General features: G+C 35.6%; 1 protein-coding gene, 1 long non-coding RNA gene and 2 pseudogenes across 2 annotated transcripts; 1 reads left to right on the plus strand and 3 right to left on the minus strand.

Annotated features, from left to right (window-relative positions):
* Nucleotides 1-658: 658 nt before the first annotated feature.
* LOC130963733 (uncharacterized) lies at nt 659-1782 on the minus strand. The gene is made up of 3 exons (XR_009079856.1): nt 1674-1782; nt 1480-1535; nt 659-1188 (listed from the first exon to the last, which is right to left on the minus strand). It is a non-coding gene; the product is annotated as an uncharacterized LOC130963733 (long non-coding RNA).
* A 25755-nt stretch (nt 1783-27537) lies between these two features.
* On the minus strand, nt 27538-31237 carry LOC130962900 (ribulose bisphosphate carboxylase large chain-like; annotated as a pseudogene).
* A 6072-nt stretch (nt 31238-37309) lies between these two features.
* LOC130960852 (splicing factor U2af large subunit B) lies at nt 37310-52999 on the minus strand. Its single transcript, XM_057886343.1, has 10 exons — nt 52786-52999; nt 50069-51578; nt 49837-49974; nt 44474-44545; nt 44136-44177; nt 40610-40696; nt 39994-40101; nt 39774-39866; nt 38468-38547; nt 37310-38367 (listed from the first exon to the last, which is right to left on the minus strand). Exons 2-10 carry the CDS (start codon nt 51530-51532, stop codon nt 37671-37673), a joined length of 2781 nt encoding a protein of 926 aa, XP_057742326.1. The 5' UTR covers nt 51533-51578; nt 52786-52999; the 3' UTR covers nt 37310-37670.
* A 4932-nt stretch (nt 53000-57931) lies between these two features.
* Nucleotides 57932-61600, plus strand: LOC130962901 (pentatricopeptide repeat-containing protein At5g59600-like; annotated as a pseudogene).
* Nucleotides 61601-72089: the final 10489 nt, after the last annotated feature.

Raw genomic sequence — 72089 nt, forward strand, 5'->3', positions numbered from 1 at the left:
GTTACGAAGATGCTTAAGTCCTTAGAAAAATCAAACTTTGTTTTCCTATTCTAAAGCAAGCAAAGATCTTTCTAGACGAATCTTAATGAACTGATTTCCAATGTCTTGGCACCTTAGTTTCTCTTCAATTAACTAACCTCTGTTTCTCCTTGATTTCCAATATCTTGGTCAATCGATTAATCAAAGAGGTTAAGTATAAAATCTTATTCAGTTTCTCATAAGATTCAAAAGTAGTCCTTAAGTCGAATTATATGTCACGTATCTAAGCTAGTCTTGTTCGATTGAATCTTATGAGAAGACACAACTTTCAAGAATTGTGCTAATTCAAATTATATGTCATGTATTCAAAACTAGGGTAATTAACAAATCATGTATTCTTTCGCACACTTTAAAAACCCCTATGTCTAGTAAATTCAAAAAGTTATGTGAAAGAGTTTTCAAGCATAATTCTGATATTAGTTCTGTCAAAATAATAAACAAATTCAAATGGGATTAGCATGCCTGTCAACACTTCTAATCCTTTAGGGATGAAGAGCGAAACACTCAATCATAAAACAAATCAATGCAAAACTTTAAGATAGAAGAAAACTTAGATTAATAATTCATAAAAATATAAATAGAGCTCCTAACCCTTTGACAGAAGGATTAATTACTCATGGTGAATTGAAAAACAAGCAAAAGAAAAGAAGAAAAGAGGCATGTGAGGGATCCAAAGATCCTCCCCTGGATGTCTTTCCTTGTGAACAATGTTCACTTATTTATATCCTAGGGTTTCTTCCAATTTAAATTCAAAAACTAAATTTAATCTTAATCAAAATAATTAAGATAGCTCCTAATTCAAATTCTAAAAACATAATCATAACAAAATTAAATAAAATTTAAATCTAATTATTACATAATCTTCTTTAATCTTCAATTCATAATCACATCTTTGAGGTTGGGCTTTGAAGAGAACATCACTAGAGTTGCACTAGGCTTGTTTTCTTTGGGCTAGACGTGGCACGTCTACTAGCAGCGTGACATGTGCTCCTTGGGCTGACCCTAAGGCGTGGCACGCCCTCTTCAAGGCGTGTAATGCCTCTGCTTTAGTTACTCCTAGAGCTTGGACTTCTCCTCAAGCGTGGCATGCTTCCCTGCTTTGTTGCACGCTAGGCCTGGTCTTCTGCATAGAGCGTGGCATGCCCTCACCTAAGTAGCAATTGATAGTAAAGAGTCATGAGATTAAAGGAAGATTATGTAATTAAACCTACGAAAACAAAAGAAAAATGTAAGAAAAATAAAATACAAACTACTAAAAATGCGAATGCATCACAAGCGCCAATTCAAGCCTCAACAAAAGCTCCACAACCACACCAAGCACCAAATCCGCACAAAATCAATCAAGAAACTCTAACAACATTAATTTTACCAAATTTCACACATAGTTCAAAGTAGGGTTTGCACATATAGAAAAAAATTAAAGAGGAAGAGTTCTCTCACCTTATTTCACGTAACTTTGGGTCAAAATTTTGCTCTAACTTGAGATGAAACTTCCCCTAAACATCAAAATCACAATTCTCTCAACATATCAAACCCAAAATGCAAATTTAGAAGAGAAACGAAAAATGGAACAAGAATTTTGAAATTTTCTATCATAATAGTTAAATAGAAATGAAGAGGAAGTCGAAACGAACGCGTAGTCACAAACGAGTTGTTGATTGGAACCACAATTTGAAAGTTTTATGGATTGAAAGTAACTTAGGGCATGGCTCTCACTTCTCCCTCTCTTCTCCCGAGCTTCTCTCTCTCTAAATCAGGGAAGTTGTTGAATTGTTGGCTAAGTGAAGGGGTTTATATGTCTTGAGCTTCGGCCTAGTGAGGATCATTGTGATTTTTGCCCGTTTGGTTCAAACTAGAGTTAAAATCTTTAAGATAAGTGTTTTAATTTGAATCCTAAATAATTTTTGTTTCTCTTAATTATAAATTTTATATTCTTAACCCTTTTTACTCATAATTAATTTATTAATTAATTAGTTATTATTTATTTGGGTTTTACAGCACATATTTTTTATCTTACTAGAGTAGAACTACATTTAAAAAAAAATTATACTCTTAAATTTGATTAGATTAAAGATTTGTAGTACAAATTGTTACCTTTTTTAGTAAAGATATGTCATCTAAAACATAGTTATCAATTCCGGTGAATGGTCGGTCAAGTTATTAGTCCAGTTTATCAATTGGATGGGATATAAAATCAGCTTGACTAAATTTATCGGCTTCAATTAAACCGTCTTTGTATTTGAAATTTTGAATATGAACTATTGTTAGAACCGCACGCGACTACGCGAACCTCTTTCCAAATTGCAAAAGGAGAGTGAGGTGCACCTCTATACCACTAGACCAAGCTTCTTGTTGTGTTAATCTCTTAGAATTTAGATTTTTTAGCGTCAAAAAGTTGCTAAAGCGATGAAATGAGATATTAATTATTATTAAATTTGTAATTTTAATATATAAAATGTATATTTTATTATCTTAATTTAAGAATAATTAATTTCTCCCTTTACCACTTTATCAACTTACTTATTTTTTGATAATCCTGATCCAATCTAACTCGGTAATTATATTTGTTAAAACATATTAACTTTAATTAATATGTAATTTGTATATTTATTTTATTGAATTTGAAACATGCAATTTGATCAATATATAATTCAGTTGAACCACTGATAAGGTAATTTAGTATCTCAATCGGATAAAATTTAATGAATATGTTTTAAAATATTAAAAAAATTATATTACTGTTGTATGGTACTTCGATATAACAACAACAATAATTAATTTGGATTACTCAAATAATTTGTTTAATTATTTGCTTAAACTAATTTTAAGAATTTAAATTTTATTTTGTATATAAAGCAACCCATTAATTAACATTAAACTTTTGAATAAAACATCAATTCATAATGAATTAATTCTTGCTTTGTCGAGCCATAAATTTTTGAATGGAATATTAATCCGCAACGAATTAATTCTTGATTTATCGAATTAAAATTTACGGTGTACAACAACAACAACAAACCATAAACTTTTAAATGGAATATTAATCCATAACGAATTAATTTTTGATTTATCGAATTAAAATTTACAATTACAACAACAACAACCCAGAAGATAATTAAGTACAACTTCCATAGCTGAGGACCATGTATTATTACCATAGAAATCATCATTGAGAATGTACGTTTTCTCAATGGTGGAATCGATATAGTTGTAAAATAACATTAATTTATTAAAAAGTTTTCATCTGATGATGGGGAACATTGAATTTCATTTGATGTTTTAGGCTAATAACCTAATGCCAAGACTACGCAGAGTCTCTTGAGTGGATGGTCTATAAAATAGTGACATGGACTTCACCACTAGGCCAAAACAAAACAAATAAAGTAACAAATAACCATATCAATTGCAGTGATAAATACTAATTTTCTCTCTTTTAAAAATTATTAGGTTTAAGTTGAGCCTTGAGTATAAAAGTTTTTAAAAATAAAATACTGAAAGAGTCATACTTATGAAATCTTTAGCATTCAAACATTATTATCTATAAAAGAATATTTGTGAAACTAAAAAAAAAAAAATTAAAAAAAAGGTAAAATATTTCTTTAATTTGTCAAAAATTTTAAAAATATTCCTAAATTTTATTTTGTTTTAATTTTGTCTAAAAAATTTCATTTTGCATCTAATATACGACGATAGTTAAATTTTTTAAAAAATTGACAAATCTAGCATCCATGAAAATGATGTTTGATTTGTTTGTGTCGAGAGTTGTAGATTTTTATAAAATTGTTGTTGAACTCATCTTAAAGTTTTTGAAAAACTAGTTGTAAAATATATATTTGATGCAAATTAATTAAAAACTTTTAGGACAAAATTTAAACAAAATAAAATTCAAAAATATTTTTAAAATTTTTATCAAATCTTAAAAATAAAAAATATATTTTATCCTTTAAGAAAAAAGAGTGAAATGTGCTATTCTTATATATTCAAATCATTATTTTATTCTAACATTGTTTGGACCTAACTCCAACTTTCCCATACATGCTCCCTCTAGGCATTAACCAGAAAAAATATAAAGTATTTCTTAGTAATATAATATGTGATCTGAAACTTACAGATTTGGGATGTTCCTCCAATAATTTGACGTGAAATTAGGTGATGTCATATGATTAATTCCTTATAATTATTATATTTAACAATGTTGTAAAAGCATATAGGTATGTACACACTTAACCCCCACTATGTAGTTTACAGTGTGAGCACTGAAATTTGTGACATCACATAAAGCTAGAATAATTAATTTGATCCAATAATCATGAACCAATTAAATCTTTATGGAAAGGTCAACGAGTTCCATATATAATGGGACACTTATTACGGACCCGATTCACGGATTCCGCAGTCTGGGGCGACCTTTAAATTCGGTCACCCAGATCCGGTCCATCGGAATCTTCTGGAGGGTTTCGATGTGCCCGTAGGAGTTTTCAACCGACTTTCGAATTCAAATGTCTCCCTTATTTTGATCAAATAAGATAAGATAAGACATCCACCATCACCTATAAATAGAGGACCCAAGCCCCTTCAGGTAATCATCCATTCCTCACACCTTATACCTCTCAGATCCATTCTGACTTGAGCGTCGGAGTGTCTTTGCAGGTACTTCCCCCCATTGCTCCAGTCAAGCGATCCGGCATCCGCCTCGACCCGCAAGTTCCCGATCCATCCCTCAACCCGTATAAGAAACATCTAGTACATTGGCGCCGTCTGTGGGGAATACTTGTGCCGACTAAACCGGAATGGGGGACGTACTTGAAAAAGCCTCCCCAAGCCGGGAGGACTCCCGAATAAGGATTCCGACCCCAGAACACCAGGAGGTCGCAAACCAAGGAAGGATGGCAAGCACCATCCACCATACACAAAATAAGGAAAATAACCACATCGTCACAGAACCGCAACACCCTGAGAAAACAGGGGACAAAGCGGCACAAATCATCCAAGATCTTTGCCTCCGGGTCCAGGAACTCGAAGGTAGATTGACCGCCAAGGAAAGATACAATAATGAAAACGGAAGCCATGCAACTTCCAGATCAAAATCTCGCCACGGCAGATCGCCAACTCGGCGACACGATAGGAGAGACGATCGCAGCACCTCGCGCAACCATAGGCGAGAAAAATCGCTAGAACGGCGATACAGCAAAAGGCACAACCGCAGCGCTTTCCGAGATCTGAGTCGTCAACACGACTCGGACGACGATCGGCGACACCAAGAGACCAAGCGACAAGAAACGACCACACGATAATGGGAGCCACACCTTTCACGGAAAGAATCTTGAAAGCAAAACTCCCCAAAGGTTTCGATAAACCCACTGACATGAAGTACGACGGAACCAAAGATCCCCAAGAACACCTAACGGCCTTCGAGGCCAGAATGAACCTAGAAGGAGCGGCCGACGCAGTCCGATGCAGAGCCTTCCTGGTAACCCTAGCCGGGCCAGCAATCAAATGGTTCAACGCCCTCCCAAACGAATCCATAGCTGGTTTCCACGACATCACACGAAAGTTCATGGCCCAGTTCACGACCAGAATCACTAAAGCTAAACACCCCATCAGCTTGCTAGGGGTCACACAAAAATAGGACGAATCCACAAGGAAATACCTCGACCGCTTCAACGACGAATGTCTAACGATCGACGGGCTCACGAATTCAGTCGCAAGCCTTTGCTTAACCAACGGGCTCATGAACGAAGACTTCCGCAAACACCTCACCACCAAACCCGTTTGGACCATGCACGAGATCCAAAACGTCGCCAAAGATTACATAAATGATGAAGAGGTCTGCCAAGTCGTCGCCGCCAACAAGCAGCAACACAACCACACCCAACACGGCAACCCAGCACCACGACATAACCCACCACCCAGAGAAAATCAAAGGGACCACCCCAAACTAACAAACACAAGCCGACCACCAAGAATCGGCAAATTCTCTAATTACACGCCCCTCACAGCACCAATTACCGAGATATACCACCAAATAGCAGACCGAGACATCATACCGAAAGCCCGACAACTCAAAGAAAGAACGGGAGGCAACAAAACCCTTTACTGCGACTACCACCGAGGTTACGGGCACAAGACACAAGACTGTTTTGACCTTAAAGACGCCCTCGAACAAGCCATACGAGACGGCAAGCTCTCAGAGTTCGCCAAATTCATCAGAGAACCAAAACGTGTGGAGAAAGACAGGTCACCAAAAAGAGAAGGGCGCAACCCAAGAACGCAAAAACAACCCCCTAGGGAAAGCCCAGAGGAAGACCCAACCATCATAGTAAACGTCATCACAGGCAAAGACGTATCGGGGAAGTCAAAATCAACACTGAAAAAAAGATCTCAAAGTGATGGCCATCAGAAACCAAACTCCAACCACCGTGGCCACCAATACGATAACCTTCCTACCTGAGGACTGCCAGCACGACACCTCGACTGAAGACGCCCCTTTCGTCATCTCGGCAAGGATCGAAACAGAACTAGTACGAAGGATACTGGTGGACACCGGCGCAGACTCAAACATCCTCTTCTGAGGAGCCTTCGACAAACTCAGGCTCCACAACGACAGCCTCCAAACACACCGCAATGGCGTCACCAGACTCGGAGACAACTTTCTTAAACCGAACGGCTCAATCACCCTCCCCATCACCATAGGGACAAGTAACCAGAAGAAGACAATCCTATCTGAATTCGTAGTCCTAAAGGACTCCACCGCCTACAACGTGATTCTTGGAAGAAAAATAATCAATGACTTCTCCACCGTCATCTTTACCAAATACCTCCTCATGAAGTTTAGAACCGAAGACGGCTCTATCGAAACTATCCACGGAGACCGGGAGATCGTAGCAGAGTGCGACAACACCAGCCTAGCTCTACGAAAGAAATCCCGGGATGCGACCGGAATATTCCTAGCCGACCTGGACGCTCGACAAGACGGCCAACCCAGGCCAGAGCCAGAAGGCGACATGGAAAAACTACAAATAGGGCCGACCAAAGAAGAATACACCTTCATTAACAGGAACCTCCCATATGACCTTAAAGAAGACCTTTCCCAATTCCTGAAACAAAACAGAGATTTGTTCGCATTTACACCAACTGACATGCCGGGAATAAACCCCGACCTAATGTCCCACCGGCTAGCCGTGGACCCCAAAGCCAAACCAGTAGCACAAAGAAGACGAAAGATGTCCCCAGACCGAGCCGCCAAGGTCAAAAGGCAAGTTAAAGCCCTACTCGAAGCCAACTTCATCAGGGAACTCCCCTACACGACCTGGCTAGCCAATATCGTACTAGTGAAAAAATTTAACAGGAAATGGAGGATGTGCGTCGGATACACGGACCTCAACAAAGCCTGTCCAAAAGACGCCTTTCCACTACCAAACATCGACGGATTAGTAGATGCCGCATCCGGCCATCGATACCTCAATTTCATGGATGCATACTCAGGCTACAACCAGATTCCAATGCACCGACCTGAAGAGGAAAAAATAGCATTCATCACTCCAGACGGGACATACTGCTACACAATGATGCCCTTCGGCCTGAAAAACGCCGGAGCCACCTACCAAAGACTCGTCAACAAGATATTCCAAAACCTATCCGGAACCAAGCTAGAAGTTTACATAGACGACATGCTCGCCAAGACCGAATCCAGCGAACAACTCATCAGCGACCTCGAGGTCATAATGAACACCCTACGAAAGCACCATGTGCGACTTAACCCGGCAAAATGTGCCTTCAGGATGGAGGCAGGGAAGTTCCTCGGCTTTATGATCACACAACGCAGACTTGAAGCAAACCCGAAAAAATGTCGCGCCGTCCTTGGGATGACGAGCCCAAAAAACCTTAACGACATCCAAAAGCTCACCGGCCGACTGACGGCGCTATCACGCTTTCTCGGAGCATCGGCTCAAAAAGCAATCCCTTTCTTCAAACTGATGAAGAAAGGAGCCCCCTTCAAATGGGAGACAGAATGCGAAGAAGCATTCCAACACTTCAAGAGAGTCATAGCAAAACCGTCAATCCTCACCAAACCCCAAACAGGGGACACACTCTACTTATACCTCTCCATAACGGAAGAAGCACCCGCAGCAGCACTCATCCGCGAGAATGAGAACAAAGAACAAAAACCCGTATACTTTATAAGCAAAGTCTTGCAAGACGCGGAAACTCGCTACTCACGCCTAGAAAAGTTAGCTTTCGCACTTCTCACGGCCTCCCGATGCTTGCGACAATACTTCCAGGCCCACCCTGTGACGACCCGAACCGACCAAGCAGTCAAACAGGTACTACAAAAACCCGACCTAGCGGGAAGAATGCTGGCATGGTCCATAGAGCTATCCCAATTCCAAATCAAGTTCGAACCTCGAAACGCAATCAAAGCACAAGCCTTGGCCGATTTTATCGCCGAAATGACACCAGGAAACTCCACCCCTGAATCATGGAAGCTACACGTCGACGGCTCATCAAACATCACCTCCGGAGGAGCCGAAGTCATACTCGAGAGCCAAAACGGGGTCGTCATTGAACAGTCAGTACGATTCGAGTTCCCGGTCTCAAATAATCAAGCAGAATATGAAGCCCTCCTGGCAGGCCTAACCCTAGCCAAAGAAGTCGGAGTGAAAGTCTTGGAAGTGAATACCGATTCACAGGTAGTCAGTTCCCAAATTAACGGAGTCTAGCAGACACGGGATCCCCTACTCCAACAATACCTTGCAAAAGTAAACGAACTGAAAGAAAGATTCGAACACGTTACCATACAACACGTTCTTAGGGAATGAAACGCCAGGGCAGACCTACTCTCCAAACTAGCCAGCGCAAAACCAGGATACGGTAACAAATCGCTAATTCAGGAAGTCGTTAAGTCACCATCCATATCAACAACAACCAACGCTTATCTGACACTCTCGAACCAGGGATCATGGACCCACCCTATCCTACAATACCTCCTCGACGGAACACTACCAGAAGAACCAAAAGAAGGAAAACGAACAAAAAGGGAAGCCGCCAACTATACAGTCGTCGTAGGACAACTATACAGACGCGGATTCTGACAACCCCTGCTCAAATGCATCGAACCCGGGGACACGGAGTACATACTCCGCAAAATCCATGAAGGTTGTTGTGGCCACCACATCGGAGGCAAAACCCTAGCCCAAAGAGTCATCAGGGCGGGCTACTTCTGGCCCACGGTTATCCAAGACTCCATGCTATTAGTAAAAAACTGCGACAAATGCCAAAGGCACGCCAATATTCACCAAGCCGCCCCTAACCAGCTCAGCATCATATCGGCAGAGCGGCCATTCGGCACTTGGGAGATCGACTTCGTCGGGCCTTTGATAAACCACTATTTCATGGTTTATTTTTTGCTCAATTGAGTGGATTTTATCAACTCTTTACCCACTTATTCATACTATTTGCATGGTTTTACATTTTCCTTCCTGATTTTGTGCTATGATTGAAAACATGCTTCTTTGATCTTATATTTGCTTATTATTAATCCTCTCTTATTACCATTAGATGCCTTGATATGTGTGTTAAGTGATTTCAGAGATTATAGGGCAAGAATGGTTTAGAGGATGGAAAGAAAGCATGCAAAAGTGGAAGGAATACAAGAAGTTGAAAAAACTGCAAAGCTGTCAACCTGACCCTCTCGCACTAAAACGACCATAACTTGAGCTACAGAGATCCAAATGACGCGGTTCCAGTTGCGTTGGAAAGCTAACGTCCGGGGTTTCGATTTGATATATAATTTGTCATAGTGGCCCTGACACTAGGCGACGCGACCGCGTGCTCCATGCGGCCGCGTCGCAATGACGAAAAACCAGCGTGACAGATTTCTTCTCCAGCGATTTCTGGGCTGTTTTCGACCCAGTTTTCGGCCCAGAAAACTCATATTAGAGGCTATAAAATATAGGAATTGCATCCATTCAGATCATGCATTCATAGTTCTCTTTTTATTATTTTAGATGTAGTTTTCAGAGAGAGAGGTTCTCTCCTCTCTCTTAGGATTAGGATTAGGATTAGAAATTAGGATTTTTAGAAACTAGGATTTAGGACTTCTCTTGGTTTTTAAGAGTGACTCTCGATTCAGGTTCAATGTTCCTTTTTATTTATTTTTCCAATTAAATTTATGAACTGTTCCATGTTTAGATTGATCTCCTTAATTAATGTTATTTGAGATATTTCAGATCTATGATTGCTTTCTTTAATTTATGTTGTTGGTACTTGTCCAAATTATTTTCATTCGAGTAGATAGTTTCTCTTTTGGCTTTGGTTAAATAATTGGTGACTCTAGAGTTATCAAACTCATTGTTAATTGAAAATTGGAATTCATCCACTTAACTTACCTTCATAGTTAGAGGTTAACAAAGTGGAAGAAAAATCCAATTCTCATCACAATTGATAAGGATAACTAGGATAGGACTTTTAGTTCTTATACCTTGCCAAAAGTTTATTTTACAGTCATTATTATTTTATTTTACTTGTCATATAACATATTCCCACCTTACTTCCAAAACCCCGATTTACAAACTCATAACCAATAATAAGAACATACCTCCCTGCAATTACTTGAGAAGACGACCCGATGTTTAAATACTCGGTTATCAATTTTAAAGGGGTTTGTTACTTGTGACAACCAAAATGTTTGTATGAAGGGATTTCTGTCGGTTTAGAGAATATATCTACAACGCGACTGTTTTTATGAAATTCTTTACTTGGCAAAAATCCAAACGTCAAAATGGCGCCGTTGCCGGGGAATTGCAAACGTGTGCCTTATTATTGGTTATTGTAAATATTTTTTTCAAAAAAAATTTCAGATTTTTATTTTAAAATTTTTATCTTATCTTATCTTATTTTTCAAAATTCAAATCTTTTTCAAAAATTATATCTTTTTCAAAATATTTTCTTTTTATTAATTTTTGTTTTTCTTTTCTCTTACTACTATGAACTCTCACCCCTTTGGCTATGAGTCTGGTTATAATTATGTTGCAGGAAGAGGAAATTACAATGAGAACAAGCATCAAGGTTGGAACAATCAAAGATGGGAGGAGCCACAAGGATTTGATCAACCCTCATGGCAACAACCACCTCCAATGGACTATCAACAACCATTCTGTGATGCATATCAAGGCAATGGCTATGGTGAGCACTCTTTTGACTATCAACAACCACCACCATACGCCTATGAACCCCCTCCTCAACATAACTTTGGACCACCAAACTCACAAGCCCATTTCCGCCATTCACCTCCATATGACCCTAACCCTCAACCACCATACCAACCACCTTATGAGCCATATGAACCATTTATAGAACCACCCCAATTCCAACCCAATTACTCACAAAAACCACCACCTCAATATTCACCATCTCCATATCCATCAATCCAAGAGCACTATGATCCTATTTATGAAAGACGAGTGTATCAAGAGACAAAGGATCGTCTCAAGGAAATAGTGGATCGATGTCAGGCAGCCATTCATCAATTGGGGCAAGCAATAATGAGTCAATTAGCTTCCCAGCACTCAATTATACAAGGATCAGCCACAACTCCATGTGGACAGTCTAGTGAAGAGTGTAGCATGAAGGAGATACCAGAAACCCCAGTGAACAAGACAGAGAATGAATTCGTACTAGAACGAGTAGAAGAAGCTGTCATTGTTCAAGAAGAAGAAGAAGCGGTTGAAGACTTAGGTGATGCAGAACCTCCATGGGAAAGTCAAGACATAGAGCCTCCTTTCAAGACGGTTGCATTTGATGTTGAGGAGGGTGTACAACCTCCAAGGCATATCATAGTTGAAGACTTGGAAGAGGTTGATCAAGAGATGGAGATTTAAGAAGAAGAAGCATAACCTCCCATGCCCTTGGTGAGCAACGAAGAAAATATTGAATTGAAAGAAAGCTACCAAGAGGAAGAGGTTGAAATTGAAGAAGCTTGCAAAGAGGTGGTAATTATCAGAGAAGAGCACAAGGGAGTGGAGCTTGCAATTTCATTAAAAATACCTTCCCCTAAGTTGCCATCATCCTTCAGAACATTCAAGTGGGTAAAATTCATATCCCTTAGCTTTCTAATTCCACTTGAATATGGGCCACTGGAGACGGATGGTCAACTTAGAGCTCTCTGTGGCATTAAGAGTAAGAAGAAGATGGTCGGAGATAAGATTTATACTGCAAGGTTCAACATGGTTGTGTGTTCAACATTTAAACGCAAAGGTTGGTTTAGGGCTCAACTGAATGGGTCTAGGAAGTTGTCTGGCTACTTCAGTGAGAATTCAGACTGTTTGCCACCCGGCTGGAACAGTATTGCTCAACAAGAAGACGGGTGCAAAAGCAAGATTTGGGACCCTGGAATTCAATCTAGAAATCAACACTCTTGGGGCCTGGTCACTTGCTTTAACTTACTTGAAGGCTTTCTGTGCCTTGTTTGGGACCCCGGAGGCTACTGGAACTCCAAACATTGGTGGAGATTTCTGAATGAGTTCAAACACAAGCCGCCATAACAGGAATCTTCTCAAATGTCCAACTTAAGGACTTTAACTAAAAGTGCTAGGTGGGAGACAACCCACCATGGTATGATCGTTCCTTTTTCAATTTTTATTTTATTTAGTTTTGTATGTTTTTTAGTTTTATTTTATTTTATTGAACCTAGAATCATGCATAGCATTCACCTTAAGCATTGTATTCTGCATACTGCATTCTGCATTTTGCATATATAAAAAAAACACGCACACGACGCGGTAGCATCGCTGACGCGACCGCGTCACTAGTGCGTTGGGAGGAAAAGAATTGAACAGAGAGTCACGCGAGAGCGTGGCTGGAGGCGCGCCTTTAGCATAATTTGAACCCACGCGACCGCGTCGCTGACGCGACCGCATCATATGGGAATAATGGCCTCCCACACGACCGCGTCACCCACGCGGTCGCATGCCCTGAAAATCGACGTCAAAAAGGTGCATGGCCGAAAGTTGTGCTGGAATTGGGCTGGACTCGTGCTAGAAGCCCAAGCCCTCCCACGCGAACGCATGCCCCACGCGGCCGCGTCATTTTTCAAAAATGGCCATCCACGCGATCGCGTCACCCAAAATTTGGCAAAATAAGATTTTGAACAGAGAGTTGAGCGAGCGCGAGGCTGCCCTCGCGCCAATAACATAAATTGAGTCATGCGACCGCGTGATTGACGCAACCGCATCGATTAACTTACAGCGCAAGTCGCGCGACCGCGTGCCCCACGCGTTCGCGTCGCTTGCGCCGTACAGCTTATCCTAATTTGCCAAATATCTTATCTTTTCTTCCCCAATCCTAATTTCTTCTATCTTTTCTTCTTTCTTCTTTCCTTCTTACTTACCTCTTCTTCCTTTCTTTCACTTCTCATTCTTCTTTTCTTTCATTCTATTTCATTTATTTGCATACTTTCATTCATTGCATTATTTTCATTGGTGTTGGAATTTTATTTGGGTCATTATTTTTTTGTTGCTTATGGATTGTTTGGGATTTGTTTAAACAATTACATATTATTTTAAGGGTTAATTGCATGTTCTAATTAATATTTTCCATACCTTATTTAACATGCATGATATGTGTTTGTGAAAACGCCCATATGGTATTTTGCACTATTTTTAGATTTCTTCTAAATCTACTACTCTATATGCCTGCTGTTCACAAAACCCCTTTTCTATTTTATTACTTAGATATAATTGTTTTTACAAACATCTTATTAATTTGAGCGACTTGGTAATCTAATTTGGACATTGAATGCTTGACCTATGCTTTTCTTGCCCTTTGCCGGCATGCCAATAAACACCTTGCATTCAATTTTCCTCACATGCACTTGCTATATTTCCACTGTTGATTTGCCACATGTAGTCATGACCATGTGTTTACATCATTATCCATACCTGTGCATTGATTACCACCTTTCCTATTCTTCTCCTTGCTATAAACCTTGAATGCTAATGTCTTTTCTCGTTTTCTTTCAGGATGGCCACCAAGAAAGGTAAAGAGAACGCTACTCTTATACCACTGGCAAGGAAAGGAACACAAACGAGCACAAGCTGCGGAGTCACCCGCCCACCTGTACATCTCAGCATGCATCGAGGACGGTGCAATCTTTAAGTGTGGAGAGGTCGATACCGATCTCCACGGGTCAGTTAGTCCCTTCTTAACACCAATCTTTGTTTTTCATTGTTGCATTTGCATGTTTGATTGCATGTCTATTTTATTTGTGCATATTTTACCACTTGGTTGACGTAATATTTTCTTTTTCAAGAGACTTTTTAGAGTATTTCACTAATTTGAATAAAACTGTTTGAAAAACTTGTATGAAAGAAATATTATTTTGGAACATGGTTTAAAGCTTGAACACACAAAACCAGTGAGATTTTGAGCCTATTTGATTGGTTGTATTTCAACAACCAATATTTTATTTTTGGTGTGTGATTTTCTCTCTAAAATTGTGATCTTTGTCTTGCTTAATTCTATATTTTCATTATTTAATGTATGCATGCACTTATATGATTGAGGCCTTTGTTTCACTGAGCTTACATACCCATATGACCTTAACCCTTCATTATCCCTTGCAAACCAATTTTGAGCCTATTTTACCCCTTTGTTCTTTATTTTAGCACATCATTAACTCTAAGCAAAAAACAATAATGTCCTTAATTTGAATCCTTGGTTAGCTTAGACTAGTGAGAATGCTTATGAATTAAGTGTGGGGAAAAGTGGGTTTGGAAGCATTTGGTTTGAGAATTGAGTATGTTAGAATTTTCTGAAAATGTGAAAGAAATGTTTAGGACATGTTCATGCATTCAATAAATTAATCATATGCATTGAGAAAAACAAAAAAGAAAAAAAATATATAAATAAAAAAAGAGCAAAATAAGTAAAAGGGGACAAAATACCCCAAAGTAAGTGGTGAAAGCAATGCATATGAGTTATACTTGAAATTAGAATGCATGAATATGTGGAAAACATGGTTAATGGATGGTTAGATTTTATATTATGATTATATGGATTGTCCTAAGTTAGGTGTAAAGTTTATGTTAATTAAGGATTCAAATTTTAATACACTTGGCCAAAATGCAATCCTACCTTGACCCTAACCCCATTACAACCCTTAAAAGACCTCTTGATTTGTGTATTGGTGCATTAAATTTCTGTTGATTGTTAGATGAAGAGCAAGCTATAGAAAGCAAGATTAGTAGAGAATTGAGAGAATTGACCCTAGACACTTGAGAGTTAGAATGGTATACACTACCAGTAAGGGTTCAGTGCTTAATTCTATGTTCCCTGCTTTCATGAGCTATCTTCTTCTTGCAAGTTATTTGTATTGTATTTTGTGATTTGAATTAGTGAAATCCAGTTCATATTTGTCTTGAAGAACTTATTTATTTTTAACCAAGTAGGTAGAAATATTTTGCATTTAGTTGCATTCATAGGTTGCATCTCATACATTCTATCATTCCTCTTCATTCCTTTATAGCTTCTATTGAGCTTAGCATGAGGATATGCTAATGTTTAAGTGTGGGGAGGTTGATAAACAACTATTTTATGGTTTATTTTGTGCTCAATTGAGTGGATTTTATCAACTCTTTACCCACTTATTCATACTATTTGCATGGTTTTACATTTTCCTTCCTGATTTTGTGCTATGAATGAAAACATATTTCTTTGATCTTATATTTGCTTATTATTAATCCTCTCTTATTACCATTAGATGCCTTGATATGTGTGTTAAGTGATTTCAGAGATTACAGGGCAAGAATGGCTTAGAGGATGGAAAGGAAGCATGCAAAAGTGGAAGGAATACAAGAAGTTGAAGAAACTGCAAAGCTGTCAACCTGACCCTCTCGCACTAAAACGACCATAACTTGAGCTATAGAAATCCAAATGACACGGTTCCAGTTGCGTTGGAAAGCTAACGTCCGGGGCTTCGATTTGATATATAATTTACCATAATGGCCCTGACGCTAGGTGACGCGACCGCGTGCTCCATGCGGCCGCGTCACAATGACGAAAAACCAGCGTGACAGATTTCTTCTCCATCGATTTTTGGGCTGTTTTCGACCCAATTTTCAACCCAGAAAACTCATATTAGAGGCTATAAAGTAGAGGGATTGCATCCATTCAGATCATGCATTCATAATTCTCTTTTTATTATTTTAGATGTAATTTTTAGAGAGAGAGGTTCTCTCCTCTCTCTTAGGATTAGGATTTAGGATTTCTCTTAGTTTTAGGAGTGACTCTCAATCCCAGGTTCTTTATTTTTATTTATCCCGATTTAATTTATGAACTCTTCCATGTTACAGATTACTCTTTTAAATTAATATTATTTGAGGTATTTCAGTTTAATATTGCTTTCTTTTATTTACATGATTATTGCTTCCCATCTAAAAGCATTTTTATTCCAGCAGCTTCAATTTTCTTTCCTTTTGGCCTTGGTTAAATAATTGGTAACTCTAGAGTTATCAAACTCATTATTGAAAGGAAATTGGATTTCTTCATTTCATTAATTCATATTCCAATAACTCTAGCCTTTCCCAAGGAAAGACTAAGACTTGAGGATTCGAATTAATTCATCCATTTAACTTACCTTCATAGTTAGAGGTTAACAAGGTGGGAGAAGAATCCAATTCTCTTCATAATTGATAAGGATAATTAGGATAGGACCTCCAGTCTTTATACCTTGCCAAGAGTTTATTTTACTGTTAATTTATTTTACTTGTTATTTAAATATGCTTGTGCCCATTGCCTAAATTCCAAAAACCCCAATTTTACCTTTTTCATAGCCAATAATAAGAACACACCTCCCTGCAATTCCTTGAGAAGACAACCCGAAGTTTAAATACTCGGTTATCAATTTTAAAAAGGGGTTTGTTACTTGTGACAACCAAAACATTTGTACGAAGGGATTTCTGTCGGTTTAGAGACTATATCTACAACGCGACTGTTTTTATGAAATTCTTTACTGGCAAAAATCCCTAACGTCAAAATGGCGCCGTTGCCGGGGATTAGGATTAGGATTAGAAATTAGGATTTTTAGAAACTAGGATTTAGGACTTCTCTTGGTTTTTAAGAGTGACTCTCGATTCAGGTTCAATGTTCCTTTTTATTTATTTTTCCAATTAAATTTATGAACTGTTCCATGTTTAGATTGATCTCCTTAATTAATGTTATTTGAGATATTTCAGATCTATGATTGCTTTCTTTAATTTATGTTGTTGGTACTTGTCCAAATTATTTTCATTCGAGTAGAGAGTTTCCCTTTTGGCTTTGGTTAAATAATTGGTGACTCTAGAGTTATCAAACTCATTGTTAATTGAAAATTGGAATTCATCCACTTAACTGACCTTCATAGTTAGAGGTTAAGAAAGTGGAAGAAAAATCCAATTCTCATCACAATTGATAAGGATAACTAGGATAGGACTTTTAGTTCTTATACCTTGCCAAAAGTTTATTTTACAGTTATTATTATTTTATTTTACTTGTCATATAACATATTCCCACCTTACTTCCAAAACCCCAATTTACAAACTCATAACCAATAATAAGAACATACCTCCCTGCAATTCCTTGAGAAGACGACCCGAGGTTTAAATACTCGGTTATCAATTTTAAAGGGGTTTGTTACTTGTGACAATCAAAACGTTTGTACGAAGGGATTTCTGTCGGTTTAGAGACTATATCTACAACGCGACTGTTTTTATGAAATTCTTTACTGGCAAAAATCCTAACGTCAGCCTTTCCCTACGGCGCCCGGTCAACTCTAGTACCTCATCGTCGCCATTGACTATTACACCAAATGGATCGAGGCCGAACCCCTGGCTTCCATCACGGCAGCCCAGTGCAGAAAAATCCTTTGGCGACAGCACATAACCCGGTTCGGGATCCCCGAAATCGTCATCTCAAATAACGAAACCCAATTCACCGATAGAAAATTCAGAGAACTTCTAGAAGGCATGCATGTATCCCACCATTTCAGCTCGGTAGAACACCCCCAAACAAACGTGCAAGTGGAATTCGCAAATAAAAGAATTGTCAAAGGACTGAAAAAGTGACTCGATGCAGCCAAGGGGCTGTGGGCCGACGAACTTGGGTCAGTTTTATGGTCGTACCGAACAACCCCCCAATCAACCACCGGAGAAACCCCTTTCCGACTAACATACGGCGTGGAGGCTATCATCCCAGTAGAGATAAGAGACCCAAGCCCAAGGAGAACGGTCGGGGGTAATGATGAGCGGATAATTTATACGCTTTTTGGCACTGTTTTTAGGTAGTTTTTAGTAAGTCCAAGCTACTTTTAGGGATATTTTCATTAGTTTTTATGTTAAATTCATATTTCTGGACTTTACTAAGAGTTTGTGTGTTTTTCTGTGATTTCAGATAATTTCTGGCTGAAATTGAGGGACTTGAGCAAAACTCTGAAAAAGGCGGACAAAAGGACTGCTAATGCTGTTGGAATCTGACCTCCCTGCACTCGAATGGATTTTCTGGAGCTACAGAACTCCAAATGGCACGCTCTCAAGAGCTTTGGAAAGTAGACATCCAGAGCTTTCCAGCAATATATAATAGTTTATACTTTATTCGGGAATTGATGACGTAAAGTGGTGCTCAACGCCAAGTACATGCTGCTGTCTGGAGTTAAACGCCAGAAACACGTCATAACCCGGAGTTGAACGCCAGAAACACGCTATAACTCGGCGTTCAACTCCAAAAAAAGCCTCAGCTCGTGGATAGATCAAGCTCAGCCCAAGCACACACCAAGTGGGCCCCGGAAGTGAATTTATGCATCAATTACTTAGTCATGTTAACCCTAGTAGCTAGTCTAGTATATATAGGACATTTAACTATTGTATTAGGCATCTTTTGATCACTTTAGATCTAAGGAACATCTGGGGGTGCATAGTCCTTAGACCACGGGGGCTGGCCATTCGGCCACGCCTGAACCTTTCACTTATGTATTTTCAACGGTGGAGTTTCTGCACACCATAGATTAAGGGTGTGGAGCTCTGCTGTACCTCAAGTTTCAATACAATTACCATTACTTTCTATTCAATTCTCTTTTATTCTTATTCCAAGATATACGTTGCACTCAACTTGATGAATGTGATGATTCGTGACACTCATCATCATTCTCACCTATGAACGCGCGTGACTGACAACCACTTCCGTTCTACTTTAGGCCGGGCGCATATCTCTTAGATTTCCCAACAGAATCTTCGTGGTATAAGCTAGATATATAGCGGCATTCATGGGGATCCGGAAAGTCTAACCTTGTCTGTGGTATTCCGAGTAGGATCCCGGGAATCCGGAAAGTCTAACCTTGTCTGTGGTATTCCGAGTAGGATTCCGGTATTGAATGACTGTGACGAGCTTCAAACTCCTGAAGGCTGGGCGTTAGTGATAGACGCAAAAGAATCAAGGGATTCTATTCCAGCCTGATTGAGAACCGACAGATGATTAGCCGTGCTGTGACAGAGCATTTGGACCATTTTCACTGAGAGGATGGGATGTAGCCATCAACAAGGGTGATGCCTCCAGACGATTAGCCATGCAGTGACAGCGCATAGGACCATTTTCCCGAGAGGATAAAAAGTAGCCATTGAAGACGGTGATGCCCTACATACAGCTTGCCATGGAAAGGAGTAAGAAGGATTGGATGAATGTAATAAGAAAGTAGAGATTCGAGAGGATTCTAGCATCTCCACACGCCTATCTAAAATTCCCACCATTAATTTACATAAGTATTTCTATCCTATTTTATGTTCTGTTTATTATTAATTTTTGAACTCATCATAAACCAATTTAATCTGCCTAACTGAGATTTACAAGGTGACCATAGCTTGCTTCATACCAACAATCTCTGTGGGATCGACCCTTACTCACGTAAGGTATTACTTGGATGACCCAGTACACTTGCTGGTTAAGTTGAACGGAGTTGTGGAAAGAAAGTGCTGAGTTAATTTTTATGCACATGCCAAAGAGCCATTATTGTTGATCACAATTTCGTCCACCAGGTAACGACGAAGAAGCAGAGCGAGACCTCATCGATGAGGTAAGAAGCATAGCCCACATCAGAGAGCTAGCCTTAAAACAAAGAATCAGTCTAAGGTACAACCACGGCGTCATCCGATGAGAATTCGCACCCAACGACCTCGTCCTACGACGAAACGACGTCGGAGCCCCGACCCCGGGGGAAGGAAAGCTCACCCCCAATTGGGAAGGACCTTACAGAATCAAATCCGTGATCGGAAAAGGAGCATACAAGCTCGAGCGGCTAAACGGCAAAGAAATCCCGAGGACATGGAACGCCGCCAACTTACGACAATACCACACCTAGACTAACCCCCATTGGTCATCCCTTAACTTTATTTCTTTCTTCTTATATTGTTCCTCTCCTTTGTTTTTTTTTCGCCTTTTATTTACATTTTAAGTGTCAATATCGGGTACTCTTTCTCGCCATAAACGGAGGGTTTTAACGAGGCCCAACCATTAATAAAATTTCATTAAGCTATTTTTCTCTCCCTAAATGAGGAACAAAAACACGGTTACAACTAGGGGGACTGATCACCCCCCGGCCCAAAGTACGGATATCCACGAGAAATCAACCCCACGACGGTCCATTCACCCCAAACAAAGGATATGAATAACCAAAAAATAGAACAGCTTAAAACGGAATATAGGAAAAGGCCCGAACGGCCTAAACGATATTAAAAGCATGTCCAAAACCACGAGTTCACGGTTACACGGCCACATGGCCAAAAAAACACAAAACAATCCAAAACAGAAAAGTCACAATAAAAAATTAATCAAGGCTGACAATCTCGCCATCTCGAACAGTCTTAAAAGCTCCCATCACGGACACGTCCGCTCCAGGCACCAACACCAGAGCCTGGGCCCTCACGTCTCCTCGGTAGCAGCAATAGCCTCTTTCACATCAGCAAGCAACACAGTCTTCTCCTCTATCAAACCCACAACCTCCGCCTACAAACCAGCCACCTCATCCTTCAACGTACCAACATCAGCCAAAAGCACGGCTGATCGGGACTCGGCATCCGAAGCCTTCCTCCTCTCTTCACCAAGTTGAGACAAAAGTGAAGTCTCAACCTCGGAAAGATGAAGGATCTCAGCACCAGACTCCTCGGATGTCATCATTGCCCGCTCCTTCGCCGACTTGACATCCGCAAGCAACCCCTTCAGCCTCGCCACCTCGACCTGAGACTGACGAAACTTCTTATCCAAAAGGCCCACCTGTGCCATCACAGGCTCGGCCTTCCGAACAATCACAGCAGAACGAAGAAGGGAACGATAAAGAGACTTAGCCTGAAAAATCACATCACATTCACGGAAAAAATCTTCCATACCAGGCATAAGGAACTGATCGATGAAAGCTGGGGCATCGAAACGGCGATCCATCACCGACGGAACCGCGCCTTCCCCCTCCACCAAATTCTCACTATCATCATCCTCTGACCGCTTTTGCTTACGAGAAGCACCCTCCGACGACACCACAACCACGTCGTCATCTGCTCCCACACCCCGACCTGACCCTTCGGTCCCACTGATAAACCCCAATTTGACGGTTTATCTTGTATTGAATTTAGGGTATTTTGTAGACCTTTTCTCACATTTACCCAATGAATTAGCATGGTTTTGTATATTCTCCCTTAATTGTGCTTAAGAGTGAAAACATGCTTTTTAGGTCTTAAAATAAATAAATTTAATTCACCTTGATTCCATTAGATGCCTTGATATGTTTGTTAAGTGATTTAAGGTCTAGAAGGCAAAGATTGGATCAAGGGAATGAAGAAAGAAAGCATGAAAAGTGGAGAACTCATGAAGAAATGAAAGAACCGGAAAGCTGTCAAGCCGACCACTTCGCACTTAAACGACCATAACTTGAGCTACCGAGGTCCAAATGATGCGGTTCTAGTTGGGTTGGAAAGCTAACATCCGGGGCTTCGAAACGATATAAGAATTTCTATGGTTGAACCGCGCATGGTGACACGTACGCGCACTATACGCGCATGCGTTGTTGCTGCCATATGGTCCACTTAAAGAATACGTGGCCAGCGAATTCTAAAGCCTTGTGTGCCCAATCCAACTCATTTCTGATGCTATTTATGCCAAGGATTGAAGGGGGAATGGGGATAATTTTCATACTTTAGAAGTTAGTTACCATTAGTTTAGTTTAGCTTAGTTTAGTAGTGAGAGTTAGTTTCTAGAGAGAGAAGTGAGCTTCTCACTTCTCTCTAGGATTAGGATTAGGATTAGTTCTTAGATCTAGGTTTTAATCTTTGCTTTCTTCTATTTCTACCTTTCAATTCTTTGTTGTTACATTCATCTTCCTCTATTCTTTTGTTGTAATTTCCTTTATGTTGTTCTTATACTTTGTTGTAGATCTACTTTTGTTCCTCCTATTCTCTTTCAATTCAATTAGAGGTAATTCATAATAATTGTGTTCATTTGATTTGTTGTTGTTTAATTCCTTGCAATTGAGTAGTGTAGATTTACTTTTCTTGCAATTTTACTATGCTTTCCTTTTATGCCTTCCAAGTGTTTGATGAAATGCTTGGTTGGATTTTAGAGTAGAATTTTATACTCTTGGCTTGGAAAGGTAACTTAGGAGCTCTTGAGTTACTAATGTCCAAGTAATTGATGATTGGGATCCATTGACTCTAGTTCTCACTAATTGAATTAGTGGAGAGTTAGGACTTATGGACTAGGATTGATATAGCTCATTTGACTTTCCTTTACTACTAGTTAGAGGATGATTTAATGAGATTAATCCTTGCCAATTCTCATATTGTGGTTAGTGATTAGGATAGAGATCCTTGACCACCAACCCTTGCCAAGACCTTTTTAGGCCTTAGTTTACTTTCTTGCCATTTATCTTTCATGTTTCTTATTAAAACCCCAAAAATAACTAACAACCAATAACAAAACACTTCATTACAATTCCTAGGGAAAACGACCCGAGGTTTGAATACTTCGGTTATTAATTTTAGGGGTTTGTTTTAGTGACAAACAACTTTTTGTATGAAAGGATTAGTGATTGGTTTAGAAACTATACTTGCAACGAGAATTCATTTGTGAAATTCTAAACCATTAAGAATCCAATCATCACCCACCCCCAGTCAATGTGAGATCCTCAGAGACAGTCCTCGCGTCACCGCTAGGCCGCGAGGTTGGAGTAGAAGGAGTACCACCCGAAGGAGTCCCCTGAGATAACTAAGCCTTCAACCTTGCAAGAGTTGTCAAACCCCCAGCCATCTCAACTACAAAAAGAAAAGAAAAGTCTAAGTACCCAACTCGGAAAGCCAAAAAAAAAAAATCTCACACACCAACATAGGTCCGACAGGCAACGGGATCACCCATTACGTCCCGGGGTTTAAGAGGACGCTCCCCAAACATCTGCCACAGAACAAGAGCGACATCCCGATCCTCCGCAGTCAAGAACTCCTGCGTCACCCGAGTAAGGACGGATAGCCCCGCCGCAAAATTCCAATATGTGGGGAACCGTCCCTCACCTTCCAACGTCAACCAAAACGGATGATGTCCCCTTGCAGGACGAACTTTAAAATACCCACTCTTAAACCCATGAAAGGAATCATCATACAAACCGAAGACCCGACGATGAGGTTGAGCTCTAAAAGACACAAACCCCTTCTTGTGCTTCCCCTCCTTAGGCGAAAGGGTACACAAAAAGAGAAAGAGAAAGACATTCACCGAGGCAGGAAGCTCCAAAAACTCACACACAAGCTCGAAAGATCGAATCGCCACCCAGCTATTCGGATGCAATTGGGACGGTGCCACAGAGCACCGACTCAATAGCTGCTGGACAAAAGGAGAAAAAGGGAGTCGCACGCTAGGTCGGGTGAACATCGCCTCGTACACCCACATCCAATCCGGAACGGTCGGTGAGTCGAGGTTGGTGTAGCAAACCCTTTCATCAACCCCAAGAAGGGAAAGCTCATAATGGCGTTCGGCGTCGCCACCCCCACAAACAGCCCCCTGATCACGGAGCCGCTAGAGGTCCGCCTCCGTCATCCGCGACGGCGTCCCCCACACATCACTAGTAACCCAGGAATAAAGGGAAGGAACACCCCCCGCTGGGGCCACCGGAGCCCTCATACCTCAGTCCTCCAACGAGCCATACCTAAAACAGCGATGAGCACCACCGTCAGCCAAACCTCGCGGTAGAAAACGGTGGAAGAAACCAAATAGACATCACTACGCACTACTAAACAGTGGCGCTCATCCCGCTCACAAAACCTACTACCCCATGGAAGGCAAGAACCACCATACAGAGACCATCATATGCCAGACACAATCCTAACCCACACTAAACAAACATAAAACAAAAATAGCTTTGCAGACAAACACAAATCACATAAGAGATAGAGAAGGATACCAACCTGATAACGCGGAAGATGAGCCTGAAAACAATGGAGCAGGGAAGCAAAAAACTCAAACTCGAAGAAACACTATACACAATAGAGAGAAGGAGATTTTTTCAAAAAGAGAGTTAGAGAGAAATGAAACAAACGAGGAAAGTAAGAAGGAAAGCCAAAACGGTTTCAAAAAGGGTAGAAAGACGCCAATAACCCTGAAAAGTAGAAAGAAATGTAGGGGCAACAAGGAAAATTCACTTAAAAATATCCCCTCACAATAAATGCCCCCTCGGAGAAGAAAACCAATAAAGAACGCCTCGAAAAACGCAACGGACGCAGGAAAACAGAAGAGTCGCGCCAGACCAAAACGGCCAAACCAAAACTTCAGCACAGCCATACAAAGCAGGGCCGACACACCGACCTCTCTTCAAAAAAGAATCAGCCGACTACCCGAGAAGAACAAAAGAAGGCCACCAACGGTCAAAACTACACCTCCCAGCGATAGACCGACCTCGCTTGCTATCCCGCTGCGGGGGCAACTGTTACGGACCCGACCCACGGATCCCGCAGCCCGGGGCGACCCTTAAACCCAGTCACCCAGGTCCGGCCCATCGGAACCTTCTGGAGGGTTTCGATGTGCCCGTAGGAGTTCCCAACCAACTTTCGAATTCAAACGTCTCCCTTATCTTGACCAAATAAGATAAGATAAGACATCCACCATCACTTATAAATAGAGGACCCAGGCCCCTTCAGGTAATCATCCATTCCTCACACCTTATACCTCTCAGATTCATTCTGACTTGAGCGTCAGAGTGTCTTTGCAGGTACTTCCCCCCATTGTTCCAGTCAAGCGATTCGGAATCCGCCTCGACCCGCAAGTTCCCGATCCATCCCTCAACCCGTACAAAAAACATCCACTATGTAGTTTACAGTGTGAGCACTGAAATTTGTGGCATCACATAAAGCTAGAATAATTAATTTGATCCAATAATCATGAACCAATTAAATCTTTATGGAAAGGTCAACGAGTTCCATATATAGTGGGACACTATTATCACTGCATTATGCAAGGGTTTGAAAGAATATAAACGTTATTGAGCAGTGCTTCTTCCTTTACTCATTAGGTTAACAAAACTAAAATAAGATATGGTTCTCATTATTGATATAGTGGCCTCACAATGTATGGATCTCCTTCGTCCGTATGCTAGGAATTAAGAAAGCATACCAGAGTCACGAATAATGACTGACATTATATTGACGTCATCATGACGTTGCTGTCATCACAATTACGACCTTCATAAATATAATTTGAATAAAATATAATTTTTATCTTTGATACTATGTAATTTTTTATAAAACTATTTTTAACGTTTAATTTAATTTAAATTTTTTAATATTTTTTATTTGTACTAGCGGCTCAACAGGCACTAACGTGCCTGTTCAGCCGCTTTTCTATTGTTTTTAAAAAATTAATTTAATTTTTCTATTAATATATTATTTATTTTTCAAATTTATTAGATAAATATTTAATTATTTTAATATTGACGTGATCTTATTTATATTATATTTTGTTGAAATTAAAATTACTATAAAACACTTTAAAATGTTAAATTATAAAACCACACAATAAAAAGGTAATATAAAATCATCATAGTTTAAAGTTCTAAGTAATATATGAGGTGAAATATTCGATATAGTAAATTTTTATTCTCAACTATTCTAAAATATACAAAAAGTATTTTCAGAATGATAATGCTTCTATTGTATTTCTTTAAAAGTTATGAATGTCGTCTATTAATTTATAATATTTTTAATTTAATTTTTTAAATTTATTATGACAAAATAACGATATGATGAAGTTTTTGTCCGCTAAAATTACGAAAATATTTTTAAAAATTAGTTTATTCATTGTACTTTATTTTGTTTTTTTTTTGGTGTTTATGTTATATTCCATACATTTTTAAGTTTTAATTTGATAATTTTTTAATCATTAAGGACTTATTATTTAGTTACTGTAATTTAATTAAGATTTATTTTTCATCACTAAATGATGTTATGTGTATTACGGTTCTTGCCATTAAATAATATTTGTAGTAGCATTTTTTTAGTTTGTACTTAAATTGGTTATTCAATAAAAATTTATCCGGTAACTCATAAAAATATATACAATGTTATCTATATTTTTAATTTGAGAATTTTTAGTTTAGTTACCTATTGACTTATAATATTTAATATAGTATTTTGATATTTTTTAAAAAATTAGAACACATTTTGCCATGACCAAATTTTACTATCTATTAAATTTTTAATTGGGTAAAGATTCTATAATAAAAAGGATCCATATAATTTATACAATACATTAATAAATACATGAGATAAAATAAGACATATTTTTGTACTATGTTACAATAGTTGTTATTTTGTGTTTAAGGTAGATCTTTTCTAATTTTACTATTTAATTTTAAAAGATATATGTTGTTACCAAAATTTTATTACAAAGTTATTGTTATTATTAGTCTTATGAATGTATTGCCTATTTAAAATTTATAGTATTTGTTAATTATTTGTTTTATTTTTTTTATTATAGAATTTATAATTTTGTTTAATATTAGGCATTTTATATAGTAGTGCACAATATCAAACTTCTTAATTATTTAATACAAAAAATATTTTAAATGAATATTATGCGATGAAGATAAAATATTAAAAATATAAGTAGAGTAAGTGAGTACTAACTTCATATTTGCATGGCTTTTAGTATTGTTTGTAACTGGTTCATTATAAGAGATTGATTGAGGCATTGAATTAGTAGCAGTGGTGTATGTCTCGATCTACACTAATACAAAAAAAAAATAAACTTAATATGTTGTAGATTATCTTAAAAGAATTAAAAATTAGTTCTCATAAATCAAATCAAATCGCGTAAATTAAGTTAATTAATTTTATTAATCTTCTATATTAGGATTTAATGTATAGGCAAAATTAAAATTAGTTATGATTAAAATTAATAAGTATAATTTGAATTCATAAAATTAAAATTAGTTATCATGATTAAAGTTAACTTTTATGTCGCGTATAAAGGTAGTACACGAAAGTGCATACCATGATCCTTCTGTCTATCGATAACTGCGTGCATTGCACGATGGATATGAAGAAGTAGTCCATTATCCCGACAATAATGAGCCAAACTAGTATTTGCAGTGAATCCCCCTGTTAAGTAATCGTGCATTACGATAGGAGAGCGCCTAATTCTCTAGCAAATACAGCTCTTTTTATCATTTCTTCGCATGTACCTGCAGTAGCGTTCAAGTAATGCCCTTTGATTTCACCAGTTTCGGCCTGGGATTTAAAAATTGCTTCGGCACAAAATAAGAAACGGTCTCTCCAACGCATAAATGGTTGAGAATTCACATTTTCATCATCTTTGGTAAAATCAAGTCCACCGCGAAGACATTCATAAACTGCTCTACCGTAATTCTTCGCGGATAACCCCAATTTTGGTTTAATAGTACATCCCAATAGGGGGCGACCATACTTGTTTAATTTATCTCTTTCAACTTGGATGCCATGAGGCGGACCTTGGAAAGTTTTAATATAAGAGATAGGGATTCGCAAATCTTCAAGACGTAGAGCGCGAAGGGCCTTGAACCCAAATACATTACCTACAATGGAAGTAAACATGTTAGTAACAGAACCTTCCTCAAAAAGGTCTAAAGGATAAGCTACATAGGCAAATATATTGATTTTCTTCGCCAGCAACCGGCTCGATGTTGTAGCATCGTCCTTTGTAACGATCAAGACTGGTAAGCCCATCGGTCCAAACAGTTGTCCATGTACCAGTAGAAGATTCGGCAGCTACCGCGGCACCCCCTTCTTCCGGAGGAACTCATTTTAATTATTTTAAATTTGTTTAATTTTATTCTGAAACGGAGAATATTTTAAAAATAATATTCTTTTATTATATTTGTTTCATTAATTTTTTTCAAAGTTTGAATATCGTCCATTAATTTGTGACATTTTTAAATTTATTTTTTTAATTTATTATGATAAATTAACAATATGATGAGTATTTTGTCCATTAAGATTGCAGAAATATTTTTAAAAAAATAGTTTATTTGTTATACTCTAATTTATCTTTATTTTTTGTGTTTATATTTTAACATTTCACATTAAAAATTTATTACATATTTAATATTATTAAATTAATATATTTTTTAATAATAATAATGTTACGTTTTCATGATTATATTATTATTGGCTGATATAGTAGCATTTTTTTATAATTGATATTTAAGATAGTTATTAATAAAAATTGATTCAGCAACCCATATAAATATGTAAAGCGTTATCTATGTTTTTAATTTTAGAATTTGAAAATTATTTATCCAATCACTGTTTGTAATATTTAATATAGTATTTAGATTTTTTTTATAAAATTATGACCCATTTTACCGTGATCAAATTTTGGCATTTGTTAAATTTTTAAATGGAAAATAATTTTATAATAAGAAGGATTAATTTTTTTTATGCCATATATTTAAATACATGAGATGAAATATCAATATTCGTGTATTCTTCTTCTATCATTATGTTTGTATTTAAGTCAGAATTCTCCTTATTTCATTTTAAAATTATAAAAAATATATATTATTACCAAAATTTTAAAATATGAAAATATATAAATTAAAATAAAAACTAAGAAAATTAAATTAAAATATATTAAAAATCATTATGTTACATTAATTTAACACAATATATAAATATTATTTTGATAATAAAATTATTATGTTTGACAACTTTTTATAATTATCTTATAACGTAGTATTTTTGTGTTTAAAATGACTTCATTTATTTTTTTAATATGAGAATGCAAATGCATATTTTTTTATTTTTAATATTTTATCCCAAGCATCTACATTAATTTGAAACATAAATATTTTTTTTTTTAATAATTTATAATAAGCATAATTTGAATTCATAAGATTAAAATTAGTTATCATGATTAAAGTTAACTTTTATGTCGCGTATAAAGGTGATTTTAATTATTTTAAATTTGTTTAATTTTATTCTGAAACGGAGAATATTTTAAAAATAATATTCTTTTATTATATTTGTTTCATTAATTTTTTTTAAAGTTTGAATATCGTCCATTAATTTGTGACATTTTTAAATTTTTTTTTTTTATTATGATAAATTAACAATATGATGAGTATTTTGTCCATTAAGATTGCAGAAATATTTTTAAAAAATAGTTTATTTTTATACTCTAATTTATCTTTATTTTTTGTGTTTATATTTTAACATTCACATTAGAAATTTATTACATATTTAAATTATTAAATTATATATTTTTAATAATAAATAATGTTACGTGTTTTCATGATTATTATTATTATTGGCTGATATAGTAGCATTTTTTTTATAATTGATATTTAAGATAGTTATTAATAAAAATTGATTCAGTAACTCATATAAATATGTAAAGCTCTATGTTTTTAATTTTAGAATTTGAAAATTATTTATCCAATCACTGTTTGTAATATTTAATATAGTATTTAGATTTTTTTTATAAAATTATGACCCATTTTACCGTGATCAAATTTTGGCATTTGTTAAATTTTTAAATGGAAAATAATTTTATAATAAGAAGGATTAATTTTTTTTATGCCATATATTTAAATACATGAGATGAAATATCAATATTCTTGTATTCTTCTTCTATCATTATGTTTGTATTTAAGTTAGAATTCTCCTGCTTTTATTTTAAAATTATAAAAAATATATATTATTACCAAAATTTTAAAATATGAAAATATATAAATTAAAATAAAAACTAAGAAAATTAAATTAAAATATATTAAAAATCATTATGTTACATTAATTTAACACAATATATAAATATTATTTTGATAATAAAATTATTATGTTTGACAACTTTTTATAATTATCTTATAACGTAGTATTTTTGTGTTCAAAATGACTTCATTTATTTTTTTAATATGAGAATGCAAATGCATATTTTTTTATTTTTAATATTTTATCCCAAGCATCTACATTAATTTGAAACATAAATATTTTTTTGTAATAAATTTATAATAAAAGTTTTAGTTAAAGAGTACTCAATACTTCTTTTAATAATTTAGAGCAGTAAATTTATTTTCATTTTATAGTTATTACTTTGTAAAATATATTTAATCAATCAAATTTAAAATACACATGGCAAAAAATAAGTAATATGTTAATTTTTTCTCTTTATTCTATTTGTTATTATTAGTTTTATGAATACATTGTTTATTTTAATTTTTTAATTATTTATATACTATATGATAAAGATGAAATATTAAAAAAATTATTATTTTATCCACTAAATTTATTTTATGAAATAAATTATATAAGGATATACAAAGTCTAAACAAAATTGGATGCCAAATTCTAGTAACTTTTTGTATTTTTTATTAAGGAGTGCTTTATTATATATGTAATTTTTTTTAGTTAAATAATAAGCATCAGAAATATATAAACAGTGTATATTAATTTAATTAATTTTGTTATAAAATACCAACCAATTATGTTACTATGACGTCTGTTATTTGGATCAACTCCATTATCATGCGCTTTCAATTCTAGATTTTTCAAAGAGTAGAATACAGGTATTAAGCAAAAATTGAATTTATAACCGAAAAAATTAAATTATCATAATACATGTTAAGTTTTATGTTACCTGAAACAAAATGATGATGATGATGATGGGTGGCTCTTACCATTTGTCTAATTGTAGTTAATTATGTACTTGACAATGGATTTGGAATAGGAATTATAGTTGATAATATGATTGCTGATTCGTTGAATTTTCCAATATATTGTCAGAACATAAGTGAAACAGATATTTAACTCTCTTGAGTAAAGTACTATTGAAGGCACAGAAGTTTTTGTTATTGAAAGTAAATTGGTATTTAAATTGAGTACGTATTAATAGTTTTTTTTATTGAAAGTGAATCTAACTTTAAATTCTGTCGTGGGTTGAAAGTGAATCAATTTTAAATCTGTCGTGGGTTAAAGCCAGTTTTTGAAAAAAATAAAATAAAATAAAGAATTGAGTACGTAGTAGCAGTTTTTTTATTGAAATCTGTTTTGAAGTCCTGTCATATGATAAAGCCAATTTTTAATAAAAAAAAAAACAGGGGTAAAATAAGAAGAAAAAATTGGATACCACAATTCCATATCCCATTATACATTGGTATAGATAATATTTTTTTAGTAATTATTCATTAATAAATGTTGCAGTAACGATTCTATTTATTATATTTCAATGTGTTTATTTCAATTAGACTCATGAATTTACCAAAATTCAAACTTATTATCTTGACTTCTTCCTTGATCATATGGTTAGAATCGTTTAACAGAAGATCTTCAGACTATAAAATTTTTAAATTTAAAGAAAAACAATAAACATATTAGAAAACCTAAAAAAATAAAATAATTTTTAAAATAGAATATATATATAAGAAAAATAATAAATTACAACTTACTTGGCCTATCACATAGAAAAATAAAGAGAACGAAATAATCATGAAAGTTGAAATAACAAAAAATATATAACACAGTTTTTATCTTAACACATTTAAATGTTATATGTCAATCTAATAATTAATAAAAAATAATATTATCCAATGTAAAATAGATTAAAAATAAGAAAGAGATTAACAAAATCAATTAACAAAGTTCTTATCTTAAGTTGCCAGATTATTTAAAAAATCAATTAACAAAGTTCGTATCTTACTATATTTATTGTATCTTACTATATTATTATATTTATTGTGTTATATGTCAATCTAATAATTAATAAAAAATAATATTTTTAATATAGACATATTAAAAATAAAGAAAAAACTAACAAAATAGGTAGAGATTTTTTCATTCTACCATTGGTAAATATAATTTTTTTACATCTTTTATATGCCAATCATATGACAGATGAATAATATTAAATTATTATCTTTTTACAATAACTTAAAAAATTAGTAAATGTCAATTTTAGTACTCTTTAAAAAATGTCAAATTTAATACTCTATATAATTAATAGTTTAGATAGTTTAGGAAATTATAAACATAGACTTAATAATACGTATCAATTAATAAACAAACATTTGATAATACATATCAAGAATGCAAAAAAAGATTGATAAATTTTAATAAATATAGAATATATTTATAGATAAATTTTAATACTATGAGAATATATTTGAGTAGTAGTGTTCGATCTATAATTATAAAAAAAAAAAAATACAAACTTTAGATGTAAAAATGGAATAAGATAAAGAGTATTTGTTCTTTGATTTTTTTTTTTAAAATTAAAAATTAGTACTCAAAAATAAAATAAACCGTAAATATAAAATACCAATCACTTGTATTATCATAACGTCTATTATTATTTTTCAAAAGGTACCTGTATTTGGCAATGGAATTGGCATAGAAATGTATCAATTCCTTGTCAAATTCTCTCACGATGATTTGCAGTGTCCCTTTCTTAGTAAATGCATGTCAAAACCAAAAGATAGCAAGATGCCGAAAAAGGATCGACAACAGTGAGAAATATTTGTAAGTGGAGCAGTTATTTAATTTCCTCACGCAGTTATTTAATGGGTTAATGACTTTTTTTAAATTATAAACAAAAATGTATTATTACTATTTTGTCCATAAATTTGATTTGTAAAATGAATTATTTGAGGGCAAATGGTGTCTATAAAAATTGGACACCAAACTCTGGTATTGGCTTTATATATTGGTATAGATAAGTTATTTTTAGACACTAACTCAATCTAAAATATTAAGAATAAAATTAAAAAAGTTAATAGTTAAATATTTAAATTCATCCATGAAAGATCATCTATTTTTTAAATTAGTATTTAAAAAATTTTTTTTAATCATATTAGTCCTTAAAAGATAAAACGTAAGTCAAATTGATCCTTCCGTTAGTTAGATAATAACGGCATGATGACGTATCACGTTAAGTGCCACATGGCGTGATGACGTGACAGGTTAATGCCACATGTCACAATATGATTGGTTGACGTGTCAGGTCAGTGACACTTAGCATGTCACGTATCACTTGACGTAAAAAAAAGTTATTTATAATCAAAATCGTCCGTAAAAGTTTAGACGTCATTTTCATTCTTAAAATTTTAAAAATTAATCAAATTAGTCCTTATATAAATTTCTTTTATTTTTTCTTCATAATATTAAATTTGAAGTATTTTTTATAGTACTAATTTTAATATTATTTTTTATACCTTAATAAATAAAATTTTTTTTACATAAAATAATAAAAATAATTAAATTATTTTAAAATTATTTTGTTATTTGTATTTTAAATTTTATATTTTCAAATTGTAATTTTTTATAGTGACATTTTTTTATTTAAACAAATTTATCAAATTATTGTTGATTATATGTTTAAAAATTTAATATTTTAAGTTTATAATTTTTTCAAAATAACTACTATATTTATTTAGTGAGATATAAAAAATTAAAACATTTAAAATAACTATTATATTTATTCAGTAAAATTTAAAATGTTTAAATTCTCGTTTGTTAATATTTTAAAATAACTACTATATTTATTTAGTGAGATATAAAAGATTAGAACATTTAAAATAACTACTATATTTATTTAGTGAAATTCAAAATATTAAAACTATATTTTGGATTTCACTAAATAAATATAGTAATTATTTTAAATATTTTAAACTTTTATATCTCCCTCTATAAATATAGTAGTTATTTTAAAAAAATGTATTAAAATATTAAGATTCAACAAGTGATCTCACAAATCGATTTTTCAATTATTGAGTTTTATCATATATAGTAAATAATAATAAAAATTATAATTTTAAAAAATTTAAAAGATTTAAATTTTAAAATAAATATTATATTATATAATAAGATTTAAAATATTAAATTTTTAAATATATAATCAACAATAATTTGATAAATTCGTTTAAATAAAAAAATTTCTATAAAAAATTATATTTTAAAAATATAAAATTTAAAATACAAATGACAAAATAATTTTATAATAATTTAAATTATTTTTATTATTTTATGTAAGAAAATTTTATTTATTAAAGAATAATATTAAAATTAGTACTATAAAAAATACTTTAAATTTAATATTATAAAAAAATAAAAGAAATTTATATAAAAATTAATTTAATTAATTTTTAAAATTTTTAAAAATAAAAAAGACTTATATCTAAATTTTTAGGGACTATTTTACATCCATATCAAAAAGCATTCCTTATAATTACAGAATGTACTTTTTTGAAATAATAAACAATTCCTCCAATACACTTATTTTGTAATTTCCAATTGCAATATTTAATTGATCTGAAAATCCCCTATAATGTTTTGCACGCGTCATCCCCAGTGGCGGAGCTTAGTTCAGATAAAGGGTGGCCACGGCCCCCCCAAATTTTTATTAAAAAAATTAGTAATATTTTTTCAAAAAATAAAAAATAGTTCAGTTGGCACAAATATTTTATTATGACTTAAAATACTAAAGTTCAATCTTCATTTCTTGTTTTTATTGCACAATAGTTTTAGTTTTAAACGTTCAAAACATATCGAATTTGGACTGAATTGAGTGTATTCGCATTTCGCAGCTCTCTATTCAATAAGCAACACTCCTTCTACCTTTGAGTTCAAATATAAAAAATTAGGTATTTTTTATTTATGTAATTTAATATTATTTTATATTTTACTATTTATTTAATTTAATTTTTTTATATGATAAAAAATATTAGAATATTCAATAAGTATTGATATTATTGTATTTGTATAAATTGATAAAAAATTTAATAAATATTATAAATTTTAATATTTGTCCATCTAATTTTTTTATATATTTTATTGGATATATATTCAAATTTTTATATAAAATAATTATAAAAATCAAAGAGTTGATGATGCATTTTTTAAGAGGAAGGCTAATATTCAAGAAGGAAAATATATAACTTTTACAATATCAACATCTGTAGATAGTTCTTCTACTCCAATGAATTACGAAGAAAGTAAGATACAACCTTCAAAAGTTTAAAGAGTTACATCTGATGAGTTTGACCTTAATTCTTTGAAACGATACTCTGAAAAACAGCTTTAAATTTGAGAATATCACCCAAATTAGAGAGATGAGGTTAGATGAGCTTATCTTAAACGGGGTCTATATTAAAAGTATCTTGACAATTATCTTCTATTTGCCCCCCCCCCCCCCCCCCCCCCCAAAATTTCATTTCAAGCTCCGCCACTGATCATCCCTAGATTTATCTGTTCGTAATCTCAATGAAGATATTCTGTATTGTCTCATACTTACAGAATGATGCTACTTGCATTAAAGAATGTTCATCACCCCTTTAATTTTTCATATTTTATATGAAACATTTTTCCCTCAAATATAAAATTTCTAGGGAAAGAACATCCACTCAATAGCAAGTTATATGGTGGTCAGAGCTGAATTATACAGAAACACCATTTAACGTGAGCGTTCAATGGGTAGGGGTCTTACTGCATTGGGTTATTTTTTGTGCAGGTTAATTTGTCCTGGTTTCAGAGAGACAATGGCAAAACAAAAACAACCCAATTGAACGCAACGTAGTCTAGTAAGCTGTGTTTGATTCTAAAAATAGAATAAGACATTAAAAATAAATACAAAAAATAATGATACAAAAATTAGCATTTTTTATTTTATTTGATGATAAATTAAAATAAATTATAAAAATTTTATTTTATTCTTATTTTTTTATTTAAAAAATTTGAAAAAATAATAATAATAAAAAATATAATTATAAAAAATTAATAAAAATAATTAAAAAAATAAAAAATAAGTTGTGACTTCTCTATTTTTTTCTGTCAAAATAAATATAAAATACACTAATTGTTTCCGAAAATAATGTCTCAATCCATGACTTATCTATCAAATATAAATGTCTCTAGTCCATGACTTGTCTACCAAATATAACTTTGTGTCTCTATAGCCGTAGTGATGATCTTTCCCTTATAATAGGTGCACACAAGTTTGAAATTTGACTAAAGCCAATAATGGATGAAAACAGTGTGTATCTTGTGATATTATAATGCTAAAATTGAGAATTATCAAATCCATGCTAAATCTAAATAAAAAAAATAACCCACTTAAATAATCAGATAAAATATTAAATTGGTTCCTATATTTGGACGTAATTCTATTTTAATCTTTAAAGTTTAAAGTGTCCTATTTAAATTCGAAAAAGTTTCATTTAATTTTAATATAGTCCTACCATGAAGTTAAAGTTAAATAATTAACAGAATGTTTTACGTGACAGCGGTGTAAGAACAAAGTCGATAATATAGAGAACAAATACAAACTCCAGAAGTACAAAATCAACAATAAATATATCAATACATTTATTTATCATTCTCCTTAGTTCCTAAAACTTGTACTTGTTCTTTAAATTATCGACCTTTTTTCTTGTACTGCTGTCACGTAGAATATTTTATTAATTATTTAACTTTGAACTCACAGCAAAATTATATTGAAACTAAATGAAACTTTTTTTGATTTAAACAAGATATTTTAAACTTTAAGGATTAAAACAGAATTACACCCAAAGATAAAGAATCTTGTCGTGAATCACATAACCTTGTGGAAATTTCACACGCCGGTAGGTGGTTGCATAGGATGAAGCGAATACACCCAAAATGGGCCACCGGAGTGGCTTGACTGGGTTGCTTAAATAGCTAAAGCGTAAATTATACGTAGGCCGTGATATAAAAAAAAAAAAAAAAAAGTAGCACGGTAAAGCAAAAGAAGGGCAACCTAGTATATTTGTAACAAAAATTATGAAAGAACATGACCATATCCGAATAATTAGGGTAACTCACATTTCAATCTGACTACGATACAACAGACAGTTAGTAACAAAACATATACAAAGAATGTTATCAAATTGATTCAACGGCTTTGGTTGGAAACTTCATGCATGCTACTGCTGTGTTATCAAATTGGCACTGTTAAATAAAGCCTCTTCCAACTCCAAATGGGAAAAGAATACCAGATGTCATCAGAGTTAATTTGAATACGAAAACCCTGTTCCAATAGATTTCATGGTAATAGCAAACTCCCTCAGTCAATCAGATTCATTAACTACCATTTACCTGGGAAGCTCATTTGTTAAACCTTGCCCTATATTGATTGAGAGAAACATACTCGACTGTAACTGTTCGGCCGTCGAAGAGACGTCCATGTAAACAATGTGCCACTGAGCAACATGCTTCAGTCCTTCCAAACTCAACAAGAACAGAACCTTGTTCAAATACACTGTCGTGAATATCATCTTCCTCATCACGTTTGGGAGAGCTTTCCTGAACCACACATACACTGTTGTTTGGATCAACAATGCTAGCCACAGTCTTCGTTTCGGCCTCTGAACCAGTATTGTTAGCAACCATATTATCAAGTGATTTTGGTCCATCTTCCAGTGTGTCCAGGTAACCGGCACATTCTTGAGTATTACTACTGGGTATGCTCTTATTCCCTGTATCCTTTGTTGTTACATCACTTTCACACTGTTCTAGACATGATTTATAATCAAAAGCATCATCATTTAAACCAACTCTGCGATTGTCATCAACTTTATCTTCCAGCTCTTTCTCATAATAGGAGTCCATTCCACTTGATTCTTTGGACTCAAGTAAAGTCGCCCTTTCAGAAAAGCTAGGTTCTTCGTCATTAGTATTGCACATTCTGTCTTCCAAAGCTTCTTCAAAGTCCACTTTGTTTTTAACTTCAGATTCTGATTTAGGTTCGGAGTTCATCTCACCGGTGTGCTTGACAACATTAAGGGATTTAATAGTCCCAAATCTGCAAAATAATTACTTGATACGGTAAATGTTTATAACCCCTTTAACATTATGAGCAATTCCAGAGTACAAAAAAAAACAATGTGAAGTTCTTAAAAGACCTTGCACATTCCAATCGCACATCCTCCAAAATTTCTTCAACTGCCATGCCCGGAAGAGATGAAATGGACTCCATTGCAAACTAATCATAATGCACATGCAGTATAAGAACGCAATCATCAAAATATCGAATATAACTTGAGCTATATTCTTATACACAACACTGAAAGTTTCTAATTTAATTTTTACACAATCACTTTAAATTGCCAATGAAATATCATGAGTATAGTGTACAGTTACTATAGGCACGGAATAAATTGAAAATAATTATCCCCCATATGCATACTTTTTGACCCCATATGTACAGAAACAAAATTACAATTGAATCAGTTAAGGACCGACTATGCATACTTCTTTTCCCCCATATGTAACACTCATTTTCAATTTGGCTCCAATACTCATACTTGTTAATAACTACTGTAAGTGTTATAAAAGCAATATTTGATATTGCACCCCATTCTTCTGATCAAAAGTCAAATTTAACCACTAGAAAATTGGGACTCGGGCTTTACTACACATCAAGTAAGGATTGAAGTCATATCATGCAAATCAATCCCATCTACACACAAAAAATTGTAATACAGCCTAAGAGATTGTGGATGTGTGGTGTGTCAATTTTGTTAACGGATCCCTAACGACAGGACAACATTTAGTCAATTTTGAAATGTTAGAGACTTAAATAGGACGATTGAAACGTTAGGAACAACTTTGGGACTTACCCCAAACGTTGGAGACAAAAACGATACTTTACTCTTTTTTTTATTCTTTAGCAGCGCATTTTAAAAAGTATAGCTAAAAAAAGGATTACCAAAATGTAAAAAAAATTATGACTTTAATTTTAATAACACTTGCATAGCCACCATAAACATAAACATACTAGAATTTGGATTTGGATCCTCTAAAGTTTGAATTTCACTTTAGAGAGTAAAGTGTGATCTCTCACCATTTATTTCATAGGTGGGACCAAGAATAAATATGAAAGAGAAATCATTTAAGGGTAGAAAATCACACTTTACTCTCTAAAGTAAAATTCAAACTTTAGAAGATCCAAATCCCTAGAATTTACCTATATATATATGTTAGTGTAAAATTTTAAAGTTAATATCTACAATGTATCTATAGTGTGATTTTTAAAATGTGGTGTAACTCTGCCAACATTCAGGTTGTGTCACGTTAAGTGTCCATTAAAGTAGTATGGTTTGCATTGAAGCTAACAAAGACACTTAAATTTAAGGAACTGGGAAATTGAGTACTCAAATTATATAAAAATAAAATAACTTCAGGAAAACTAAATAAAAAATTTCATACCACATTTTTAATCTTTAAAACTTGTGTTGGCTTTCTAAGCAGTGGCTTTGCATGCTCTGGAATGATATAAGATGGTAGCTTCCCGCCATTTTCCTATATCATTTTCATCTTAGTGAGCATTCATCTCAGTCGTTTCAAAGAGGAAGGATATAATTCAAAGGCAATTTCTGAATCACATCAAAGAATTCGAAATAGGCAATAGGATGAGTGAGGAAATTACCATGGCCAACGCATCAGGCATAGCCTGAACAACTGTTAGCACTTCACCTCCTAGTTTCATACCATTCAGACCCGCACATGCTTTGATGGTAACAGAGTGATCCCCGTACTAACAGTTTGTACAAACAAATTATCAATTCATGAAAAAAGACATTATAGAATGGGGAGTGGGGGGAGTGCCTCATCAAAACAAATCTAAACAACAAAATGAGGTTGGCTCCAGATGAGATGTTATATATATGAGGAGAAAGAACAATTGGCTTTGGATGAACTCAAACTGATAAGTCAATTAATGAAAAAGAGCACCATATGATACCAAAAATCATAAAACTTATGCGAACTGCCAAGTTTGTGTATATACAGCTAAAACTTCAACCAAACGGCTTTGTGATTGGCTTTATGGATGTAACGCAAAAGCAAATAAGTATAAAAAAAGATTTACATGAATAGTTTCTCAAAAGGACAGTTTTATTGACTAGGGGAACAAAAGAATCTTCAAAGAGGCAAAGAGCCAACCACATCAGAAGTAGAATAAGAACTCTGTCTATAGGACAACCACCATTGCACAAAAATAAGACAAAACTAGTAAATAAAAAAGAAAATCAATGCACCCTTACCTCGAGAAAGGCATGTGATCCAATGTTGTCCCCGGTCTCAAAGTGGTAAGCCTTCAAAGATCCAAATGCACCAGCAATCTCCATAAGCTAGACAATAATAGATAATAGAGTTTGAGAATTCAGAGAGAGAGAATTGGAGAAATCAGAATTTGTTCTTATTGAAGTACTCAAGCAGTACTTATATACGTAAGTGAAGAGAGTGTTCAGCACACTAGTTGAAGGGGGTAGAAGGGTCTTTACACTAGTTCGGGGCCGTTAGGGAATCTATCCTGGCTGGCAATTCCTATAACTACTCTAATAGCTTCTAGACTCTAACAGCTTCTAGACTCTTCCAGATTCTTTACTCAGCTCACTCTATTATGTCCCCTGAAATGGGGTTTTTGTAACTTCAAAATTCTATTACAAGTAGCTTTTCTCTCAAACTCAGGAATTTAGCTTTAGAGACTTCCTTGGTCAACAAGTTGCTCAGTTCTGAGAATATGAGCAACCAATAATTTTCCTTCCATAACCCTTTCTCTTCCCAAGAAGAGATTCAACTCCGTATGTTTCATTCTATTATATAACTGGGTTGTGAGCTAGCATTATGGCGCTCAAGTTGTCACAGTTCACCACTGATCTTGAAGTAGGAACCCTCACAATTCAGTGAGCAAAGTTTGAACCCGATGAGGTCTACCATACTTCTATATTCTGTCTCCATACTTGAACGATCAACAGTAGGCTGTTTTCTGGACCACCGGAAAATGAGGTTAGGTATTAGGTAGACACAGGCTCCTGATACGGACCACCGGTCATCCAAATCTGCAGTCCAGCAAACATCACAGTACCCTCACATATTCAAGTTCCATGGTTTAGGGGCTGGCATGAGCAGAACTCCAAGCTCTCCTGGGTGGCAGCAAGGTACTGCAGAATTCTTTTCACTAAAGGGGAAAAGGTTTCCGAGTAATCTAGGGCAACTCTTTGTAGAAAACCCTTGGAAACAAGGCGTTGCTTAAGTTTGTCGACGCCATCTGGGATTCTGTGTTCTATTTCACTTGAAATACCCACTTGCAGCCAATCGCAGTGCAGTTTGGAGGAAGAGCTAGGAGTTGAGGACAGTCTCAATGAGATGCCTAGATTCCTTTCCACTATGCCATTAAGATGATGCATGTGTGGGTAGATCAACCTGTGATTGATGCCCTCTTTTCTAAAATAGGTAGACAACAATCTATATTCCCATCCCCAAACTGATTGGATACCTTTGATTTTCTTCCCAAACTGCAACTCAGCAGCCTCCTTAAACTGCACGAAGGCAGGGAAAGCTACAGATTTGGTTTTCAAAAAAGAAGTCCATGTGAATCTAGAGTGAGCATTTATAAAGGCTATGTAGTATTTGTAGCCATTATTTGAGATAACAGGGGAAGGACCTCAAAGATCAGTGCAGATGAGTTCTAAGGGAGTATTGTAATCTGTAAAAGGACAAGGAAGACGGAATACGATGTGCTTTGCAAAGACAGAAAGCAGAGCAAGTATCAGAAACATTTGTATAAACAAATGGAATTTTATAATTTTTCAATATATGGCAAACTAAATTTTGAGAAGCATGCACCAGCCTATGCAGCCAAAGACAAATTATTTGAATATGCAACAGATTATAATACATGAAATCATGCTGCTTTTGGTAATCTAAAATTATTGAATCATGAAATTGTTGCTGGTGTTGCAGCTTAAAGTTTGCAAATCTATATAGGTCTTCCTTTCCAATCTTGCCATGGAGCATTACATCCCTAGTGGCCTGTGATTTAACCAAGCAGTTATAAGGCCAGAATTTGATGAAACGATGATTGTACAAAGTGAATTTACTAACACTAATTAGATTTTTAGTGATTTGTGGTACATGTAACATTCAATTTAAGTGAATATTTAGGTGTGCAAACACTAGAATTTCCAATCTGGGAGATAGACAGAACTTGTCCATTACCAGCATGGAGGAGGTCAGGTCCAGGGTATGGGGATGCATGCATCAGATTGGGGGTATTCAGGAATAACATGAGATATGACTCTAGAATCAGGATATCAGGCCGAATCAGCAACTGACTCAAGTGAGCTATGGCAGCAGAGAAATGAGTAGGCCTAAGGAGAATTTATGTAGGAATGACTTGGAGAGAAGAAATGATTATGCAAATGCATGATTTAGATATGATGCATGGTTATGACGTGGCAAGTAATTAGTGTAATGCGATGTGTAGTTCCGTGTATAAGGAGCGGTGAACTTAAAATTTGCATAGGGTGGAGGTGGAAGGAGAGAAGGTTAGAAATCTTGATCTAACCCATGCCAGAAGTTAAAGCTAGAGTGACGCAGCTAGCGGAATTTCCACTAGCTTGTCCACCACCGCATCCCTTGCCACCTCTACTAGTACTACGACTACCACATCCTCCTCTGGTGATTGATTGAGTTGCAACATGTGCTTGAAGGTCTGGAGTGGAGAACATTTTTTCATTTGCTTCAGTCCAAGCTTCATGAGTCATGAGGTATAGAGGTGTGAGGTGTGCTTCCACCTAAGGAACAAAGTAAGGCTCAAATCTAGTGTTGATGGATGTAACAAACACATCATACTCAGATCTGAGTCCAGCAAGAATTACAGCTATATGTTCTTGTTTAAAAACACGACTTCCAACAGAGGTTAAAGCATTTACGAGAGCTCGAACTCGAAGAAGAAAATTCAACAGTTTAGATGTTTGTACAATAGTGCTCAACTCAGCTTTGAGTTGCTGGACGTGCACTCTTGTTTGTGACGCTAAATAGAGATCTAGTTTCTCCCAAATTGCCACGAAAATTCGCAATCAACCACCAGTGTGAGAAGACTCCGTTGTCGACATCATCCACATGAGAAGTGTTTAATCCATCTCTTCCAGAGTTCGTAGGAACTTGAGATGGAATTGTTGAGAGAATCTTCTGGCAAAGCAAATTTTGAAGACTAAATAAATAGCACACTGATTGATGAAGCTGGAGTGACAATTGCTCTTAATCGCAGAGAGAACTTCGCACCGATTATAAAGTCAGAGAGACAGATTGGGAAGAGGAGGCAGAGGCGGAGGAGGAGGATCAACCAACACTAGCAGGTTCATCAGCGGAGGTGATGGAGGAGGATCCATGCTTTTGCAATCAGCTCCTCTTGATTCCATAATAGTTTTCAGAGAATCTATTCTTATGAGAGAACCGAACCAGTACATATATTCATAAGTGAGGAGAGTGTTCAGCACACTTGTTGAAGAGGGTAGAAGGGTCTTTACATACTTAAGTTAGGGGCTGTTAGGGAATCTATCCTAGCTGGCAATTCCTATAACTGCTCTAACAGCTTCTAAACTCTTCTGGATTCTTCACTCAGCTCACTCTATTAATAGATATAAATAAAACAAGTCTTAGTCACAACTGACAAGAACCAAAAAGTAAGCAGATTGGGTTACTACAAGGTGTACAAACCATAACCTTAACCTCTAAGGGTTAAAATATGAAAAAGAAACAAGATTTTCCTTTCCAACTACTTACCATCTCTGAAGAAACATGACTTGAAATTCCACCTACGAAGATCTGCAAGAATACCAAGGGAAAAAAAAGAGATCACAGTCACTAGACGAACTATTGACTGACAAAATGCAGCAGAGCACACATAGGTAATAAAAATTAATTCAAAAAAGGTACAAGGAATAAAAAATATGAATGGATGCATGTCCAAATTTAAAGTCAAAAGCCGGAATTAACTTGTGATGGCTCAGTCAGTCAAGTCAGATTTGAACCTAGGCTAAAATGTAATGATATTTGTGGTAAACCAAGAAATTTTCTGGAACATAAAATCAGTTCTATATTAGATTGTTTTGTATGTGCACCTTGTTGGGTGAATCAATCACTACATCACTTGTTGCGAAAGCAGTATCATCTGATCTCTCTGGTTCACCAGTCTGCATGAAAATAGCAATTGTCTGAAAACCTGCTACACGGATGATAACCACAATATACCTTAGAATTGCAAAGCACTGCCACAGCATTAGAAGTAACAAAGACTAATAGAATTAAAATCCCTAAACAAAAGTAACTTAACAAACAAAGAATTATATACAGAAAAGATTTGCCATCAAATACAAGATCCCATCAACATCCTCTAACTAGATTAGAACCAACAAAAAGCCAAGAACTTTCATTTCATATTTCTGTCATTTATATTAAGCCTTTCTCAAGTTGCTTCATGTACACGTACAATCATTTTCCCATAAAACATAAAAACCACTTGTACAAAAAATGACTTCTGAGAGGCTAGAATACTATGCAGAAGTTCCCTGAGATTCACTGAGATCAGATGCTACTGGAAAAAGAACATGATAATTCCTTTGTTGTTTCTCGGCAATAAAGGACAGTGTTACCATGAACCAAACATTTAACACCATATATAGTTAAATTAGATACTATCAAACAATAGCACTTAGTGGAAACTAAAAATGCTCCCAACATTTCAATATCCCAATCTATAAGGACAAGGTGCACTGCACAACTGAGACACAGAACTGTGACCTTCTGAACCATCCAAACCAAAAGGATCTCATTCTTTTGGCATAAGCATACACTACAACTCCTGTTGTAGAACATACTTTCTCTGCCATCATACCAAATCATCTTGTGAGCATAAGAAAAATGAATAGAATAACTCTCAGACAAAATCACCCTTCAGAGAAGTTACAAAGCAATATATTGCATCACAACGGATGCCATGCAAGGAAGAAAGACTAGAGGAATTTTTAGGAAGCTATCATTTTCTTAAGAGCATATCATAAATTTGTGGGGACAACTTACAAATTAACCATGCTTGAGTGGAGTCCTTACATAATGTCAAGTTAAAAGTTCCCATGCCGAAAAAATATTAGATAAAGCGGAAGCAGAAATTGAACCTAATGCACCTCATCAATTTTCTTTCCTCAGGAAAGCTGATCCTCATTAACTTAATTAAGGATGACATGTCAGCATACAACACGGAAGAAATGTAGAAACTCGGGTAAAGCAGACACCGTAACCAAAAGTGGCATATGAAACACAAATAACTTGCAGCCCATAGCACTTACATGCTGAACTCGATATAACAAACAAAGCATCAGATCATAAATAGCATTCTCAGAGCAGCCTAAAACAATAACCCTGAAACATTGGCCAGCTAAATCCTGGTAATGCATCAAACTTGTCAATACACCAGGAAGTCATCTTAACTAGGAGTCTGCTTCGTCACCATCCAGAATGTGTATTACGGTATACCCCATATAAACATCCTATTTAAAAGATTCCAATACTAACGTCAGAAAATATCTCATAAAATGTAACAAGAAGATCACACTCTTGAAGCTACAGACAGTTTCTAGCATTTGGTTATGCATTATGAACTCATTTTCAAACTTAAAAGTCCACAAAACCTATGGCCAAATATATAAGAAATCAAAATTATACATTCATAAAGACATCCTTACAAGTATACCACTGGGGACTAAATTTGAGCCCTCAGCTAAATAAGGTTGAGAGTTGAGACTTAAATTGTCAAGGGTGAACACAAGACAAATTCAAAAGGTTAAGCCTTCGAAGATGGACTAGTATCTTCTGACCGTGATTCTTTCAAGCGTTTGATGTATGACTGTTAGTTTAAATACATTGTTCTAAGGTTCTACAAACAATTTATTTAGAATTCTGATACCAAATTGCTTCATTCACAACCAAAGTAGTAGTATCGCACATCTCGATTCATTTTTATTAGTATCTCAGTGAGCAAAAACAGTCTGATAGGAAGATTGGGGTTTCTTACTTTAAATGATTGCTAACAGCAAAAATAATAACATATTGTCCAGTAAAGCATCATCAGTAAAACTGACAAACAGACTTTTGAACTTTTTCATCTAGAGCTTCTTTGTGTACCTCTGCCTCTAGTTAGTGGGTTATTGTCTGTCTAATCAACTTTCCTGATTAGGGCTCAATCAGACAGGCCTCCGACCCTATCTGATCTGCCTCTAACAAAGGCTGAAGGGCCTCTCCCATTGAATACCAACTCATAACCAAGCATTGTTAATGTCACAGTGTCCCCTTCATGATTAGCCACCGAGCAGTATTTATTCACCAGATCTGCAGACTGCCCACTACAAATCCTTTACGTCTTGATCACCAAGGCGCATCGAATCTAAGCATATCCCATTTACAAGTACCAGTCAGAAAAGTTGCAGCTGAGCCTCCTTGTCAGTATCACGACTTTATATCAATTGCCAATGAAACTTAAGTTCAGCTTGAGAGGTGCCTTTTGATCACAAATAACTCTTCAAGCTTCCTTCTTTTCATCCACTTGCTCAAATGCTATGAATCACAACTCCTATAATTTTTATCAATTTGCATAACACAATTAAAATACCTACATCTACCTATAATTCTACATCCTTTTCCAATTTTCACCTCTAAGTCATTGCAAGCATGTCTTGAACCTTCCAACCACATATTCCATTTACTTCTACTTCATTTTATACTGTCAAATCAAAACCATATAGCATGAAATTCTTGTCAAGGGGCTTCTAGCCATTACTAGTTTATAATACATATCATCCCTTGAATCTCCAACTATGACTATTATTTGCAATATGTATTCATAAAGGCACTGACAGCTAATTCAATTTGTAATGGCTCATGGTGAAACCATTTAGTTATAGCGATATAATTGTCATTCACGGCCCAACACAATTTCCTATCTTAGCTTTTTGACCGCATTATCCATATCCTGTATGACCCAAATATACACAACATGCCCTCCTTCCTTCACACCCAACCAGAGGCTAGGACCTCTTTTAGGTCAATGAAAATTGTAAACTTTGTTTAGATCTTTTCATTTCATCTAAGATACTCTATATGGACAAGAAAATATATAATACCAAACCCAAACTTAATTCTCACAGTAAACTTGCAGCCTAGATCAAGTATACGCAAAAATCAAGATGAGCAATTTTTACATGCCCAGTAGGCCAGTAACCTATTTCTTATTGACAGAAAATAGGCTCAGAAATCGAGTAATAGGACAATAAAGATTGAAGAAGAAACTTGCAAATTCATCAAACTGCATATTTTTAAAACCCATAGGGATTTGCTGCTTGTATAAGGAATGTATAAAGGGAAAACAGATAAACCCTAAGCACTTTGAGGTGCTCAGACCTTCAATGCTACCCCAATATTCTGTCTACCCATCCTATTGTCTACGCTCCCCTCTAACACTGCTGCCTAACAGAATAATTATTCTTCCACAAATTCACTCTCCTATCCTATCTCTTGCCACCTTGCCTAGCTAGTATGCTCACTAAGGATCCTATTTCCTTCAGCAGTCCTTTTCCTCACCTCACTAGTCCCATTCTTCACCCATTTGGCCAAGGCAAATTTAACCCTCGGAGTTTCGTCAGTCTCATAGACACAACACCAACAAAAGGATACTTTAAAAAAGGAGTTCCTGACTAGTCAGATAATGGGTGATTAACTGACTATACAAGATTAACGTGAATATATGCAATAACCAATACAATTTCTACATCTCTTCAAATTTTTTTAGTAAAAGTGTCTCCATTGCCATTATTATGATTGCAAGGCCTTCAAGTCCACAATAGGATTAAGGGTTAGTTTAGATTGACTTTTTAAAAAAGTACTTATCTTTTTTTTTTCTTTTCTAAACAAATCTTTTTTTAATAGAGAAAAGCAAGTTCACATTTGGATAGACCTTTTAGAAAGAGTTTTCAAATATTAAAAACGTCCTTTACTTCTGCTTTTTTTAATAAAAGTACTTTTCTTAAAAGATGTATTCAAACGAGTTTAAAACTTAACAAAAGTACATTATTTTTTATTAAAAGTACTTTTTTCACTCAAATAAGTCGCTCCAAACTAACACTAACATTGTGATTTTTCTAATCTAATATATCTAAGACACACTAACTTGAAATCAAAATAGGTGGCACCAATATAATCAGAGATGGCTCATAACCTTCAAACAAATTAAATCATGAAATTTACAAAACCAGAAAATTTTGGACTATATCTCATAAGAATAGTAGAGCAGCATTCTGAAAGAAATCAACACAATGAATCTACGCTTCTTTAAATACACCCTAACTGATTAAAGTATATTTTGGTAACAAACAATGAAAAACTCATAAATTTTAAATAAAAGATACATTCAAGCAAAATGAAAAGTTACAATGTACTATCCAAGGAATCAAGGATTCTTAAATATCATATATGAGAAGTCACGAACTCACAATGCATGAAATATGTCACGTTTCTTCCGTAGATCTTCAAGTTTGAGAAAAAGGAAAAGAAATAATGAGTTCCCAACTCTAGAACAAATTTGTTAATCTTACATATCATAAAAGGCAATGATTAAATAATTAAGAAGCTCGAACCTTTGGATACGAAATTCAGTTGTTATAACAGACTTTTCAATGAACTTCTAAAACATGTTTTTTAGTGTTCAATCTGGTTAACATCCAAATGTCAATGTTAACCATAAAAAATTCAATGACTTTGAAACAGAAACACAAAACTTTCTCAAAGAAATTCATGCTATGAATTTGGATCCTCCAAAATCCATTATCCATCATAGGTGTACACTGTACAATGCAGTTCTAACGAAATTAGCATCCCATGATTACCATACAATTTACATTCCTATAGAAAATTTCAGCAAATACATGAAAAAATAAATTAAGACAAATTATTGTGCAAATGTTCTACTTCCCTTATACATTGGATGAGATTTTTCTTTTTTTTTACATTAAGTCACCAAGATTAAACAAGTCATGTCCTAGTCACAAATTTCAAAAATTGGTCAACTCATAAGATTAACAAATCCTACTGATATAATGTAATTCAGCAATGTAATATTGAAGTTTCATTATTATCACAGCAAGATTAAGCAAACCTATTTTCAATAACGACCAGAAATTTGCCAACTTCCAACAGGTATACACAAACAAGTGAGCAACATAGGTGGTAATACAACTTTGAACTATACGAGTTTGCAGTTCTTTAAGAAAAAATATACTAGACTTTGGTTGATAACATACTAGAACGTAAATATCAATTAAAAAATTCAAATTCAAGAAGATTAAAACACCATACATTTACCAAAACTAGCTAGTATATGAATATGAATAGGTATGCATATTGAAGAATAAGGTAAGGAAAAGATTTTCATTCTTACTGTAACTTCAACATAATCTTTGGGCCGTCTAATTTTCATGCTGCAGCCGAAAAGTGTACTACCATCAAAAGAAAGAGCCCTTGAGGCATCCTCAGCCGTCAGGAACTCTACAACTGCTTGGCCTTTATCTTTATGCAACTGCAAGGAACAAATGCAAGAACAAACTCAAAACAACTGCTTCATTATGGGGGAGGGAGGGCATTAGTTTTCACGTTTTGCACTGTAAACTCACAATGCAGCTGATACATGGTTGGGCCTGCACGATATGATTAACACCTGAAGAGAGCAAGAGGTTATTGAAACTATCCATCACAGCTTTCTCAGTGACTGAAGTTGGTACATTCTCAAGATAAAGCCTTCTCATAGGTCGGGTAGCTTGTGTCAATTGGACAGGATCAATGTGGGCATTCTTCCCTATTGATACATCATTCAGAATCATTGCCAAAGGCTTGACAACAGTCGGATCAACAGAAGTAGCCAAAGCCATGCTCTGTATGTTTGATAACATGGCATGGTTCGATAACTGAAAACTAGAAGAAACAAAAGCTTGAGGAGAATTATCTGCCCCACCAGAGGTAAGATCCCATCCTGCCCGTTTCTTCTCTGTTGAATGCTTAGATGGTGACGGAGTATTAGCAGCAGCTTCACTTTTCCTCTTCCTTGGTGAATAGCCACCAAGTCCACTTGTTGACGCACCATGCCGATGGTTATGACTACTTGAGCCGTTAGTTGATGCTCTATCTCTATAAACATCAGAATGCTTTTTCCTAGAGCTATCTTTCAGAGAAAGCATTGGCAACTCTTTCCGTTCTTCAACATGATAGGTATGTTTTGCTGACCTTGGTGAAAAGGATGGGGATCTTCTTCTTCTTTTGTTATCATGTTCTTGACTTCTTGATGGTCTCCTCTTTACTGTTGATTCTTCATGATGTGACACATTTTCCCGTCTTTGTTTCCTCTCTTGAATCCGTTGGTTATGATGTTTGCCAAGATCTTGTTTCACCATTGCATCCCTGTCAAGGGATTTATCATCTAGATTTTGGTATTTTCTCTTGGCCTCTCTCTCATGTTTTGCTTTACCCTCTCCGTGCCTACCCTTATCCAAATCTCTATGATGCTTCTTTTCAGCTAATTTGTCAGAATCATTAATCAAATGTTTTCTTGATTTCTCCCTACCATTTCTACTTTTGTCATGCTTTCTTTCAAAATGATACTCATTAATATTCTCAAAATCTCCAGTGTGATCCTTTTTCTTTGTTTTCCTTTCAGATCTTGGTTTAATTGTTTCTGCATGTCTATCCTTATTAACCGAGTCTCTTTGATGCTTAATCCCATCTTCATAGTCATTTTTACTCAATCCTGCCATCTCTTTACCAGACTTTTCTTTAGTTATCTTGCCAGTTAAATCGTCTTCCTTTGCAACAGTGCTCTTAATGTTCTTTCTAGAAGTTGCATTTACTATTTCCTCAGAAACATGTTTTTGCCTGCTATAGGGTGGACTTCTATCATGTTTATAACTCATAGATTCAATATGATCAGGTATTTTCCTTGTAGAACTTCTTGGTGATTTATTCCATGCTTCCTTGAATGGGTCTTTCACATTTTCAAGCAATTCTTTGTTTCTTCTTCTATGCATAATCTCCTCAAAACTAAACGGCCTTGTACGGGCTGCACTCTCATCATCACAATTATTCATAGAAAATGTATTATTTTCTCCATTCTTCTCCTTTAAACGAACAGATCTGCTCATCATGTATGATGCAAATAAATTATAGAAGTAATGATCACGTTCCCTAAGTGAGTAATGAGAATAAGGGAAATGCCAACAGGCTAAAATCTTGAACCAAATTATACAATATCCTGAAAAACAAAAAGAAGTCATGATTATAATAAGAAATATTTTTATTTTTTATTTTTTATTAAAACAGCCACCTCATATATGCATCTGTTTGCAAATTTTGTTCAACTAAATGCCAGGCAGAAAATTCCATATGAAGCCATTAATAATTCATTGATCTCTTCCATGATTGTCACATGAAAAACATGACTTAAAAGAAGAATGCAAAATATAAAGTTGCTGCTTATATGGCTCTCATGTCTATGTTGTATTTAGTCAATTAAATTGACTGCTAAACTGACAACCAGGTAGCATAATGCTAATTTTATAAAATCAGAGAATCATCCAACGTTATAGATGATTAACATGACAAAGACTTCGAGGGAAAGGGAGGAAAATCATATAAGATGCATGCTGAACCTGAGGGAAATCTTTTAACTAAAAAGAAAATTATTTTCACTACAACCTCGCACTTTGCATAAAGAAGGATTTATTAACAAAATTCTCAAAAAGAAGGTCCTCCTTCAAATTTTAAAATAGAGGGGAAAGAAGTTCACTCTACTGCTACCCAAGTAAGGTCCCCAAAGTTAAGAACGATCTCACCTCAAGTTTGAGCCATGTAAACAATAACAAAATAACAAAAAAAAAACTATAATTATGGGTCTCGATGTCTAATTACACTTCCAGAGTTCTAGTTTCTTTGTTAACGCATTTTTTCAAATCAAACTCTTACAAGCATATGTATAGTGATATGATACCAAAACAACTATGGGTACGAGTTACCAAATTCTTTAAAAGGAAGTGTATATAATTTCACACAAAGAAGAACACCAATTTTAACCTAAATCAAGTCTAAAGCGTTCATCATTTCATCATCTGAAAATAAAATAACACAAATATTCCAGTCCAAGAAACAAGAAGAAGAAGATTGATATTGCCAAATAGAAATGGGACTTTCAAAAACAAGAAAATTGATATAACCAAAATTAAATTATGGTTTGCAGCAACAAAATTGAACAAACAACAACAGAAACTGAATCATCCAAGACATGGTAGCAACAGCAGCAATATCAAATTGCAGCAGAAAGAAAAAAAATTAAATAAATAAATACCTTAGGCGCAGAAGCAGAAGGACAAAGGGTAAAGGCAGAGCAGAAGAGCAGGAAGAAAGTGTCGTCTCCGCCGATAGCCGCCGGCGGTAGAGAAGTTGGATGTGGCGGAAGACGTGATGGGCAGTCGGTTGCGAGACGAGAGAAGAGTGTGGGAGTGAGGACCGAATGAATAAAAAAATGACCGAGGAGGGATTCTGGGAACAGGGATAGGGTTTCGGGTGTGTAAAAGAAGGAAGAGAAAAAACCTCCCCGTCGGAATCAACTTGTTTAAATCAGAGAAAAGGGCAAATAGGTCCCACTATTTTTTTTTTGAATATTTTTGTTTTTATGGTTAAAAAATAGAGTAATATTCCAAATCAGTCCCTAAAAAATTTTAGATCAGACACTTTAGTCCTCAAGAAATAAAAAATACTCAGATCGATCCCGAACGTTAAACGCCGTTAGTCATTGCAGTCTCCGTTCGTCAAAAGGTAACGTCCGCTGCTGAGGTGTAGCGTTAAGTTTTTCACGTAGCCATTAAGTATCAGGTGGAGTGAAGAGGACAGTTCAGTTCCTATAATCACAAACAGAACGACGCCGTTTTAGAGGCATGGAACGTTGCGTTTTGAATGGAATTACAGTTTGTCTCTTCATTATCCTCCACTCCTTCACAAGGCTTGACACAAAAAGACCTGAGACCCCAAACCCTCATCTTCTTTTTACAGAGAATTGCCCTAACCCTCTCCACCGTCATCTCCCACCTCATATCCTACATCACCCTCAACACGCTTTCTAATCTATTTATTCTTCGTCGTTACTCTTTCATCCATGAACATAACGTCTGTTTGCTGCACCGTAACCGCCAAAGCATAGGAGCAAAATAGTGGAAAGGTTCGATTGTTGATCAAGCCTTAGTCGCGTTCACCAAGGTAACCCCCCGAAACCAAGAATGTAGTGCTTACTGCAAATATTGAAGGTGTTTATTATAGTACATGGTTAATCAAATTTTGAGTAGGTATTAATATGTTTTCGTTAGTAATAGCAGAGCATCTTCAGCAAAGTGTGCTCTTATTATATGATTATATGGTTCTTATGTTTCATTGCATTGTATCTTTGTAGCCCATGATTATACCTGATTATGTATGATGCTTATTTAGAATAGTTAAATAGAGTAATTTATGAAATTGAAAATTAATCTTCTTTTTCATTTCTGGGTTTGTGGTGTATGTAATTTATGAAGTTAATATTTTTTTTCACCATATATTGTAGATGGAGGATATGGTGGTTCCTGTGTTCCACCATGGAGGCAATATTGTAAGGGATAATAAAGGTGTTATGCTATACATCGATGGAAAGATTGAGAGATTTCCTAAGATGGATATTGACCTCATTTGCTTCTTTGATCTTCAAACTTTGTTCAAAGGACTAGGATACAGTAATTACAAGACAATGTACTGGTTTGATCCTGCTGCTTCAGACTTTGAGTCCGGATTACACCCAATTAATGGAGATAAGGAGATAAATGAGTTGCGAGAGAATAAACAGAAGAACGGAAAGACTGATGAGTTTCACCTTTACTTTGATCACCCAATAATGGACACTCTGTTGGATGATTCAGAGTTTGAGCTTGATACAGCTGAAGCTGATGATGACTCTAGCGATGACGGGTATGAGAGCACGGAGGACGAGCCATATAGACCACCTCCATTAGGAATGGAGGATGACAATGAAGAAGATTGTGTAGTTGTGAGGAAGAAGACAAAGAAGAAAATAGAGAATAAGTTAGTCTCCAAGAAGAAGGTGAGAAAGAGAAGCACGATAACAAACCCAATTGCTCCAAGGAAAACCCAAAAAACTTATGTTTTACGAAGTGCTAGAGGAAGTTCTAGTGGACCCAACAATGTTGGTGGAGCAAAAACTGATATGACCAATAGGGCTGGTAAATTGGCCGTCCTGTGCAGAAGAGGAAGAAAGACCAATCTGAAAAGCAGCAGTCAAGTGAAACCAAAGCGAAAAGGACTTTTAGAGTCACATGTAGCAAATGTGGAGAGTCCGGTCATAACTACAAGACATGTAAAGGTCCACATGCTCCAAACAGAAGAGCTTCTACAAGGAACAATCTAAGAGCCAATGGTGCAACAACTAACCAAGCGGCAGAAGAGATTCATGTGTCTCAATCAGCTCCACAAGAACAGGTAACGTAACTATTTTATATTCATCAGGCTGCTATTCGAGAGGATCTTATTAGTAACTAACCAAATTCTTTAGGGTTTCTTTGGTTATTTTAAAAATAGTTAGGGACTGAATTGTCTTATTATGAGTAGGGACTAACTCTGGATAATCATTGGTTTCAGGCTGGTGCTTCTGGAATTGCTCAACCCCATGTACCTTCATCCTTTCATGGACCATCAACAACAAACATGGTTAGTGATTTCTAACAAAATCTTTATAATTGTTTGCATTCGGTTAGTGAGTTTCAACCAATCATTCATTTCTTGTTTGGCAATCTGCAGACCACTGGAACAGTGCCACAAACCATTTGGAATGGCCTTAATGCTCAAGCCTCTACACGAGCAAAGCAGCCTATTATCAGGCCACCTCGCATAATGAATCCACCAAATCCGTTAAGCACCCCACCAACAATTCAACCACATCAAACCCTTCAGGGCATCTCACATGAAACAATGTCTGCTGCAAGTGAGGGAACTGCGTCAAGGATGTTCCAGTTCATACCCAATCCTGGTTTCAAGGCTCCGAGGAAGAAATGAACCAACATATATCAAGGCCTACTCTTAAGTGTTGTTTAGGGAATTTTAAAATGTAATCATGTGGTCTGAGATACCTTTTAAGTAGTATTTTGGTTGAATTAGGATAAACTTGATCCTTTGTTTTGCTTCATGCATGAGTATTTTGGTTGAATTAGGATAAACTTGTTCCTTTGTTTTGGAACACATTTTGATGGAATTATCATTGCCAAGAATAGGCTTTTTGAGACAATTACACTTATTAGCACAAGGTTTTACATGTATTACTTAGATGCTTTAATCTATGATGGTTGCTGTTTGGTTTTTCATTTCTTTCTTAGATATCTTAATACATGGTAAGTCACTCATCACAAATTGTTGAAGTAGAATAAATTCATCGTACAAATAGATTTGCACTCTCCGTAAACAAATTATTGCTTTTTTCATTCATCAGGAATTTAGTAAAGAAATATACAACTCAGTCAATTCACATCCAAGGCTAAACTACTAACATTTTCCAGAATGCTTGATTAAACAAAGCCAACTTATCATCCATAAACCTATAACAAATACAACAACATTAAACGTTTTGCTTTTCCAATCAATTTTTGACACTGAATTATGAGGTTTCTCTAGTGCCCCTATCCTGTTTTCAAGCTCCAAAAATCTCTCTTCAACCCATCCATCATCACCACTTATGCCATGAAGTTCAGTCATCTTTTCCACACCAAATTTCTTGTAATCAAAGTCAAAAACTGATTCAAACCATACGAAGAAATTACAGTGAATTTGTTTTTCCTGCTTAAAAAAAATCATCATCTTTTTTCCCAGAACCAGTTCACAAACAAATGCATCAACAATGATTTTCCAAACCACTATCTAATTAAAATCTAACCTTGTATTTTGGGCAACCAAAGAACAGTCTCCCCGGAGTATCAGGAGTCCTTGACTTCGATACGATTGCATACAATCCACATCCACATTTTGGGTGCTGTCCTTTGGGGATTTCGCATGTTTCCATGCCTGGGTTATCAGCTCCGGCGTGGGTCGCTCTCCGTCGACGACCACTTGATGCCAAGGTGCTTCCTACACTGTATGACATTATAGCTGATGTATTTTCTAGAGGAATCAACTTCTTAGGGTTTCAAATTCATGTAGGATTTAAATAAGAAAATGAACGAAGACCTCTACACCTTCATATACAAAATGCAGCGTCGTGGTCTCCCCCAAATTGACGTTGCTAGGGTTGTGTCTACAAGGACTGAACTGTCCTCTTCACTCCACCTGGCACTTAACGGCCACGTGGAAAACTTAACGCTACACCTCAGCAGCGGACGTTACCTTTTGACGGACGGGGACTGCGATGACTAACGGCGTTTAACGTTGGGGATCGATCTGGGTATTTTTATTTCTTGGGGACTAAAGTGTCCGGTCTAAAATTCCTTAGGGACTGATTTGGGGTATTACTCTAAAAAATATATTTATGTCTGTGATTCTTTTAAAATATAGATAAATTTATCTTTTCAATAAAATTATTCTGTTAGACCTTACGAAAAAGTTTGATGTAGCTCCCGTGGCGTTAACCTGGCCTTTATGGGAGCCCACGTGGTATGTAAATTTTAAAAATAGGACATGTTAGTCCTCCGACACCAAAACGACGTCGTTTCACCAAGAACATATTAGTCTTCCAACACCAAAACGACGCCACTTCACCAAGAACTCTCCAGACATACTTTAATCTCCTTATACAATACCCATAACACTCATATCTAAGTTAGAAAATTGACTAGGCTATGGTGAAAAACCTTGCTTCCGTTGTCTCAAGTCTCAACTAGTTTCACCCTCCACCATTGATGGTTGAGCTCTATACCGTTACACTCGGCGGCAAGGGCTCCTCCTTCTCCTCTACCATCTCTGCCATCGCCGCCAACGTCACCCATGACCCCATCGACACATCTGCCCTCGACAGGCTCTCCGTCTCATCGTCCTCTGCAACGCCGTCGTTAAAGCACACATCACAATCCCTACCTTCCTCTCCTTCTCGGAAACTAGAGCTTTCCTCCTCGTACTTCTCAACAAGCTCCTACTTTTTCCGCCCCCTGTCGTAATCCTCGAGAAATGGCTCGGTCATCGAGGAACCCCGAGGATTCCTTGCAATGCTGCTGGCTCTGATTTTCGTTACGCCGTCGTTTTGTTCTGCATTTCGAGCACTGCACCCGTTTTGCCAGACGAGAAAGAAAAGGAAAATTTGAGGGTTTTTGTTTTGTTTGCTTGAAGGTTTGGAAGTGCTGAGTTGAATTGAATTGGAGTTTTTCATGGGAATAGACTTGAGGTTAGTTTACGGTGTTGTTTCTTTTTATTTGAGGTGTTGTTCAAATGGGTATTGGATTCATTCCTTGGAAGCACATGTTATTGCAACTTGAATGGCTAATCCTCAGAAAGCTGGTCCTGTTGAGAGGGATATAGAGCAGGTTTAGAATCATTTGCTCTTCATTTTTTAGGCTTTGGTTTTTTCGGGAGCTATAATGAATGTAGTTACTGTTAGATTCTAGTATTACATTTTATTGAAATACATGATTCATTAGTGTGCCATTGTTATTTTGTTGCTTAAATAACTTATAATTGATCTTCTTTGCTGATTGAGGAGATAATGAAGCTTGAAGCTATGGTCTTCCCTCATGTTTCACGATTTTACAGTTGCAGATTTATGAAACTTTGAGGGAGCATGTTAAATGGGTATTATGGGTATTGCATAAGGGATTAAAGTGTGTCTGGAGGGTCCTTCGTGAAGCAGCGTCGTTTTGGTGTCGAAGGACTAATATATCCTATTTTCAAAAGCTACATGCCACATATGCTCCCATAACGGCCAGGTTAACCCCACGGTAGCCACGTCAGGCTTTTCCATTGGGTCCAACGGAGTCACTTCAACTGAGGGATAAATTTGTCCACATTTTGGAGAGGTCAGGGACATGAATGTATTTTTCAATCCTTGAGGGCTAAAATGTCCATGAAAAAAAAGGTCAAGGACCTATTTGTCCTTTTCTCTTAAAAATATCACACCTCCTACACATATAAATTTTTTTGACAAATAAATCTAAACAAGTTGCCTAAATCTAACAAAAACAATTCTCAAATTAGAGTGTGTGAAAACAAGCACTTCCAAGACTATCGAATAGCGTGAATGTCATTATGAAAAACGGTTCTTCTTCCTCGATCAAAACCATAACACTCAAAATTTAAACAACGATCAAAACCTCTCAAAATCGTCGTGAAAAGTCAAAGAAATTTCAAAGATGAAGCCAAAATCTTACCAACAAACACACAAAGAAAAGACAAAAGTTATTAAAGGCAATATTCACTAATCTTGTAGTTTTTTCACTTTTCTCTTTCTCATTTTGATAGCAAAACACTACGTAGTAATACTGTAGTTTATTTTTTGTTCTTACATTACTATTCTCATTATACGCTTCATTTGGTGATAACTGTGTTAGATCAGTGTAAAAATGTTACGTAGTATTTTTCGTATATATTAACCTATATTTGCATGTGTTTGGGGAATTTGAATGTGTTTTATTCATGTTTGAGTTTTACATGTTTTGAAATGATTGTTTATAGTGTTTTTGGTATAATTGTATTCATGTTTGTGTTTTGGTCTATTTGGTTTGTCTTTCAGTGTATTTGGCATGTCTTTCTGTATTTCATCATAATTTAGGTATACTTGGTGGTATTGTACTCTTTATACTGTAATTAGACAACAGAATATTATTCTTGTGCTTCTGATGTTATTATGTACATATTTGAGTGATTTGTAACTATTTTTAGAGTAAATGTCCTTTTCGGTCCCTAACTATTTGCTCGATGGACTTTCCACCCCCTAAAAAATCTAAATACCCAAATCGGTCCCTATCTACTTTGATATATGTACGTTCCAATCCCTACAATCGGTTCCAAGTAGGTCACTTGCTGATGTGTCAGTAACTTGTTCACGTGAATTTTTCTCTTTTATAATTGGGACAAATCGCCCCCTGTACCTTTGTTGAAACGTTGCCATAATAAACACCATCATCCACCGCTCCTTTCGATTAGATCCCTTATTCTATGCCCAACTCATCCAAACCTACGCTCGTGATCGAGCGTTGCACCATGGCAAGAAGCTCCACGCCCACCTAATCACCAACGGCATCGCTTGCTTCAGCCTTGTCGCTTCCAACTTAGTTTCCTTATATGCTTGCTGTGGCCAACTCTCCCATGCGCGAACACTGTTCGATAAAATTCCGAAAACAAATGTGCGCCGGTGGATTTCCTTCATCGGAACCTGTGCTCGCTGCAGTTTCCACCACGACGCCATTGTCATGTTCTCAGATATGCTGGCAACCCAAACACCCAATCCCAATCCAACGACGCCAAATGCTTGCGGCCATGTCGGGGACCAAATCACGGGTCAGAAGATACATGGGTTGATTCTGAAGTGTTGTTTTGAGGTTGACCCTTTTGTGTCTAGCTCGTTGATTGTAATGTACTCGAAGTGCTTGAGAGTTGGGGACGCGCGCAAGGTGTTTTGATGGAATGGAGGTTAAGGATTTGGTGGCTTTGAACGCACTTGTTGCTGGGTACTCCCAAGTTGGGCTTGCGGGTGATGCTTGGAGTTTGGTGGAGAGGATGAGATTGATGGGTGTGAATCCAAATCTAGTGACTTGGAATAGTTTACTATAAGCACCCTTCTCCCTGCATGTGCCACTGTCGAAAAAATGAGGATTCAGAAGGAGATTCATGGCTACGCTGTGGCAATTGGGGTAGAGGAAGATATATATGTGAGGAGTGCTCTTGTTGACATGTATGCAAAATGTGGCTTCATCTCTGAAGCTAGAACACTTTTTGGTATTATGCTAGAGAAGAATACAGTTACTTGGAATTCTATCATTTTTGGGTATGCCAATCACGGGTATTGTGATGAAGCCATTGAGCTCTTCAATCAAATGGAGATGGAAGGGAAAGCCAAGCTGGATCATTTAACTTTCACTGCGATTCTCACAGCATGCGTCCATGCCAGTTTCAACAAAGGTACATGGGGCGATTTGTCCCAATTATGAAGGAGAGAAACCCACGTGGACAAGTTACTGACACATCAGCAAGTGACTTGCTCGGAATCGGTTGCAAGGACTGAAATGTACATATATCAAAGTAGATAGGGACCGATTTCGGTATTTAAATTTTTTAGGGGGTGGGAAGTCCATCGGACAAATAGTTAGGGACCAGACAGGACATTTACTCCTATTTTTATCCATTTATCAAAAAATTTGTTCATCAATTTATTATAACAAACCATAGAATTTTATTATATTACTTCTGGTATCATTTTATGCATGTTTAATTCAGTTGCATGGCTTTTTTATCTCACATTATATGATGTAATCAATAAACATACAATAGCAACGTATTTGGTTTGTATTTCGGTGTATTTGGTTTGTCTTTCGATGAATTAACCTTTTTTCTATATCTTACAGAAAAAATGGCATCAAAGATAGCACCAAAATATAATGTAAGCATATATATGTTTGAACAACTCAATTTATTTTGTTTAAATATAGTTTATTTACATGATTCTTATTTATTTACAGAAAATTCATGCTTTGAGATGCTCCACAAGATCAATTCATAATAAATTTCAAAACATGAGCGAGGACAAGAAAGCAATTGTTTGAGAATTGAAATTTGGTGGTTTGATACATATCCCTCCAATTAATGTGCCATATAAGCTATTGAAATAATTGGCATATTCATTTGATTTGTCTCCTAACAGACTGGCCACATGATATAGTATAATCAACATCACCCAAGAAAATATAGCAGCTGCCCTTGGCTTGAGTATAGTTGGTAAAAATCAATTTCCTAATATATTCTGTGAATCAAATTTCAGTGTATTATCAAATTATTTCTGTGTCATTGAATGATTTCTTGCTGCTTTTGCAGGCCCACACTATTTAAAAAAAATTAACATTCAAGAACTTAGTGAGGAGAATAAGAAAGTTGTTAGAAGCTTCCGAAGCAAGACCTTGTCGCAATACCTCTATGATAGAGATGAATGTCGATGAGGAGGAAAATCGGATGAAATTCAAGAGGACATTTATCCTATGTATTCAATTGTCCTTTTTGTTACTGACAACACTAAACAAAATTTCTTCGATTCACATGCTGCCCATTTTTCACATGGACGCAATACGTCAATAGAATTGGGATGGTCATGTGCTCAACTTCTTAATAAAGGGCATTAAAGAGTACATATTGAAAAAGAAATATAGTGCTAATGGTTGTCTCTATGCTCTAATGATTATATATTTTCAAGAATCGACATACAAATATAACCCGTTGGATGAAATTTCTGGACCACCGTAAGTCCAACATTGGACCAAAGAGTTGCTGGTACAAAGAATAAATGCTGAGATCAAGGATGAGATAATAACTCAACAGAATTTTTTCTTTATTTTCAGTGTATTTCTTATAAATATACTGTGTAAACAAATGTTTTTCTGTTTTAAGGAATTGTGAAAATGGCACAACTAAAAGAAGGGAAAAAGAAGGAAAAAATGAAGGAAAGAAAGAAAAGAAGAAGAAGACTATTTCCTCAAAAAGTGAAAGTCTTGTTGAATCCGAGTCCAGTTTTGAAGATGACTCGGAGGAGACACCAAAAAGAAGAAAACAATCTAAAAGAATGGCAAAGAAGTAAGTATTTTTTTCTATATATTTTTTATCATTTTATTATGTTTTCTTGCCTGATGATTGTTTTCTTTTTCAGGATGGAGTCCAGGAAAAAAAAGCATGTTACTAAGGATTCATCTTCCAAAAAAAGAAAGTGAATCTGATAATGTGTAAGATTTAGAAATTATAATTGAAAATACTATGTTTTGCTTTTTCGTCAAAAGTTTATTTATTAACAAAATTTTTTAATGTATTGTCAGAAATGAAAAAAGTTAGGAATTAAGAAAACAAAGATTTAAGAAAAAATTTCACAAGCCTGCAAAAAAATAAGTATTATTTTTCGGTTATTTTATCAATTTTATTGTGTTTATTTGCTTGATGATTGTTTGCTTTTCCAGGATGCAATTCAAAAAAAATAAAAAAAATTATTGAGGATTCATCTTCCGAAAAAAAAAAAACAAATTTGAGAATGAGTAAGATTCCAAAACTATCATTGTAATGTTATCTTTATTGTATTCATTTACGTGAGGATTGTTCACTTTTGCATGACTGAATTCAAAAAAAGGAAACAAGTTGTTGAGGACTCATCCTCACAAAAAGAAACTGAATCCAATAATGAGTAAGATTCAGAAACTCTCATTGTAAAATGCTATGCTTGTCTTTTGGTGTATTTTAGCAATTTTACCTTGTTTTATTTGCTTGATGATTGATTACTTTTTGAGGATGTTGCAAAAAATTACTAATATTCTAGAAACTGGATTTCACTCTACAAAAACTCACTATGATCCTTCACCAACGTAAGATTCATTGTCTGAAGTTCTTTCATTGCTAACTTTTCCTTAAACCTGATATATTTACTATAGTTTTACTGAATAATATTTATTTTGTCCTTAGAATGCCACATGTAAATTTGGCAAGTAAAAATGATGTGTTTCTAACACACATAAGCAATCAGAGCAGTGTAAATCAACCAATTGATAAAATGTAATTTTTTCTCTTACTATTTCTTTCATTCTTGCACTACCATATTCTGCTTCTGATTTCATATATTTTTTTAGAAAAAAATTCCTTTAAAATTGTATGCAAGAAAAAAAAAGCAAAAGTAAAAAAAAGAAAAAACTGTAACTATGTTAGTTCTTATGCAATGGAAATTGTGTTTTTATTGAATGCTTGTGGTGTAGTTGTGATGTGATTTCAGTGTATTTTAGGTTCATAGAACAAAAGGAATCATTGAATGAACCAGTTCCTGTTCAGAAAGGAATAATAAATGATAATCCTAAAGGACAAATCATTGTTCTTTCAAAACAAACTCATTCTCAATCAGAACCACTGGGCATGTGAATTTTTCAACTCACTTTCAATATTCTATTTCGTTGAGTTAACCATTTGTACCTGAACGTTTACGCCATATTAACCTTTTCATTTTTCTTTTCTTTAGAGTCCCAATTCTAGTATTTACTCCTGCTTCAAGCCTTTCCCAAACTCAACAAACTATTGCAACGTCACTCGGAGAGGAAGATGTAGAAGAAGAAATCATTAATGTGTAAGTATTACTTAAATTCCTTTTTTAATAGTTTTGGTTTATTTGGTTTGTACTACGGTGTATTTCTTGTTATTTGAGGTGCACTTGGTGTTGTTGTCCTCTTTTTGTTGTAACTAAGCAAAAGAATATTGATTTTGTCCATTTTGACGGACTTAGTTAATGCATTTGTTGTAACTAGCCCATAAAAATTTGTTGTAGTGCTTCTGCTGTCATTTTGTGCTTGTTTTATTGAGTTGCATATCTTTTTAAATTTCGATGTATTTGGTTTATATTTCTGTGTATTTCATGTTAATTGAGGGGCACTTGGTTTGATTGTATTAATTAAATTCCTTTTCTGTAATCCTGAAGTCTCCCACAACCTCAACAAGCTGCTTCAAAGTCTCCAACAAAGGAATGTCCCGAAAAAGAACCTCAACAACCACAACAAGAATCTCATAAAGAAGTAGCTCCTACTAATGTGTAAGTTCTACTTCTTAAATTTCTTTTTCAACATTTTCTGTATAATCTTAAGATATTTTATGTGTCACCATGCAGTCATCCACTTCTTCAAATAATGATTGATGCAATAATGATGGTTGCCAATGTTGCATTAAAGAATGACTTTTTTACACTATCATTTAGTTTTGGATTTACTCAATAATTGAGGAAGCTACACTTTTCTCAAGAGAATGAACCATAAGCTGTCAAAGAAAAATCTTAGGACAGCCCAATATTAGTGGAAAATTTGGAAGAGTTGGGGAAAGCTGTCATAGATACTGGGGTTGCAGCAGTATTAAATTTTGGTAGAGAGAAAAGTCCCTCTCCAAAAAAGTGCGTCCTACAATGAGCTTCCTTGACGAATTCAAAACTCCTGTGAGGCAAAAGCAAATAACAAATGAACTTAAAGAGAAATGCTTTCATTAGGTGACAAATATCAAAACTTATGAAGATGAAAGTACTAATGAGTGGGAGACAATTTTTATAGTGAAGCATGAAAAATTAATGGAAATAAGAAGAATGCACTTTAAATCCTTAAAAGCTGAATCAGATGTCAAAAATCTGGTAATTCTAGAATAATTAGTGATTTTCTTATCAGTCGTTGTGTCATATATGTATTAAGTTTGGGTTTCTGATTTTCTAGGTTGTCTCAGCAATGTGTCAAATTCTGAACACCAAAAAAATTAAAAGATTTCAGAAACTTATATACTGTCTGCCCCTATTGTGGTAAGTTGTAATACATTAAAATTTTGGCATATTTTTAAAATATATTATTTGCTGTAATTATTTCTTTCGGTGTTACACAAATTTGCAAAATTATGAATTATCGAGTCATAAGGGCAACTTCTTTCATCCAGAAACTAAGAACCCTTCAAGGTTGAAGACTATTAGGACTACCTCCCATTTTTGGACAAGAAGAAGCTTGCATCCCATCCATTTGTAAGCTTTTATTTATAAAGTTTCTTAAATAATTCTTAAATTAGGTGGCAATTAAGCTAAAAAATTGTTCTCTTTGGCCAAACTTTAGATATTTGCCCCGGTTTACTATGTGCAACATTAGTGGTTACGAATAACGAATATTGAAAAGAAGAAATTTTATATCCTTGACCCAATAAACAAAAAAGCTCCTACAAAAGGGAGAACAACAATTAATAAATTTGTTGTAACACTACAAAAAAAACATGTTTTAGTGACAAATTTTTAGTGGCAATAACATAATGGCCACTAATTCATTAATTTAAGTTATGTTTTTGCGACAATTATATATTTGTCATTATTACTATATGTTATAGTGGTCATTATTTGTAACACCCTAACTTTTAGTACTTCATGATAATAGCACTTTTCTAAAAGTTCAGGCGTTACTTACCTCTAAACCTTCAATTTCATACTATATTTATTTAATATTGAGCCTCTACGAATATGAACCGAAACATTTAATTAAGTAAAGGTTTATTTTTTATTTTAAACCACTGATAAACCACTATTATCATGATCTTTACCCACGTATTCATATAATTAGCAAGCATTTATATTTCCTTCCTAAAATTATTACATGATTGAAAACTTACTTCCTAGAGACTTTTAATTAGGTATTTTAATTCTCCTTTATTCTATTCGATACCGTGATCTGTGTGTTAAGTGTTTCAGGCTTTATAGGGCATGAATGAGTGGGAGATTGGAAAGGAAGCTTGCAAAAATGGAAGAAATACAAGAAATTGAGGAGATGACCAGCGAGAAGTGACGCGGCCGCATGACTCACGCGACCGCGCGAAAGAGAGGAAATCGCAGTGACGCGGCCGCATGGCTCACGCGACCGCACTGATTGGAAAAGCATAAGCGACGCGGAGGCATGGACGACGCACCCGCGTGGAAAAGCAAAACGGCGAATGACGCGTCCGCATGAATGACGCGACCGCATGACGTGTCCGATTTGCAGAATCTCAAAAGTCACTGGCAGTGTTTCTGGGCCGGATTTCAACCCAGTTTTCGGCCCAGAAACACAGAATAGAGCCAGGAAACATGCAGAAACAAGGAACAACATTCATTCCACACAATTTTTAGTTTTAGATCTAGTTTTTACTCCTCCTCTAGGTTTTCTCTCTACACATTCATAGTTCTTAGGATTTTATTTTCTATTGCTTTTTGCATCAGAATATTGAGAAGAATTATTACCTCATCAAGACTTCGTCATTCTAGTTCGTTTTCTTTACTTGGCTTTACTCTTCCATGTCCTTTAATTTACTCAATTCTATTATTGGATTATTTTAGAATTTATTAATACAAGAATTACTTTATTCTTAATTGATTTCTTTGAGTTTTTATTTATTATGTCTTTCTTTAATTCCTTTTCCTATGTTTTGAGTTCTACATTCACAATGAGCGAGTAGTTCTCTAACTTGATGGGGAGTTGATTGAAAGGAACCCTTGAGTTGGGGTGCTTAAAGGAAAAATTGTAATTGGGTTCATTGTTGTAATGCCCTCTAGTCACTGACACTAATCCTTTTCAATGAGCGGATTGGGACTTGTGAATAGAAACAGCATTCCAACTTGTTTGACTCTCCCTTACCTAGTAAGGGATAACTAAACAGAGCAACCTTCAATTATCAATTAATCTTGAGAGTACTTCAACAAGAATAGGGTTTCCAACTAATCTACTCCCAGTCAAGGCTTTTACTTAAAATTAATTAAATTCTCTAAATTAATTTCCTATTTATCAACTCAACCATTTTTGAAAATACCTGATTGATAAAATAGTACATCTCTCTGCAACTCGTTGGGAGACGACCTGGAATTCATATTCCCAGTATTTTAATTTTAATCTTTGTGACAACCCTTTTAAATTGATAAGCGGATTTTCGGCTGGTTAAGGACTGTACTTGCAACGTATTTCTATTGATAATTTCTTAACTTGCCAATTTCCGCCACGTCAACCACTTAACTACAAAGGTATACATATTCACATAGCATTAAATACATAGACTTATTCCAAGATTCTCAAAAACAAATCCTTCTCCTCTAAAAATTAAGATAATAAACGACGAGGGAAAAATAAATTTTAACAACTCAACTTGTGAACAAAATCTTCTATGCTCTTGTAGCTCCATACTAAGCCTCCGCACCTGTAGCTGAAAGGGGGGTGGAAATAGGGGGTAAGAACTAGGGAGTTATTAATGGGGTCGAGGTGTATAGTTATATCCATTTTATTATTTGTTACACGGGAATTTTACAATTGCCTGCTGATGTGTGGAAAACGATCCAACACAAAACTCACCGGCAAGTGTACCGGGTCGCATCAAGTAATAATAACTCACATGAGTGAGGTCGATCCCACAGGGATTGAAGGATTGAGCAATTTTAGTTTAGTGGGTGATTTAGTCAAGCGAATCAAGTTTTGATTGAGTGATTTGCGTTTAACAGAAAGTAAATGACAGTAAATGTAAAGGGGGAAGGGAAAAGTGCAGTAAATTGAAGAACAGAATTGTAAATTTGCAGAATCTTAAAGAGCAAGAATGTAAATGACTGAAACTTAAAGTGCAAGAAACTTAAATTGCAGTAACTTAAATGGCAAGAAAGATAAATGGCTTGAATATAAAAGGGAACTGAGGAATGGGATTGCAAGATCTAAACAAAGAGGAAGTAAAGTGCAACAATTAAGGTAGCAGAATTTGAATTAGGAGCAATGGGAATTTAAACAGCAAAGAAATTAAATGCAGCAGAGGTTCCAAAAGGAACCAAGTAAAATTTGGGTCTCAGGTCTCAAGAGACTAGGTAGCAGAGCCTAGATCTCTGTTTGCCTTCCTAGATCCAAGTAATTGACAGAAAATTAAAGAAGAAGTAATAGATGAACAGAATTTGAATTGAATTGTGCAGAAAACAAAGTGCAAAGAGCTTGAATGGGAATTGGGACAGAATTTCCCCAATTTCACACACCCAATACTCAGAAACAGAAGAGTAAAATTGCTAAGGCAAGAATGAGGGAGAAGAGAGAACAATTCCCTCCCCAATTCTCAGAAATCTCTCAAGGAAAACTCAAAGTGAAAATTCAAAAGTAAAGGTTGCTAAAAGAAGGTTCAAAAGTGCATAAAAGTCCTAATTACATCAAACTAACTACTATTTATACACTTTCTATTCTTGGATTTTAGGATTTGGATGGGCTTTTGATTTGGTGAAGAAATGAATTAAAATGGGAATTTAATTTGATTTTTCGGCCCATTAGATTCACTCCCAGGAGGCTGCCCTGCCCTTGTGGAGGGCAGGGCAGAAAATTGATGCATGGTGCACAAGCTTGGTGCGGCCTTGGTGTAAGTTGGTGCTGCGTGGTGCGCGTTTGGCACGAGTTTGGTGCGCCAGAAGCTGCCCTGCCCGCGCCAAGGGCAGGGCAGAAAAGTTGATGCGCGCGCTTGGTGCTGCCAGGAAGAAATTTGGTGCGCCAGATTTGAGGAGCGCGCGTGCGCGCGATGCACGTTGGTGCGTGGGACGCTGCCCTGCCCGCGCCAAGGGCAGGGCAGGAATGGTTTGGTGCGCCAGGGAAGGAAAGTTGGTGCGCCAAGGTTTTGTGTGTGATGCGCCAATTCAATTGCTGCCCTGCCCGCGCCAAGGGCAGGGCAAGGTTCCTTCCTTCACGTCTCGGGTTCGAACCTGGGAGGGTGTAAACACGCTATTTATTTTCTTGATTTCTTGGCACGGTAGTCACCCTTAGTCTTTGACTTCCTCATGGTCCCTTGTTCGAACCTTGTAGCATGCATGGGTAACCTTTTTTTCTTGATTTTCTTTCCTTATGGAGCCCGATTCTGCCCTCCACAAGGGCAGGGCAGAGTTTGCTTTCTCTTGGCTCCAAGGCACCATTTTGTGCTCTGCCCTTGGAGTGGGCAGGGCAGAGTTGCTTATTCTTGTTTGGTCACCTAATGTTGCCCTCCTAGAGGGCAGTCTGCCCTTGTGGAGGGCAATGTTGCTTCTCCCTTAGCATGCGGCACTCTCTTTCTTGATTCGGCCACGCTTTCCTTTTCTTGGCTACACTTCTTAGGCCACGCTTTTCATTTTCTTTTCTTTTCTTCACCTACAATAAACCAAAACAACCACTCAAAGTATCACTAAATTCAAGAGGCTTATAAATCAATTAAAATTCAATTAAAATGAGCTCAAACCTCAATGATTAACATTAAATTCATGGTGGTTGCTTGATTTAAAGAAGTTATGCATTTTCACTCCAAATCACTAACTTAGGATGCAAGAAAGTGCATAAATGCTAACAAAACAAGTGAAATTAGCTTGAAAATTGGGTATATGATGACTTGTCATCACAACACCAAACTTAAACCTTGCTTGTCCCCAAGCAAGCATCAAAACTAAGAGTAAATGAGATGAATAAGAAAAGAATACACATCCTTATTATGCAGATAGCAGAACTTCAATTTATGGGGCATTTATGCAGACAATGATACTCACTTATTGTTGCTGCTACATAATACATATCTTTCTTCAAAGGCTTGCTAAACTTGCTGTTATAAGACTCACCTTTTGATTCCTCCCTTGCTAACTTTTCTTGGCTTACAATGCTTTAACAAGCTTTTTATTCTTTTAGAGGTTGGGTGTCAAATGCTGCAGCATAGCCTTTGGCTTTATTTTCTTTTCTTTTGCTCAACATCTTTCCACCACAGACACTTAGCTCACTAATTCTTCCTAGGATCATTGATGCCCAGCATCTCTTTGGATCACTAAGTGCTTTGTATCTAAGTTGCTCTTTATTGTGGATTTTCAATTGGCCATCCCAAATCAGTTGATCTAAGTGACCGGGTTTCAAAATACCCCTTAGAATTTACTCATCCAAGCAGATCTCAGTACAAGAACACCACAGGCATTTGTCCTAAGGTTCAAGCCATTGGTGTCCAACCTTTATTCTTTGTTTTTCTTGCCACTTTGGCTTTTTCTTTCCTTCTTCTTTCTGTTTCTGTTACCAAGGGTGTTTCATTATTGATAAAAGTCTTTGTAACAGCAAGCTAACTTACAATTGAATGAGAATGATATTATGCAACACTTATTTCATGAGTTATACATTTAATCAAGCACATATGCCACCACCAACTTCCATTCATACTTATGCAACATTGGATATTTTACTTTTCAATTCAAACCAAACTCTTTTATTTAAGCATATGGGAAATAAAGCAATTTTCAAGCTAAATGATGGATACAAGCATTATGCAGACTCATCATTTTTCTAGCTAATTATTAACTAACTAAAATGAAAAGCAAAGAACAGAAAATGCATAAAGTAAAGGAAATAAATGATGGAGGCATATCATGTTTCAGACATGCATCTCCTTATTAGGGACATGAAGGAGGGAGTATGAAAGAATTTTTGCCACCTTCTAATGGTCATGGCTGCCGCTTGATTCTCCCTTCTTCTTCTTTCTCTTCCCTGTCTTGGAGTAGTCTCGGATCTCTTCACTAGGACACCTTCTACCCCAAACAGAATCTAAGAGTCCTTTGAGCCCAAAATTTTCCAATGTGTTAAAGGTTGACTCAGTGTATTGACGAGATTTTGCTTGTTGCTTGGCTAAGAATTCAGGGCATTGCTCAAATGGCTTGATCTCAGGATTGAGTGTTGGCAAATTGTGGGTCAAGTACTCCAACCTTGTTTGCATGTTTTCATCATACTCCATTCTTTGTACGTGTCTAGCTTCTCCCAAGGTATGATGAACATTCTTCCATTGATATAGGTTGTGACTATACTCCTCTGCCTTAGCTTGACTGAAATACAGCTTATCATATGATTCCTTGAATTCTTTGTATTGTTCTTTTTGCCCTTCAAGGATCTGTGCTTGAAATTCTTGCTGCTGAGTCAACATTTGTTGCTGCCATTTCTCTTGCTTCTCCTCCATTTGATGCTGCCAAGCTTCTCGTTCTTCTTTTTCTTTCAAGAATTGCTCCATGAATTCAGGATGGGGCTCTAGATATTTCTCTTGGCCCTCTTGATTTTGGCCTTGTTCGGCCTGCATAAGTTGGTTTTGACCTTGTTGAGCCTGCATGTGCTGCTGAGATAATTCTTCAATTGATCTTTGCAGTTGGCTCATATCAATGGCATCATATGCTTGATTTCGTCCTTCCTCTCTTTGTGATCTCCTTTGTCTAGGAGCTACTACCCCTTCTTGATCTTCTTCTTCATTAATTCCTTCCATGCTCTTCTTGGTAATCCATTTTCCTACCTTCACTTTTGTTGTGTCCTCATCTTCAAAAATGACATTAGCTCTGTTACATAGCCTTTGGATGGTGCTTGGATGTCCAAGGCTTTTTGACTTGCTTGTGCTATCGGCCATTTCTTGAATACTGTCGGCTATGAGTTGTGCAACATTGATCTCACCTCCATGCAAGATGCAGTGTGTCAAGAGAGCTCGTTTGATTGTGACCCAAGAGGCATTTCCAGTAGGAAGAATAGATCTCCTCACTATTTCAAACCATCCTTTAGCCACAGGAGTAAGATTGATTCTTCTTATGTGACTTGGAACCCCCTTTGAATCTCTTTCCCAATCTGTATTTTCCATGCATATTCCTTGCAAGATCTCATCAGGGTTATTTTCCCGTTGCAATCTAGCCTCATAACTAAGCTCTGGATAGGTTATGGTTCTCAACTTGAGAGCTCTTGTGATAGCAGCAGGGCTAAAACTCACTTCAACCCCTCTGACATAGCTTGTGTAGGGAGCACTATTTTTGTTTTCTTTGGCAGCATTTGCATAGAACTCCCTAATCATTACTGCACTGATGTCAGTCAGAGGAGCACACAAGAGTTCCCACCTTCTTTCTCTAGTAATTTGCCTCATGATGGGGTATTCTCCTTCCCTCAAATCAAGGCCTTTCTCATAGAT

This window comes from Arachis stenosperma, chromosome 2, assembly GCF_014773155.1.
Source record: "Arachis stenosperma cultivar V10309 chromosome 2, arast.V10309.gnm1.PFL2, whole genome shotgun sequence".
Classification (NCBI taxonomy): Eukaryota; Viridiplantae; Streptophyta; class Magnoliopsida; order Fabales; family Fabaceae; genus Arachis; species Arachis stenosperma.

What these genes read in the sequence shown, in the direction of transcription:
- LOC130960852 (XM_057886343.1), bottom strand. Translation starts at nt 51,532, where the DNA reads ATGAATAATTGTGATGATGAGAGTGCAGCCCGTACAAGGCCGTTTAGT. An exon ending in TGATTGATTCACCCAACAAG is followed by an intron (nt 44,178 to 44,473) that starts GTGCACATACAA and finishes GTATTCTTGCAG; the next exon opens with ATCTTCGTAGGTGGAATTTC. An exon ending in GTCATGTTTCTTCAGAGATG is followed by an intron (nt 40,697 to 44,135) that starts GTAAGTAGTTGG and finishes ATTATTGTCTAG; the next exon opens with CTTATGGAGATTGCTGGTGC.